Source organism: Ambystoma mexicanum, chromosome 10 (assembly GCF_040938575.1).
Source record: "Ambystoma mexicanum isolate Mex_15411 chromosome 10, UKY_AmexF1_1, whole genome shotgun sequence".
Taxonomy (NCBI): domain Eukaryota; kingdom Metazoa; phylum Chordata; class Amphibia; order Caudata; family Ambystomatidae; genus Ambystoma; species Ambystoma mexicanum.
This window is the reverse complement of record NC_090932.1, coordinates 734,236,757-734,308,845: the sequence shown is the minus strand read 5'-3', so window position 1 is coordinate 734,308,845 and position 72,089 is coordinate 734,236,757.

Genomic DNA, 72,089 nt, shown 5'->3' with positions numbered 1-72,089 from the left:
TGTTTTTGAAGATTTTGATTGCCTCTAGTAAAATAAAAAGAACGCTTTGCATTGCTTCCCCTGCTCATACTCACTCACCCACCCAGAATTAAAGACTTATTTTTTGTAGGACCCACGTTCAAGTGCCAAGAGGTACCTTACCTGGTGCATGGTGTAAATAACAGAGTACGTCATGTGAGTACCTGACACATGACGGTACTTCCTGACTCGATGGTTCGAGTACAGGGGCAGATATGATCCCAATGTCTACACACCAGCAAAGGTTATTGGGGCTAGGTTGGATTTCTGCATTGCGAGACAGATGTGCTCTCATGCACTATTAAGAGCCAAACACACAGATGTGCCTGCTGCCTGAAATAAAGCATGCTCAAAAATAGCAAAAGCGATGTTGAAACATTTGGAATGCCGTCTTGATGTATGGCTTGGCTGAGAGCGCCCCTTTTGGGGTTCCTATAGCTCTTTCGGGACTGATGCCAATGTATGCTGTTAATGAGGTCCTTTACAGAGAAGCCAATCTCCATTTAAACCGTCCCTTTCCATCTACATTTACCCCGCCCCTTCCCACCTCCATTTGAACTCTCTCTTTCCATCTACATTTACACCACCCCTTTCCATTTCCATTTACTCGCTCACCGGTGCTACTCAAGTAAGTGCATTCTAGTTGGGGGCGCGAGGGAGGGTCACAGTGTTTTGTTTGCTGGGTGGGGAGGCATGGGGATCTCCTTTTGTTGAGGAAGTGGGGGGACATGGTGATGGCCTTTTGTTCAGGGGACATGGGGATGGCCTTTTGTTGGGGGACACTGGTGGGGTCATGGTATGGCCTTTTATTGGGAGAGGGGTTATGGGGCAGTGTTTAGTTGGGGGTGGGGTTATAGGGCATAGTGTTTTGTTGGAGTGAAGGTCATTGTGCACAGTGTTTGGTTGGGTGCTGGGGTCCTGGGGCATAGGGGGTCATTACGACCTGGGCAGTAAGGTATACCGGGCACCGGTAAGGAGTCCGGTGCCGGTAATCCCTTACCGCCCTATTCCAAGGTCCCTTGGTGGGGACCATAAGGAACGTGTGGTCTGACCACACGGCCCTTACGGGTCCCGCTAAGGGACCAGGGCGCTAATAATGGGCCTGCAAGTCGCGAGCCCATTATTAGCGCCCTCCCCATTCCCATTGAGCCCTCTGGGGCTCAATGGGAATGGGGAATGGTTTGTTCAATGGGGACTTACCGGTCCCGCCAGGGTCGGACTGCACCGGTAAGTCCCCATTGAACAACACTGGTGCCGGACCCGTTATTGGAGGCAGTCATGGCGCAAATAGCACCATGACTACCACCAATCTCGGTATGGGGCCCATAGTCTTTGGTTATAGGGCATAGTGTTTGGTTGGGGATGGGGGTCATGGGGCGTAGCGTTTGGTTGGTGGTGGGTTTTTTGGGCGATTCAGGGCCATGCGATTTGTGGGGTGTGTGGGGGCCAGGGCTACGCCATTGGTGGGGTTGGTGGTCTTAGGGGGGTCTAAGGCCATGTCATTAGTGGTGGGAATAGGGTGGGGACCAGGGTCATGCCATTGGTGGAGCTTGCGGGATATGGGGAGACAGGGCCATGCCATTGGTGGTGGGTGGGAGGGAATAGGCATGGTTGGACCATGCTGTTTGGTGAGAGGTTGGGAGGATATAAGGGGAAAGGGCCATGGTGGGGGGGTCGTACTTACGTGGTGTGTGGGGGGGAATGCAGTTTGGTGTGGGCTCCAGGGACATGGTATCTGCCATTTTACAGGAGGACCATGGCCATGCAGGTTGGTTGGGGGGAATAATGGAAACCAAAGTCATGCCATTGATGGAGAATGATGGGAATGGGGGACACCAGGTCCACGTGTTGAATAATAATACGTCTGTAGCCCGGACACCCTTGCATCCCTTTCCCCTCCCGATTACCGCCCTCCCCAAACACATTTACTTTTCGACCCACTATAGCCAGTATGTAGGGTACATTTGGCCCTCCGTCAAAATCAGTTGTGCAACCCTGATCTAGGAAAAAACAAAAAGTGTCCCTATTGTACTGCATTATAAGATGCATTGCACAAAGATGAAAATGACCACAACTGGCAATAAGTTACAAGAAGTAGTAATAAAGTAACTAAAACTAAGAGAAACAATGTTTCCCAGTGCTGACAGCCTGAAGGACATGTTAGTTTCCCAAAAACAGATGAGCAAAAGCCAGTGTAGTGTAGCAGGTTAGATAGAAAAATAAACAAAAAAGTTTGGGGGCCCCTAGAAATGGAAGCAAATGTGCTGTAAAGAGGATTGTTGCTACAGGTGATCTCAAATTATTAGTCCTGATTTGTGATTTGTGCTTGGTCCTGCGAATCTTTACCGTTCTGGAATCAAACCAACCTAGAAAGGTCAACAAGGGCATTTTAGTCCATAAATTACATTAGATGAATCACAGTTGCATAGTCCCGTAGGGAAATCTCCCTACCCTACTGCGCTTGGTCCTTTAACTTAAACTTCAGGGCCCATAACTCCTGGTATGGCCCCTGGACGAGGTCTACAAAAAGGTTAATTGAAACTCTTCCCCAAACCGCAGCACGTTGAAACTTTTCTGTCCCTTAAGTGAAGGCATGTGTCAGTGCATCCCTTCAAATTAAGGGACCTAAATCTACAGGGAAACCTGGGCAATTAAGCTACTCACATCCCTTTATGTTATAATGCCCCGAAGGACCGTTAGCGAGCCATCTTTACATTTTCACACATGGCACAGGCAGAACCCCTGTGACCAACATTCGCTTTGCCATCCTCCAAACAGGGATGAAAGTGCATTTTTGATATAATATATAAAGATGACACTCAAATTTTCAGAAATACTACATGCAGTTTTTCTGAAAATCTGCATGATTGCTATTTTTACCTCCGTGGCAACAGCAAACTCATAATTGCCTGGGACCCTCAGATTTCCATATACCTTAACGGTACTTACCGCATACAGAATTCCGTCAAACATGAGGGCCTTGGTAGAGTTGCCTGAGCTTACATTCAGTGGTACAATGGCTTAACATGGCCAAGATGTGGCGAATTCTGACAGAAAATATACAGTTTTTTAAATGAAAAATGGTATCTAAAAATGCAAAGATGGAGTAAGTCATCATGAAAGTGCACAACGAAGCAAGTCACACAGTGACTAAATTGTTTTCATACTTCAGTACAAAAGGAAGAAAAAAACTGCGGCACAGCCTATTCGTTCTGTGGATGCAATGAAAGTAAAGTTGGGTTTATGGATGTCTCCAATTAAAAAAAAGAGTCTTAAATGTATTCCCATACCTGTAAAAACACTAAGGAGAACATGCTATGGTGCATATGTTTTGGTCATGCCGGGTTATTGAACGCTTCTGGAGCGAAGTGGCACATAAGCTAGCTGGAAAGGGGGTTAAGATAGAGGTGGCTACAGTGTGGGCTTGTTTGTTGGGGGGGTTCCCCAAACCAAGGGAACTTCAGCATGTGAGCAAACTAAAAGACCTGGCATATGCGCTTGCAAAGAGGAGAATCGCTATGGGGTGGAAGACATGTCACAGGCCACGATTAGAGGTGTGGTGGAGGGATTTACAGAAATGGGCGGAGGCAGAAACCATGGTATGGGCAGAGGCAGAAACCATGGTATGGCTGGAAGCGAGTAGTGCCGGGGGGGAAGAAGAAGCAGAAACCCTGATGGCCTGGAGATTATTAATAGCAGAGTTGTTTGGATCAATACAAGACCCAACGGAAACAGTAGGAGACCCCGCTATGGGATACAGGAATAGAACGCAAGGAGTAGTAGGCTTGGGATGGGAGGGAGGGATAAGGGGAGCAGTGTACATCACTAAACGAATATTGTGGAAATGTTGTAAACATGCTGCAAGTTTGGTTTGTATTGCTTGATTGCATAAACTAATAAAGATTGTTTTAAAAAAAAGGAGAACATGCTGCTTGAGAGAGCACGAGGGTCATATTGCATATGTGGACATTGTCATGGAAGACTTTGAAAAATCTAAGTTTTTTTTTAGCAGCTGGAAATCCTTGGATACTTTTCTACAGATCCCATTAATCTAGGCTGATGTTACAGAGACTGCAGCTCAAATTGAAAATGCATTCATAATGCGAATCACTGACCCTGAAATGGGAATCACCTCTCTATGGGGGGGGACTTTCACTGCAAAGTCGGATCGTCAGCCGCTGCATTTTCGCTCTGGCTGAAAAATGTACAAAAACACTTGCGAAAGAAGTGTCCGAGTAACTGCCTGCATGTTTTCAGTTGTTTTTCTATGATGCAAATTTTAATGGGTGGCGAATGCACGAGTGGCTGATTGAAACTTGATTTAACTGCACTGCAGTCAGAGAAATGAAACGTTTTAAAAATAAGAAACCCAATTTCATGTCTCTATCGTGAAGACTTTTCATATGGACCATAGATATGCATCGTTGATAAGGAAAAATAGGTAAAGTTGGGAAAGAACAGGAGAAAAGGAAAAAATCATGTAAAGAGGGGAACTTAAGGTCATGAAGGAGCCCAAACTATGAGTGAGTTGAATCCTGACTAAGAAAAAAACAATACAGAATGTGTACAGAGAAATTCTGCAAAATTTACCAGAACAAAAAAATAACATGCAACAGATGTGACTTCCTTCAGCACAATGAGGCAATTTCCCCCATAAGGGTCCCTTAATGAGGGCAGCAGTGGCATTACTGTTTGAGTCGGCCGCTGCTGGGGGGCATATCGCCATTAGTACCCATTTATTTAACAAAGCGGGTGCTTATGGTGTTTTCTTTTTAATACAATAAAAATAAACGTACCATTTCTGCGCAGCCCTGCGCCACGCAGTGCTGACGATCTCAAAGATGGCATCTCTGCAGGGGATTTATCCCGCGATTTTCTATCATTCTAGGATTTGAACCTTTCATTGGAATCTTTGAACTTTTGGAAGCTACGACAGACTACTAGACTATCCGCGCATTTGATGGACTAATAACCATCTACATATAGACTCTCCATAGCTGGACCGGAACTGGGATTTATGAATCCCTGAGTGATTGAAAGACACCACAATTGATTCAGGCCTTGAGAACGACCTGGGAGGTCGAAACACGTGATCTGAATACTCACCACTAGAAGCCACTGTTCATATTTGAATGCAATATTAATATTGTGCAAGATTTGTGAATTGAAGTTAGAGCTGAGCGTGGTTTAGTCATTTTCAGTTACATTTACTAATTCTGAGAACCTTAGTGGGTGGTTCCTAGACATTAAGACTACTGCTGCTGGCATCTAATCTATTGATAAGTGCGGTAAATAGCGCACAGTTATTTAGTATTTTACCCACGTTAGAAGTTCAAATTTCGTGCAAAAAAGGTAAGTTTATTATTTTTTAAACAAAAAAACACTCTTAGCACCCGCATAGGAAACTACATGGGTGCTAAGAGGTGAGATGGTAGGGGTAGAGGTACGTATCTCGGGGACACTGCATACTTGTTTGCCTGGTCAATGGTCTCGGATTGGCTGCCAGGCTGTCTGTTGAAACTCAGACGAAATTGTGACACAGAGAACCGGCCCAACTCCAACCCGGAATGGGGACCGGGCTGAATATGAACGAGCTCCCAACGTCACAAGGCGCTTTCCCCTGATTTATGTGATGTCAGGAAAGTGCAAGCACTGTTAGGGGTAGCGGTATGCAGTTCCAACAGAAGATGCAAGACTCCTGGAAGAAGTTCCGATAGGATATTGAAGTAGATGGCTCTCCAGGCACCGATCAGGTGGAATAGCTGGCAAAAGATGCTGCAGGTCCGAAGGCACTCAGGTAGGAGGGCAAGCTGGTGAGGAAAGGAGCCAGGCAGAGGCATGGAGGCAAGGAGCACAAGGCAAGGATCAGGTTTGTAGGAGGAGGTGAGGTAAGGGAACCAAAGGAACCAACCCAAGGCAGATGTGAGGGAAGGAATCCCAGGGCAGAGCGCAAGATAGGAACACAGGACAACCCCCAACAGAACACTAGGCAGGACCCAAAGAACAGGAACCCAAGGGAACTAGGCAGGAGCAGGTCCAAAGGTAGGCAAGGATCAGGAGTGTAGACACGATCAGGACACTAACTGCGTTGAGACGCGACTAGTGAAAGACTACCAGCATCTGGGAGGCTTGAAACGCAAGCCATGTCGTTCCCAGGTGCTGGCGTCACCAGAACGAGGCCTGGAGCGCAAGCTTCCATTGCCCTGAGTTTCCGGCGCACCGCGCATGCGCGGAGCAAGGAACATGGTCTCCCGCCCATGCGCAGGGGAGTGGGACTGCGAAACCCGGAAGTAACCTGGTTCGTGGAGCCCCAAGCGCAAAAGCGTGGGTAGATCCACCAGGAGAAAACAAGTTGTGTAGGAACGGAAACCCCGGTCTCTGAGTAAGTGGCGTGACACTGTGACCCCTCCCAGAAAGGCCTGGGGCGCGAGGTTTCCAAGGGAAGCGGAGATCAAATTCACGCACTAGACAGTGAGCATGTACATTACAGCGAGGTTCCCAAGTCCAGTCACAGGCTGGGAACCCTTTCCAATCAACCAGGAATTGAAGCACTCCCCGACGTATACGTGAATCACATATCTCCCGCACCTCAAATTCAGGAACCCCTCGTACCTGAATAGAAGCTGGACGGGGCAAGAACGTCCAAACTTGTCAACCGCAAAAGGCTTCAGAAGGGAGACATGAAAGACTGGGTGTATTCACCAGGTAGGTGGTAACTGTAGACGGAAGGCTACAGCTGACAAACGTTTGATGACCTTAAAGGGTCCAAGGTAATGGGAGCCAGCTTGACAGGAAGATTCCATACAGGTAAGTTCTTTGATGACAACCAAACCTGGTCTCCCACCTGGAAATCAGGTTCCGGGGTCCGACCTCTGTCTGCCTGCCTCTTCATGCGCTCCTGTGCCTCTGTCAAAGCTTTACATGCCAACTCATGTTGTTTCTGTATCTTAGTAACCAACTGATCAGCAGACAGAACTGCGCTAGGTAACACAGTACGAAAAGGCATCCTTTTTGGATGTTGACCAGAAGAGCAATAAAACGGGCTGACACCGATGGAGGCATGGACAGTGTTGTTGTAAGAGACTTCTGCTAGATCTAAATGTCTTATCCAGGTGGATTGGGTAGCATTTGCATAGCAACGCAGATAATCCTTCAAAGTCTGATTTGTCCTTTCGGTCTGGCCGTTGGTATGTGGATGGTAACCTGAACTTAACGCTCTGTGAATGCCTAAATGTCCCCATAATTTACTCCAAAAAGAGGAAAGGAACTGTGATCCCCGATCTGAAATGATCTTTTCTGGCAGCCCATGAAGCCGGTAAACATAATGCAAAAAAGCAGAGGCCATCTTGGTAGAAGTGGGTATCTTGCTGAAAGGGATGAAATGGGCTGTCTTGGTAAAACAATCCACTACGAACATTATGCAAGTATATCCTACTGAGGGTGGTAGTTCAACGATGAAGTCGGTGGTGATGGTGTGCCATGGATAAGGAGGTATTTCAGTAGGCCGCAGCAACCCCAAGGGCCTCCTCCTAGGTGCCTTGATCTGGGCGCAGACTGGACAACTCTCCACGTATAATTTGATGTCTCTTGCCCAACCAGGCCACCAAAAATGTCTAGACACCAGTGCTTGAGTGGCTTTGTCGCCCCGATGCCCGCTTATCATTGAATCGTGAAATCCATGGAGTATGTTGGCACAAGAGTCCCTCGGGGGATGTACAGCTTGTTCCGAAAGAAGAGCAAACCATTGCGTTCAGTGACAAATGCTCGTTTGAGAAGATCCATGTGTTCTGGGTCAGTTGAGGTTTCCTTCAGAATGGTCTGGAGATGAGGAGTTAATGTCAACAGAAAATGTTTAGGTGGGATCAACAGCCTTGAAGGTTCTGTTTCGTCTTCCTCTTTAGCCAAAGAGAAAGACAGGGCGACAGCTTTCAGATTGGATGCAGTTGGAATGTATGTTATGTGGAACTCATAGTGGTAAAAGAAGAAGGCCCACCGAGCCTGGCGGGCAGTTCGACACTGCAAGGGCCGTAGGTACTGCAAGTTGCGATGGTCAATGCGTACTTCCACGGAAAAACGTCCCCCAAGGAGATGGTGCCTCGATTCTTCAAATGCGGTTTTTATGGCCAACAATTCCTTTTTTATAACAACATAGTTTCTTTCGCTAGAAGAGAGCTTGCAAGAGAAGTAGGCCACCGATGTTCAATAGATGTTTCGGGGTCTTTCTACAGGAGGACAGCACCAACAGCAAAATCCGAAGCGTCGGCCTCAACAATATAAGGAAACTCATCACGTGGATGACGTAGTATAGGGGCCGTACTGAAAGCAGTCTTCACAGAGTCGAAAGCCAAGGAAGCCTGTGAGTCCCAAAATAATGGCACCTCGTTACTGGTCAACCTTGTGAGGGGGGCCGTGACGTGGGAGAAGTGGGGAATGAAGCACCTATAAAAATTTGAGAACCCCAAAAACCGCTGGAGAGGCTTCACATCGTGTGGTTGTTTTCAATCCCGAATAGCCCGTACCTTTCCGGAGTCAATATATATGTGGGAACTGCTGATCACGTAGCCTAGGAACTCCATGCTTTCTTGGTGAAAGGAGCACTTTTCGGCCTTGGCAAACAACTGATTTTGAGACAGGCATCGGAGCACTTCAAGAACATGTTTTATATTGTCCCCCAGTGTGCCGGAAAAGATCAAGATGTCATCCAAGTAGACCCAGACCCTGATGCCAATCAGGTCACCAAAGATGTTATCCATTAGATGCTGGAAGACGGCTGGGGCATTGCATAAGCCAAACAACATCACTCTATATTCGTAATGCCCAAAAGGAGTCTTGAAAGCCGTTTTCCATTCATCACCCTCTTTAATCCGAACCAGATGGTAGGCTTCACGGAGATCAAGCTTGGTAAAAGTCTGGGCACAATGGAGTGTTTCCAGGATACTACGGATCAAAGGCAACGGATACTGGTCCTTCAGAGTGATTTAGTTCAGTTGCCGGTAATCAATACAAGGACGTAAAGATCCCTCTTTCTTTTTGACAAAAAAACAATGGAAATCCTGCAGGTGATTTGGAAGGTACAATATACCCATTTGTCATGCATTCAGGCAGATATTCCATAGAACTTGCTATTTCGGTCTGAGTCAAAGCATACACCTCCCCATGAGGAATCACAGCGCCAGGGACCAGATCAATAGAACAGTCAAATGAACGGTTTGGTGGTAAGGGTATGTCTCCTGGCTCAGAAAAGACGGATAGATAGTCAGCATAAGTTTACAGAACTTGGGACACAGAGCACATGTCAGACCTATTGCTGCTGGATTCGAGGAAAGTTGAGATAATGGAATCTCTTGATGAACCAGGTATTCCGCAATGCTTATGACAAAATATTGCGGTAAACGTCATGGTACGGTTTTCCCAGTTGATTGATGGATTATGACACAAAAGCCAAGATAAACCCAAAACCACCTGATATGTTGGAGATTCGCTCACATCAAAAGCAATTAATTCCTTGTGTTCCGTGACCTGAAGAAACAATCCCACTGTGTGCAAATGAATGGGGCCCGAAGACAAGGATGACCCATCGATGACCTCTACGGGTATGGCAGTGCTTCTGGAAAACAACGGTATGTCGTTTGTAACAGCAAACCCTTCATCAATATAGTTTCCTGAGGCCCCGCAATCGAACAGAGCTTGAACGACCAACGATTTTCCCTGCCAGTTTATTTGGGTCTTCAGAGTCATCAGAATAGCTGGTTGCATGGGATAAAGTACGGAACAGTAAATGGAAGGATCTGAAAGCGTGGTAGGACCTGTCGTTGCCCTTCCAATACATGACATGCCCTCTAGTTTCCCGCCTTCTTTGGAGGACGTAAGGGACAAGTACCCAGATAATGGCCCGCAGCCCCGCAATATAGACACAACCGTAGACTTCTTCTGCATTTCTTTTCTTCTTCTGACAAAGGACACCTAATAGCTCCTAACTGCATAGGTTTCTCTGATCTATCCGAAGTACTTGTTCAATAAGACGTTGAAGGATATCAGGCTCAGAAATGTGTAGCAGCTCATCCTTATGCTCCTCTCTCAGACCACGATGAAATAGAGTTTTCTGGGTTATTTCTGGCCATTGTGAGTTGGTTGCTAGTTGGCAGAAATGACTTATATAAGAGATTATATCCGTGTTTCCCTGTTTGATGTCCATTAGCTGATTATGAGTTGCTGAGGCCAAGTTGGGAGTTTGGAAAACTTTTCGAAGGCCACAAAATCATTTAGTATGGGGCTATTTGTAGCAACTAGGGGTGTAGCCCACGCTAGAGCGTTTCCTGCTAGGCTGCCCAGGATGTATCCGATCTTGGTCTTATCATTGTTAAGTAGGGAGATCTGAAGAGAATGTGAATCCGGCAATGGTTACAGAACTCAGCCACTCGCCTTGGATCCCATCAAACTTGATCGGTGTAGTATGTGTTAGGGTTCCATTAGATGTCTCTTCGTCTGATCATAGATCGGTCCCGCATAAGATTAAACATTCCAGAATCCACAGTAGAGCGAACAATTTTCACTCTAAAGAGGGACTCTCTTTAGCTCCTCAGAGTCATGGTTCGTCTCTTTCCCCGCTCCCTTTCAGGAAACGCTATGGGTTGGCTTGGAGACGCTGGCGCCCTTTGCATTCACGTAGGTGTTCGGGCCTACAATGCTGTGTTATGCGTGCGGTCAGCTGACCGGTATTTAAGCCCAGCCCCAGTGCACGGCATTGCTTCTGAATTTGTAAACTTCCTAAGCTACGCATTGTGTTACCTTGTCTTCTGGCTCCTTGAATCCCTGGTTTTCTTTGTGACTTTCCTGCCCTGTTCTTGTCATTGTTGTCATCATTCTACCTGCTCAGTTCCAGACCCGGAATGGCCATGGACTGCATTCGCCTCATCCCTCAAGTCTTACCCGCTCACTGCCAGACCCGGAACGGCTACGGACTGCATTCGCCTCATCCCACAAGTCTTACCTGCTCATTGCTAGACCTGGAACGACCTCGGACTGCATTTGCCTTATTCCTCACGTCTTACCTGATTATTGCCTACCTCGGAACATCCACAGACTGCCTTGTCTCATTCCTCACATCTTACCTGCTGCCAAGACCTAAGTCTCTTAGACTGCGTCAACTACAATCATTGCTATGTCTTCATTCTCTTACCGCCCAAAGACTTTAAGGAACAGAAAGGACTTTCGCGCATCGGCACAAGGATCAAAGGACATTAGCGCAACGGTGCAAGGATCAAAGGACATTAGCGCAACAGCGCAAGGATCCATAGACTCCTTAGGCGTCTTCGTGCTGGCGGGAATAGGAAACAGGACATTGTGTTTCCAGGACTACCGCTTCCTTCCCAAAACTACATCTGCTGTGTCTATCCAGAACACTCACTTGGTAAGCACATACAGTTTGGTTCTTCCTTTTTCTTACTCTTCTGTCCTCCTGGTAACAGTTACCTTTCTTGTTTCAGGATACTCACCAATCTAGCTTGGAACTATTCAGTCCCATTCTGATTTTCTTGCTTGTGAGTACCAGTTCTTCACCTTGTTTTGGGATTACATTGCCCTAAGCCAAATGTTAATACTTGGTTCATTTTTCTTGCAGCCAGCTGTCTGAGTACCACGGTGTACCAATATTTTCGGGCAATACTCACCTCAATCTGTGCTTTTGTACACTTGAGGAGTATATTGTCAGAAAGACTCAATTGCATCACGACGTGTCAAGCCACCACTACTGGATTTAATCCTTGGGCCCTAACAGTATGTGTCATTGAACTTTCTGCTGATGAAACTACACCGGCCCCCTGCGTCACTAATTGTCGTAGTGCTTGATTTTCCTAGTGTAACGCAGTCATTTCGGCTCTAAGAGCCCATAGCTCATTCCTAAAATGTTGTTCCTCCTCCATCTCGGAATCTGAAGGCAGGCGTCTCAATCTGTTAAGGTACGTATCTCGGGGACGCTGCGTACCTGTTTGCCTGGTCGATGGTCTCGGATTGGCTGCCAGGCTGTCTGTTGAAACTCCGATGAAATTGTGACACAGAGAACCGGCCCGACTCCAACCTGGAATGGGGAGTGGGCTGAAGATGAACCAGCTCCCAACGTCACGAGGCACTTTCCCCTGATTTACGTGACGTCAGGAGAGTGCAAGCACTGGCAGGGGTAGCGGTATGCAGTTCCAATAGAAGATGGAGACTCCTGGAAGAAGTTCCGACAGGATTCTGAAGTAGATGACTCTCCAGGTGCTGATCAGGTGGAATAGCTGGCAAAAGATGCTGCAGGTCTGAAGGCACTCAGGTAAAAGGGCAAGCTGGCGAGGAAAGGAGCCAGGCAGAGGCACGGAGGCAAGGAGCACAAGACAAGGATCAGGTTTACAGGAGGAGGTGAGGTAAGGGAACCAAAGGATCCAACCCAAGGCAGCAGGGAGGGAAGGAACCCCAGGGCAGAGCGCAAGACAGGACCACGGGACAACCCCCAACAGAACACTAGACAGGACCCAAAGAACAGGAACCCAAGGGAACTAGGCAGGAGCAGGTCCAAAGGTAGGCAAGGATCAGTAGCGTAGACACGATCAGGTCACTAACCGCGTTGAGACACGACTGGTGAAAGACTACTGCCCCTTTTATAGGACTGCCAGCACCTGGGAGGCTTGAAACGCAAGCCGTGCCGTTCCCAGGTGCTGGCGTCCCCAGAACGAGGCCTGGAGCGCAAGCTTCCATTGCCCCTAGTGTCCGGCGCACCGTGCATGCGCAGCGCGAGTTACACGGTCTCCCGCGCATGCGCAGGGGAGTGGGACCGCGAAACCCAGAAGCACCTGGTGCGCGGAGCACCAAGCGCGGGTAGATCCGCCAGGAGAAAACAGGTCGGGTAGGAACAGAAAACCCCGGTGTCCGAGTAAGTGGCATGACACCCGGCCTGCTTGGAGCGCAGGCTTGAACCATAGAATACAGCCCATGCTACGAGCATCCACATTGGCTAGCGCCCCCTCCCAGGGTGCTAATGCATACTATGCTGAAGCATGTAAAAACATATATATAGTGCATAAATTGGCAGATATGAAATGCAAGATTGTACACAAAACTACTGCCAGAGAATCTTCAATTTTGCATTAAACACAGTACTTGAAACTGAAATATAACTTAAATTCATTGTGACTTGATATAGTGAAAGTAATTACAGGAAGGGGTGTTCAAAATAGGAAGAAATTTCAAATATTACACCTGCAGCTGTGAAATTCAAGTTTTCTTTTTAATTCTTCTTAAAATTGTGTTTCTAGTTTATAAAGCTTTAACAAAAAAACATTTACATTCAAATACATTAATCTATAGTAAAGCATTACAAAACCAATGCAATCAATACAAAACACCACAAACACAATACCAACTTTACATAAAATCCAATACAGAGCAACATAGTTCAACTCATCAATCCCTTAGTTTAAATACAGAATTTCATCTAAGGATTTATGAATAATAGCTGAAACTGTAACCAGTGCTATGATTAGTTTTGTGGAGTGGCTGGTCCTCAATCTGTTCCAAAACCATTCACTTTCGAAATCACCTACATCCACTACAAATCTCCTAAAGTGCAGTAGCCGCAGATCTGCAGTTTTTGGACAATATATCATACAATGTTTAAGTGTCTCTAGGTCGGCTACACTCTTGCAAGGCCTACAGTAGTGATCCCTCCTCTTTATTTGTTGAATCAACCCCCTTCTCTGGAGAGTCCCTAAAAGGTTCAACCTAAAACGGAGAAAAACTAGGCGATACTTTGGACTCGGGAATCTTTCAACATACCCCCACAAGGTGCGATATTTCCTATGCTAGTTAGCCAATCCCTTATATAATTTGGTCTGTCCTCCATTGTTGATTTCCATTTTTGTATACAACCGACCTGGGTTTGCGAGAAGTTGATCCCTATTTAAGTCTACGTTTGCCAAAAAAGGTCCACACTTCTCAGCAAACTGAAGCAAGACGTTCCAATCCCTTGAGGCTAGAATACCTTGAAGGTCACAAGGCAAAGATTGCTTTGGTGGATGGAGAATTTTCCCCAAAAATCTCAGCTATGCGAAATGTACTATTACCCACCAGAACGGGAGGACAAATTCCTGTCTAACCACAACAGAAGCAAGTGATGACGGAGGCCCAGCAGTTCCTTCCAAAACAACCCCTTCATCCTGTCTAGGGCCTTCCAGTTCAGACTGTAGAGCTCCAACCCATATAAAAAGGAATCACTTTGGCAATACAAAACTTAATCACAGCAGCAAAGTATACCTACAAAATGTATTGAAGATTTTTTCTTTGTTTGGGTGAATAAGGGTACCAGTTTTGTTTTCAACGTTGCTGTCAATAGATCAACATTTCCTCTGTTGTTAATCAAGAAGCCTAGATACTTCAATTCCGAGGAAGATTTCAAAATGTATTTACTGACTGAGCATGAGTTGCTTCTTAGACGTGTTCATAATAAGGGTCATTACAAGTGTTTTATTCACTTTAAGAATGAAATAATTCTGAAGTAAATGGGCTTGCATGGTATGTAATGCTTGCTGCAAGCCGATATAGGTATAGTCTAATAAGACTATATCATTGGCAAACAGAAGGGGTGGAACCCGCAAACTGCCCAGTGTTGACACACATGCACGACAACAGCTCAAAAATTCTAGCAAGTCTAATAAATAAAGATTAAAAAGGCAGGGTGCTTGAACACAACCCTGCCTGAGTCCTACATGCGTATCAACCGGGAATCCCAGTTTGCCCATACCATAGCCTGATTGCTATGCTAGTATAAGAGTGTAAATCTACTAGAAATCGTTGCAACCCACCTGGCATCCCCCAATTATTTTATTTGTTCCATAGTCGGGTCCTATTGACCATGTCAAATGCAAGGTCAAATCAATACTAACCTAAAATAACTGCAACTGCCCCTTAGCTAGGTCTTGCTTTTTCAATAGCTGAATTAACAAACCAATAAGGGTAGTCCCATATTGCTTCCTAAATCCGGTCTGGAACTTAACCTGTTTGCGAATTGTTTCTGCTCAACTCGTTAAATCCTGCAGTCACAGACCAACAAATATCTTCACAGAAGAATCTTAAAGCGTCATTAATCGGTAAATACCTCATACACAAGTATCATCCTTTTTAAAGATTGGTACAATGAAGCATCTACACCAGGACACCGGGATCATACCCGTTTCTATCATGGCATTTAACACATCAAGAAAGATTCTTGACCATAAGACATTTGATATACAAACTAAATTGGGGATCCCATCAGGTCCAGCGGCTCTTGATGCCTTCAAATGTTTTATCAATGCATCAATCTCAACTTGACCAAACCTTCCTTTCATTGGTCCAAGCTTGTCCATGATAATGTTTAAGTCGGTGCTCGCCATGCCAACACATTTCTCCTTAATAAAACTAGTCCAGACCCCTACTGGAATTAAACTTTCCATTGATTGCGTCACCTCAAAGGCATTTCCTGCCAACATGTTTATCTGTTTCCAATATATTGATGGCTTACATTTGATTAAGGTTTATGTTATATTTGGCATATTATGTATAATTATCAACATTAGTTCACATTCCTCTTTAGTTGGTGGCCACAAATAATACTGTAGTATGAAGTTCCATTCCAGTTCAACCTTCAGGCACTCAGATTTGTCCTCACTCTGGCATTGCTGGGTCAGGCACTGCCTGATTGTATGGATACTCGTGTCACTCCATTCCTAAAAGGACCTCTGCTCCCTCCTCCCTCAGCGCTCTTTCCCCCATCTTGAGCCATCCATAATCAATTGCAGCTCATCCCATTCAACTTGTAACTGAGTCGCCAATTCACCTAAATGGCCCCTTGAAAGAGGCGTACACGCTGGGAGAAATCAGCAGGCTTGCACAGCAACATGTCAGAACAAGCTACCCCGGAAACGATGCTACTTCCTCCTCTATGGCACATGTCAGCCCATGCACTGTAGAGACAGCAATGCAATTCCCCCAGTAGCTTCTTTTCACTCTACAGTGACATGTGTGGTATAAACATGTACAGTGAAGGTCATTACCATAAGCGGATCCAGAAACTGTATCGTTGGCACTGGCGAGAAGAACACCCGCCACAGACCATGAAGGCGTTTGGGCTACCGATGCTGATGGACTTTGTGCTGTATTAGCCATGTTCTCTTTGCAGTCCAGCCGGCCGTGCTCACATCATGTCCGACAGCACATCGTTGCCTGCCCCAGCAGCTGAGAGGGTGAGGGGGAAACTGTGTCATTAACATGCACATGCAATGATCTAGGCATCGCCTTGTGTGTGGGTGGGTGAGTGTGCAGTACTGAAATGTGGAGTCAGAGTATCATTCTGTAATATTAGCATTCGTTGTTTTTATCCTTTATTTTCTTTAATAGTTCTTTACTCGTAATTAGTATTTATTTAAATGTTTGCAACACATTATAAAGAGTTCTACAAACGAATACAAATTGCAGTCAACAATATCCATTGAGAGTAATGTCTGGTTTTGGGGAGGTAATACAAGACAATAGAACATAGAGGCACATAAAAAAGGGGGTGAAGCGTCGCTCCATATGATATGATATGATATGATATGATATGGCATTTATAACGCGCCTATACACAAGTGTTTCAAGGCGCGACGATGCAAGGAAGGGGGAACAGAGGGAAGACAGATAATGATCCTACTAGGCCAGGTATCATTCAGATCGTGCAAGTGCATGGGAGGGGGAAGTGGGAAGGTGCGGGGGGAGGGGAGACAGTGCAGTACATAAATAGAATAAATCACAGTAAGTAAAAGTACGGACAGCAGGTAGCAAGTGCCGGGGTAAGTGCAAATAACAGGTGTCAAGTGCTGGTAGTGGGACTGTACGGATACAGAAACAGTCCCCAAGTGCAGGGGTTGCCAGGAAGGCAGTGCAGGTCTGTGACAGGTGGGGAAGGGACCTGGGCCCGAGATCAGAAGATGGCCAGGTAACCAGTGCAGTTTCAGTTTCGGTCAGAAAGTCAGCAGGGGAGAGGAGGAAAAAAAAACAGAAGCAAAGAGGAAGGCTTTGAGGTGCTTCTGGAACCGAGATGGTTCTCCTCAGGTTTCAGGGAGGCAGGGAGGCTGTTCCAGAGGGAGGCCCCAGCCGAGGAAAGAGATCTAGCACCAACTCGTTGCTTGGAGAAGAGACTGACCCTGAGGGAGTTGGAGGCGGATGAGCGAAGAGCTCGAGAAGGAAGATAATTAGGAAGAGAGATTTGAAGGTATTGAGGCCCCAGGCCCCAGAATCCTTGCAGCCACTGGGAGCCAGTGCAGAGATTTCAGTCGTGGAGCGATACAATCCCCGGGCTTGAGGCCAAGGACAAGTCTCGCAGTCCTGTTCTGGATGAGTTGCAGATTTAGAAAGAGGCTGTTGCAATAGTCCAGCCTAGAGAGAACCAGAGCTCTGGAGACAGTGAGCTTCTGGTGGAAGGTGAGGAAAGGAAGAATACCTCTGAGGAGGTGCTGATGGTAGTGTGACTTCTTAGAGACGTCAGAGATGTGAGGAGAGAAGGAGAGTATGGAGTCGAAGATGACACTGAGGTTTTTAGCCTCGCAGGTGGGAGCAGGAAGAGGGCCAAGAGAGGCTGGCCAGAGAGAGACGGGAAAGGAGGGTGTAGGGGTGCAGATAAGGAGAATCTCAGTCTTACTGGCATTAAGGCAGAGGTCATTGGCGGCACACCACTCCTGGATGGCAGACAGTCAGTGATGAGAGACGGAGAAGAGGTGGCCGAGGGTAGCCTGAAAATGAGCTGAGTGTAATCTGCATAGCACTGAAAGTTGGGGTATAAGGTGGCAATGCAGTGGGCAAGAAGTGTCAGGTATTTGTTGAACAGCCAGGGAGAGATCTTAGAACCCTGGGGGACACCACAGGTAGAGAAAAAGATTGCGGAGAGGAAGGACCCGAGTTGGACCTGGGAGGGTCGGTCAGAGAGGAAAGAAGTCAGCCACGCCAGGGCCTGACCAGTGATACCCAGGTTATCACAGAGGCATTTGAGCAGGATGGCATGGTTGACCGTGTCAAAGGCGGAAGAGAGATCAAGCAAGATGAGGACACAGGGGGTGTTAGAATCAAGGTTGGAGATCAGGTCTTCACGGATGTTGAGGAGAGCAGTTTCCATGCTTCTGGCCACTCTGAAACCAGACTGATGGTCATGAAGGCAACCAACAGATTCAGTGTGGAGACTGAGCTGGGAGATGGCAAGCTTTTCTAGGAGTTTGCCCAGGAAGGTAGTGATGGAGATAGTTAGCCGGGCAGGAGGGGTCGGCATAGGGTTTCTTAAGGAGGGGGTGCACAAGTGACTGCTTCAGGGGGGATGGGAAGACTCCAGTGGCGAAGGAGTGGTTGCATAAATCGGCCAGGGCAGGAGCCAGGGAGTCAATGTGGTCCATAATGGTTTTGGAGGAGCAGGGGGGAACCTGTTTGGACGAAACTTTCATAGATCAGACTTGTCTAGAGACCTCATCAGCGGAGAACAGGGGAAAGGCAGAGAAGGAGGGAGGAGAGGTGGCTGCAGAAAGGCCAGAGGAAGAGCAGGGAGCAGAGGGGGTAGGAGTGAGGAGGAGAGTGAGGACAGGATGTCCTGAGTTTTAGAGATGAAGTGAGAAGCAAGTGCCATGCAGAGGGCCTGGGAAGGGACAGGAGAGGTAGAGCCTGCGGCAGGATTGGGGAGTTCCCTGCAGATTGTAAACAGTTCAGCTGAGTTGTTAGATGCCGCAGAAACACAGGTTTGGATATGAGCTCTCTTCTTGGTTACGACAGAGAGTCGGTTTTGCCTTTGGAGCAGGCGGCAGGCCAGTTTGTCAGACGATGTACATGAAGCGTGCCATTTCCTCTCAGCCACCCTGCACTTACCTTTCAGGGTGACGAGGTCTGAGTTGTACCAGGAATTGCACTTGGCTTCACTATCTCGCCTTGGAAGCACTATCACTCCGGCACGCAGAAATACCTAGTGACGTGCACCTTTGCTACTCCCAGCCTTATCGCTTAATTTCAAATTTAGTAGTGCAGAACTTTCTGGCTGTAATTTTGTAACGGAATTACCACCAGTTTTGATACACCCTCAAATTCTGGCTTTGCAGGTGAAGTGGAGGACTTAGCTCCACCATTCGGCTGGAGCTAAATCCTCCACTTCACCTGCATAAATAGTCAGATTTTGTGCAGCGGAATTTCTACTTGCGGTAAATCTGACAAAATTCCCATGGAGCCCTTTGGATTCCTAAAATGCGGATTAACACCGATTTACCACAACTCGTAATCCCACAGTAAATCTGCAGGACTGCGTATCAGTAACACACTATAAACTCGAGTACATCGATAGAGAACTCTAGTACTATGCAGTGACTACCAAGTATTTTCATGATAACAGTTAAAGCACCTGGGTATTTAATGGCAATACCTGGCAATGTTGTGAGTGCCTGGGATTTTGATAATTCAACGTTGAAATAGTGTGAGCAACAGGGCTCTGGATGGCATTACTTGATATGTGTTAGCAATACCTGCCATATGATGTGAGTACCAGAGAACATCCTGTCAGTACCTGGCAAATGCTGGTGCATCCTGGGGGTATGATGGCAATACCTGGCAAATGTTGTGAGTACCTTGGGATATAATATCAATTCTTCCACTTTAGCCAAAACTATTTACTACTTGTCTTCTTATTGAATTAAACAGAGGATGTGTGTTGCTTCTATAAGGTATTCTGGAGTAGCACGCTGTAAATCAGCGTGCAAAATGTGATCATCTGTAAGGTCAAACAGCCAGCAGTTGCCGGGTGCATCAGAAAGCGTAGCAGCTGCCAAACTGGGCACTGAATATAATGTTCAGTTGCATAAATAAAGTTGAAACTTTTGATGTCATCCTTATTTTCACAACATTTGGCTGGCAGAACCATTGCTGAGGGTGGCACCTAGCATCTGTTTCACGCGCTTCTCTACAGACAAGGGGGAGGCAGGTAACCGAGCAGCCTGTCTCGGGAGGATAGCTCAGGGACAACATGCTCGCCTTGGAAGCAAGACGACATTGAGCAACACAGGTTCGATCCCCGGGTCCACGCTTAGAAACCTCTGGGTATTAAGCGCCTTATAAATAACCTATCAAATCTTATCACTATTTCTGATCAGCATTTCTGTCCTGGGTGAGGTGTGGTTAAATAGGAAATGCAGCCATGCCTCACTAGCCCTTATGCCAGTGGTGCGGCTATGGGAGGCACTGGGGGCGGGGGCTTTGGTTGCCTGTCGCACCTATATGATTGTGATTCCGCCGCCTAATCCCCCCACCACTCTTAAATTAGTGAAATGTTATTGACCAGTACCCCGTGGCAGCCATTTACCTCCTCTGGTACCTCAACCTGCCACTACCTTGTATATCTGCTCTTTGGTCTATGGAATGCTCGCAGGGGTTGGGGGGGAATGGGGGAAATTGTGGGAATAGGAAACACAGCACCATCTCCTCTTTATCCCATAGAGGCAGATCCATAGAGACCAAGTTGTGCAAAATGGGGAAAGTAGAGGTGCAGTATCAGTCCTCTTACTACTTACTCTGCTCTATGGAGATCCGTAAAGTTAGGCAGGATGAGGGCTTCTGATCTTTAGAAGGAGATTTGAGGACACTGCTGTCAGGTCACTTTACTTGCAATCAGCTTAGCTGGTGGTGGCCTCTGATTGAAAGCCAGTAAATCACACACACGCCATTGTTATCTGTCAAGCATTACTGCTGCTCGGCCATGTTCAATGCAGCTGACTCACCCCCTGACTGAAAGAGATCTCAACATGACTTATTTAGGACAAATGTTCAGAACCCTATAGGCTGATGCAAGCCAATGTGATTGGAACACCCACCGCCAGGGCTAATTGCACAGTACAAGACCATGAAGTGTTTAAATTTAACTTTCACTCTACTAGAGAGTTCTAATTAGTTGAAAAGCTGCCACTCCCCTGCAGTAGCAAGTCACAATGCCGCCTTTTCTACTTTTGTCCTAAAACGTTTACATTGTGCTGTGTTAGTACTCATGCTCCTAAGTCATGTCAAAGGAACCTGGCATTCTTTTTTTATTTGTGAAATATGTAGTCAACAGCAATTATTTTAGAAATAAAGGCCCTAATTATGATTTGGGCGGTGACAGTAAACACTGCATTCTTTTGCCTAGCACTGCTGTTTGTATTGCCCTCTCAATTCAGTAGCATGCAGAGAAAGAATGGCAGCTGTAATACCGCCTGAGGTAATATCAAGTGAGTGCCAATTTTTACTTTCAACCCAGAGGTGGAGGAAAACATCTTAAAACGTAACCAAAAGTATTTAAACTTTTTTCATTGTACAGAAGCGGAGTGCAAATGTTTCATTTGAAATCAGTGGAAAAGTTATTTTAATGGCCCATTGCAAGGGAGTGAAAAGGTGGGACACTCTTATGTCTCCCTCTTTACACCTTACACATGCAATACACAAAAGGGAACGAAAGCACCCTTTTTTTTAACAGTAAACAAATGTACAGAAGTAGCTCTTACCAAAGCTGTGCAATGTCAATTTCCACCATCAACATGATGGCCGAAATGGCAGAGAAAGAAAATTCAGAAAATGGCGGGTGCTGTTTTCATCAGGACTGCTGTATCCATGAATCCATTTTTAAATGGGCCCATTATTAGAACAGGCATGTCGTGTGTATATACCACTAGTTGCATTTGAAAGATGCATGAGTTGATGGCGTGGGACCAGCCAGGCAACCCGCATTTTTCATTGATGTTTCTTCATTGATGTTTTTGTTACTTTTTGAAATGGGACAACCATGAGAGCGAGTATGCCTTATTTTAAAAACACAACTAATCGAATTCAAAAGAACATGCAAAAATGGTGTGGGACAAACCAGGCTATTCGCAATTTTGAGTGACATTATCAACATTGGAAATAAATGGGGCACACATAAAGTGCTCCATGGTTTAGCGGGGCCGCATTTTGGTGACTCTTTGGTTTCTTCGTTCCCCCAACTTTGGATGAGAAATTTGGGCCAATGACCCAGTGGCTCCTTTTCTGTGGTGGGGGATTGATTACCCTTGGTTTCGAGCAGCCAGAATGAGAATACGTCTCCTTGATGGTTTAGAGATACTGTGAATATCTCCTTATTTTATCTATTTTAAGGAATACTGCAGTTAATGTTTAAACCGGGCAGTGTTAGACAACACCACTAATGGGTGTGCCCTGTCTGTGTGCATGTTTAGGTTTGGGTAGATCAGGGTGCAAGAACCGCCACATGCAACTTGCCTTGCATTCCCGCCAAGTGTAAGTGCAGTGATTTATGTACGATGTTGGTTCACATGTCCAACAAGAACATAGATTGTAAAGAAAGTACAACAGTTGTGCTGAAGCCCAGGAAACAGATTGGGTAGAGGAGCTAAAAAGCCCCACAAAGAGAATAAAGATAACAATTACAAAAGAAAATAAAACTCACCAATGAGATTGGATGGCGTCACGGAGGAAGAGCGAGAGGCAAAAAACTGGGGTTTGCTGGCAAAATCAGTAACGGATCATAACTCCAGTTAACGCCCGGCTTATGCGGGGAAAACCTCTAACAGTGGGCTCATGGAACATACAGGGCCACACACACTTGTACAATAACTCATCTGACGATCTTAAACAACTGGACCTGGTATGTTTGCAGGAGACATGGCTGTTAGTAGTGCCATGTGTAGAGGGATACGAGCTGGCCTTTAACCCGCCGATCCGTAATCCAAAGGGTCGACCAATGGTTGGGTTGATCACTCTGATTAAGAACACTAGTGGCTTCAGAATCCTGAAGTTACTAAATCCCTCCTCATACATCCAAGTAACAACAATCATACAAAGGTCGGTGAGTACAAGTATTGATACCAGTATACACATAATTAATTTGTACTGGCAGCAAAAAAGCAAGCAGTGCCGAAACTTCCTCGACGAGATATGCAACATACTGGATGAGATTCTGAAGAATGAGCATAGTCCGAAAATAATATTATGCGGAGACCGAAACATCGAAATAATCTGCAGGGAACAAAAAAAGTCGGCTAACACACAAAGAGATAACAAAAAGAGGATCCTGAGACAAGCATGGATTGAGGAAATGGATGTCAGAAATATGATCCAATTGAACGGAAACACACAAGGAGACATTCCCCCAAATGCCTCCTGGGAAAGAGATTCCCAGTCCTCGATACTGGATTATTACTTGGTATCAGATGAAATTGCAAAAAATACTTGCAGATTGGAAGTCATCAAGGCCAAAGAAAGTGACCATAACATGGTGAGACTGTCAATGATGTGGGAGGGGCCTGTGGAAATCCGCTGGAAAAACCATATTACCCTGGAGTCAGTCCGCAATAGGCTGAGTCTGAATGGTGACAAAAGAACAAAACTCACGAAAGAACTGGGATATATGATGACAAACGAAGCTCAAGATCGGCTACAGTATACCTCATTGCTACTGAAATTTACAGAAAAAAATCACGGGCAAAGGAAATTGTCATATACAAAACATATGTATTACCCAGCAGTAGTAGCAAAGAAAAGAGAGCTACTGCGAAATATAAGAGCACTTGAGAGAAATCCTTAAAATTCCAATGTTGTTTCAAAAAAACAATTGAAAGCGAAGTCCCGAAACTGGCAACGAAATCATAAAATAATGATGGCAAAACAAGACGCAGAAAAAATGATGGCAACCTTTAAAAACAAAAATACTAGAGACTTTTGGCCCATCATTAACGACATTTCACCATGTGTGGCATTGAATAACATGGTGAACGAGGTACAGTGGGTTATCACTATTCAGAATTATTTTTAAAAAGTAGCATCTGCACCAGAAGCAGAATACCAAGAATTGGAAGGATGGGATATCAGAATTTCGAAAACTGAAATCCTACTAAACACATAAAAAAACAGCTCAAGTCTACCAACCAGATGTTAAAAGAACATCCTGCTGAATGAGCCGATTTTTCTGTGAAACTGTTTGAACAAATAGTGAAAGAAAAGACTATCCCAGTATCTTGGAAAAATGCCATAATTGTTCCCATCTTTAAAAAGGGCCTGCGAACGGATCCCAAAAATAACAGGCCAATAGCCCTCCTTGATGTGCTAGGAAAGGTCTTTGCAACCCGTATTTTGCAACAATGAACAGTTTGGATTAACACCTCTGGCTCATTCGATGCACGTCAAACAGGATTCGTCAGAGGAGTGGGCTGCGGGCTCAACCTACAAATAATAAATATCTTAAAGACGGAAGCAATACGGAAAGGAGCCCCCGTCTACCTGGCATTCGTCGATCTAGTCAAACAACAAAGAGAGGTACAGGGGGATACAAACCCACAAGCATACCCTCTGAACTAAAGGGATCGACCCTTGATACTTTGAAACACAAAGATTGTGGTTGTAATTGCTACCTTGACAAGGAGACCCCTATTAGAGTGCCCTATTTACTTGAGGCATGAAAAGACAATTTCTGAGAAACCAATTTCTTTCTACACAAATATACATATTTTATTGTCAAATACATACAAATGCTAAGAACACCATTTGGTGTAGTACTGTATCTAAAAGATCTCACAAATTCAAGATCCAAAACACGTTCACTGTGATGTACCCATGAGCTTTACCCCCTCAGCAAGTAAGTGTGTTAGTTCAGTTACTTGTATATTTAAAGTGTCTTGTGCTGTGCTAATGTCCACACTAGGCCATACCTGGATATACACATTTCATTCAACCTCATATTCCATTCACTCAGTTTTTCATGCACTTTCACAATATCACTCAACAACCACATAGTGTGCCCGACATATTTCATTCCGATCGTAATGTCATGTGTTTAGTACTCGGAAATTCTTCAGGGGCTGACATAAGAAGTTAGTAAAGCATGCATCACTTATCAGCAGAAACAAAGCCTATACGTTTCAACAAAAGAAGTTCTTTTACAATCTTATTCTCATAGTTGCAATTGTGTCCTTAATCCATGGGCTTGAATCGCCCTGTGGTCAATATACCCGGAAGAGGGTCTCCTCCGTTCTATGTCATTTAGAGTGGCTGCTTTGTGTCCTCCAGTCCTTGGGGCTATATATTGCCGTTGTCAGTTGATTAGGGAAGGAGCCGTCTCACAGTTGTTGAAAGGGTATCACCCGATAGCCATATCCCTGTGGGCAGCTGTTGGTAGATGCTGCTTGATGAATCATTCTGAAAGGGAATTGGTGTTCACTTCCTTTCTATTTCAGTCCCAGTGTCTGTTTACTCATTTTTCTTGTTCTGTTTATCGCTAGGCACATCAGCCAGGAGATTAGTTGTGCTTAAATCTTATCTCCTTTCAGTCTCAAGCCGAAGGCATACGTTATCTGATGATAACTCTCTGCCGTCTCCGTTTCTGTAAATGCGCGGATTCCAGCGAGCGTCAACATAGGGGCTCTTTTGAAACAAATATCCACCCAGGGCACTATCATTTTGCTCCCGTAGCGCTTCGCTTCTGCGTCCACCCGATGTTGGTTCGGCAAAACCTCTCCGACACCTTCTACTTCCGGGGCGGCTTTTTGATTCATCGATCTAGCCCATGCCTTTGACGGAGTCGATAGGCAGAAGCTATGGGCAAAATGGCGAAGTGGAACTGCCCGCCTAGTTTGATCATGGCCATAAGGGAACTATATTCAGACACATGTGTACAAATTCGTCTAGACCAAGAAGGGACGCTTTCACACCCAATTTCGACCTCACAAGGCATGAAGCAAGGCTGGCCCCTGCGAGCAACACTATTTAGCCTATTCATTGCAGATGTGGGGAGGGTGCTTCAATCTGTAATCTCCTTCCCTCCAAAAATTAACAGCATTCTTGTAAGTTGGCTAATTTACGCTGATGACATCGTCCTGATCGACCGGACCCCAATCAGCCTCCAAAGGAAGTTAACGGTACTAAAAACATACTTGGATGACAATGGCTTAGAAACGAACACAAAGAAAACTGAGGTCCTGCAATTGACACTAACACTAAAAAAGGCTTTAAGTGGGTGTTGGGGAAAGAAATGCTGAATGTAATAACCCAAGCCACATACTCAGGATTGCTGATAAACTCTAACTTCACTGATGAGCCGATGATCGCAAAAACCAAAGCCAAGTGTAAAGCTCTAGCAGCCCAAGGAGAAGCTCTTCACAAGAAGTACGGGAAGTTCTCCATGAAACCGGTCATAGAATTTTATAAGCTCAAGGTAATACCCGCACTGATACATGGAGCTGAAACAATGTTTGGTTGCCCGTTTGAGCTTTGGTCCCAGTGCGAAAACATCTTTGGAAACGTATTTTACAGCTCCCACAAAGTACTCCTACAGCGTGTATACGCTATGAACTAGGCCTAACTTCAATTAACGCTAGGGTAATATGGAACACCCTGGCCCTGGAAAATAGAAGGAACAGATGCCCTCCCTCAGTTTAAAATCTTAAATCCACCAACTGTAAATAAACCAGAGGGTGTCTTTGAAAATTGGTTGTTAAACTGTGAAAAAATACTGACGCAACTTAACTCTAGCAAAGAAGTACTGGCATCAAACCCGACATCTGTGAAAAAGAAGCTCCTTGAGCTTGATTGGATTGAAACAGGAGAAAAAAGATGAAATCAAGCATGCATGAAAGAGTATACACAGGAAACAAAAGCCTTAAACGAATTACCAAGATATATGAAGATATTCCCATGCAAATTTTGCAGGAGGATCTTTTTAAAGTTTAGGTTAAACCTTTTTCCCACAAAGGAAATACTAAGCCGAAGATCAAAAAAGGAGAACAAGACCGATACCACCTGTCGATTCTGTCAATAAAAATAAGAAACTTTAAAACATCTAATAATCGTGTGCCCAGAACTAAGAAGCCTCAGGACAAGACACTTCGAGGCTGAGATAAGGAAATACAGAACGATGTGGCAATAAGACCCTCGGCGGCGGGCCAATACCGGCCCAGGCCGTAGTTACAGGCCTGAGAGTAGCGAGGGCCTTAACGAAGCCGCGGGGGCATTACCGTGGGCGGTATTGGCCCCCCGCCAAGAGTCTTATTGCCATTAGTACCCTGGCCCGTTAGAACGGGGTACTAATGGCATTTTTTTCTGTTTCGAAATGTTGCCGCATTTCAAAGCAGAAAAGAAAATGGCCGCCGGGAAAGGGAAAACGTAGTCCCAAGAAAAGAAGAAAAAAGAAGGTAAGTGAGTTTGGGAGGGGGGAAGACAAAAAAAAGAAAAAAGTACTGCGGTTCCGGCACGGGACGATGGAAGCCTCCAGCCATGTGGAGGCTCGGAGCGGGGATGGCCCTGCACACGCCTGGAGGCTTCCATCGTCCTCCGCTGGAGACCAAGGTATAGAAGGTAAGTGGGGTGGGGTGGGGAGAGCAGGGAGGTGGGAGGGACATTTTTTTTTTAAAGTCTTACCTGAGTCCCTGTCGGGGGACGAAGGCAGCTTCCAGCCCTGGGGAGGCTCTGAGCGGGGATTGCCCCATTTCAAGCCTCCTCATTGGCTGAGGGGCTGCCAGGCCCCTCGCCTGGAACAGAAAACCCGGCATGCACGGCGTACACGGGAATACCGTGTGGTATGGCTTGGAAAAGAGCCAATCAACACGTTGTGCCGGGTACTAATGAGTGGTAATGACTGGTGGAATAGAATGTTGGAAGGGGAAGAAAAGAAGCTGATGTTTGCCTTGACCTTCTTTGTTTGCCTTGACCTTCTTCCTGGAAGACTTGACTCGGTTAATGGAAGATGACAAAAGTGATCAAGGCATAATAACTAGATGGTCAAAACCCACCAGGGGTCACAATTGTGAAGGGCCAACAGAAGTACGGTTCATTATTTTAAGACCGATCCCAGAGATCGGGTACACTGTTGGAAACGGAATGAGGACAGAAGGAGTAGACTTCCCGTGCTCCCCAATTATGAACAACTGCCAAATCATGAACATCACAATGAGTGCACAATCTGAGACTAATCGGAACAAGAAAACAAAATGACATTGGTGTGGCCCCCTGGCGAGAAGGCTTCTTTTGCTGATTCACCCCTGGTCTAACTTTTTCATGTTTATTTTATCTCGTTGTCTTCTTCTAAAAAGCTTGTAATAAGCTTAAAATAAAAAAACAAAAAAACAACAGTTTTTCTCAAATTGTATTTTTTTTCTTTGTTTAAAAATGTATACAGCTTTCCTGCTGAAAACAGTTGTTGAAACTAGGATGAAGGAAAAATTACTAAACCCTTTTTGAAAAGTGCACTTTTGGAAGACAGTGGTATATATTAGAATATGGTTGTTTTCCATTGTTGATGCACGAAACCCTGCAAGACATCTTTACCTACAAAAATGTGATAGATCCTCGGATCCAATTAACGGCCGAGATAGGGACACTTCAAGCCCATTTCTTGGACGCTAATGTAAAGGTTGTCACCAACATCATCTCTACTACATTGTATGTAAAGACCACGGACAGAAACAATCTACTGCACTGTATGAGTTTCCACCCACCCAACACTCTTAGGACCTTCCTTATGGTCAACTGCTTAGGCTCAAAAGGATAATTAGCGATCCCGAGGAATGCAGGGTGGAGTTCAGTAAACTCGCGAAGAAATTCTGACAAAAGGGTTACCCAGCAGAGGATCTTGAGACAGCCATCACCGGAGTAGCCACATAACCATGCACTGATCTCTTGCTGACGAGACCTAAGAGGATGACTATCCCACTGGTCTTTGTCTCTAGATTCTGGCTACAGAGCAACAAAGTGAAACAAAGTATAAACAAACACTAGAACATCCTGATGAGTGATGAAAGAACTAGCAACTGTTCCCTGAACCACCAGTCTTCGCTTACCAGAGAAGTGAAAACTTAAGAGACATGCTAGTGAGCACCAGGGAACCCAAGTCCAACACTACCAGTACAGGAAGGCAGGGCACCTACCCTGGTCTTAATTGTGGGAATTGCAATAACATCACAAAAGGGCCCAAAGTTTTTCACCCACGCACAGGTGAACGCATAAAACTCAGAGATGTTGCCACTTGCGCTCCCAAGAATGTTATACTGCATTAGGTGTCCCTGTGGAAGCTACTACATTGGAGAAACCAAGAGGCAAGCATAAATCAGATGGAATGAGCACAAGTCGAACATATCCACCAAGAACGCAAACTCATCCGTAGCCCGGCATTTCCATGAGAAAGGACACACCATAACTCAAATGAGGTTACAGGTGCTATAAACGCCAAAGGATATTGAGGATACATCCCCAGGAAAAGAGCACAGAGAGAAGCTTTCTGGGTGAACAGGCTTGAGTCCTTTGTACCTGATGGTATGATTGAAGAATAATTGAACCTTCACTGTTTTCTGTAATATGCATCTTTTATTCTGTGATATATTTACTGATTGTAACCGTCCTAACGCAGCACTGCGCACATGGTTGGCAAATGATAGAGTCTGTGTGCCAGGAACAGAGCAGTTTGTTTAGGTTAACATTCTGCCTCATTTAGTCCTTTTGGTGAGCAGACCTTGGACCAATTAGACATCACCTTCACAAACTGCGCTCTTAAGTCTACATGATCACGGTATTTAATAGTTTTACTGCATGCAATAAACACTTTTAACTCCACCCTCAGCGAGTTAGGTTACCCAGCCTTGCACCTTTTAGCAGCACTTGAGATCTGCATATAAAGCACCAACATACCTAGCTAATTCCAAGATTAGGCACCTTTTGACTTGTTCAGATACCTTAATAGTTGATTGGCCATATAATTGCACTAATCCTTCAAGTAATTTGCACTGGTATTCTGGCTAGTTCACTCCAGCATGCAGTTCTAACCATTCCGGTATCAACACGAACCGCAAATGCATAGTATTTTCCATGCACATTGTCTTATGTACACAGGATAGTCACTGTTGAGTACACCCTCTTACCCACACGGGACAGCCACTGCTGAGGACACCATTTCGGGGGCCGCGCAGCAACTACAGAATCATCTTCATGATCACATGCTCACACTGTACAGGCACTTCTGAAGACACCCTCTAGGGGGCCTCACAGCTACTACCAAGTCATCCTCATGATCATGTGATTAGCCACACACTAGACTTTAAGCAGGTTACAAGTGAGACCCTTCTCTCTAGGCGGGTCGCAGGAATACACCCCCACTGCTTTCATAGGTTAGGCACTGTCAGACCTGGGATGGGTCTTTAGTATTGAGTGCAGGTTGCACTGTAGTGATAACATTGTGGTATTTTATTACCTTACTTGCAGCAATATACGCAGTTGGTCACGACACACACTTTGATTGACTTTTTGCTCTCATTGGCAAGCACACGTCATAGGGTGTGCAGCCAGATGGGCAGCTGGTGATTGTGACATGTTGAGACACCCTGGCCACCACGCACATTCTATGTGCCAGGTAGTTGGAATTCTGCAAAATATGTGTTATTCAAAAACTTTAGCCACATTTGTGATGCATTTCATTTCCAGTCTGTTCATTTTTTCCCATTTTCTTTTCCTTCTCTTTTCCATTGTTCTCATTGCTTTGATTTATTGATGCCCAATACACAATTATATTGTCTTATTGGACCATATGATCAGTGACATTTACGCAACGTTGTGTCTCTTTTTAACCATGCTAGTTGCCATATCGATTATGTAATTGCAGCGGCGGGATGTAAGCACTACATGCATTTTGCTATGTTTCCACACGGTTCACTATTGATGTATCTTTCTGTTATCGGCATGGGGTTGCTCTTGCTCCACTGATTGTTTGGGGTTTAGATAGCCTTCTTAATGACATGCACAGCTATATGCCCTAAGAATGGACCACTGGTCCAAAATGCATAGGCTTTTTTGCTTTTTAGGTTTGGCCACAGTATAGTGGGAAACACATTGATTACAACATTGTTTTGTCTCAACAGAAATCTGTAGTTATATTTTTTCCAACCTATGAATACAGCAAGATCACTGACACTATTAACATACATTGCTCTGGCTCTTTAGGTAGACTAAGGGTGTGCAACCCACACCGCTGGCTTTGACTAGCCTAGGTTCACAGTTCTGCCATTATCTTGAATGCCCCGCGCGGAGGCATTTTCCAATGGGTATGCACCCTCACTTTGACATAAATTAGAAAAATCAATAAACAATTGAGAATACTGAACCTACCATAGCAGTGCCTGCTCACACCTAGAATTTGTACTTGTAGGGGTAGACAAAGAGTTTCAATGAGAGTAGACGTTATATGATAGTATTTGCTGACACAGGAACTATCATGGAGGACACTTCTTATAGTTTCTAGAGTGGTGGTGAGTAGGAGGGTGCATAGGGTATTTCATCAGTCCAACTGAGTTTGGACCAGGGCCTGTACAGGCACACTAGCATGGTGGAGAGCTCATCATGGCAGTGCCAGCATGATGAACACCACCTTCATCCTTCATCCCCATATGGCACAATGGGCCTCCTTCTGATTCCCCCAGAAAAAAATCTGTTAATACCAGCAATCCAGTATTAGCATTTATGGCAGGGTGTGCAGCAAAATCCCTGCCATACTACGAGTACAGGGGCACACGCACATACCCATGCCGGAAGCTGCAATATCGGCATGCCTGTAGTAGCGGATGAATGGGAAAATCAGCCAGCAACACCAGACTAAAAATGGCCGCAATAACGTATCTGCCATAAAACATTTCAGTAACACGGGAAAGGCGGTAGTACCGGTGCCAAAAACAGAAATGCCGCTGAAACCTTAAGGACTGCAGTGGCCATCATTAAAACCCCAATTCAACTCAATCCACTGGTTCCCACAGCCATCCAGGCTCAGAGCTACTTGCAAATGATGTATCAGGAGCAGAGCACCCCAGGCAACGATTCCAGCAACGCAATCCCAGGTTTTCTGATGCAGAACTAACAGCCCTTGTGGACACTGTGCTGCAGTATGCAGATAAGTTGTTTGGAGCAGGCAACGTAAGACAAGCTGCCAAAGGAAGAGTGCCATATGGGGAGAGGTGGTGGCCAATGTGACAGCTGTTGGAACCATCCCCTGGACAAAAAAGGATTGTCGGAAGAGGTGGGACGACCTCAAGGCCAAGATCCACGCAGCTATAGCAAAGCACAGGAAGGAGTGCACAGCCACTGGTGGTGGCACTGTGAAACCCCTAAGACTCATTGCATGGAAGGAGCGCCTCAGCATCATTGAGGGCATTGGAGGCACTGAGGCGGGAGTGGGGACCCAAGAAGATGCCAATAAGTACAAGTGCATGTGCATGCCACCCTTGTATGCATCCACCAGCAGACCTCGGAGTGACGGGCATGGCAAGTGGCCTGACCCATGGCATGTCACGCAGTGCACACCCGTCAATGGCAGGTGTACCCCGAAAAAATGCACATGCATGCACATTGAACACACCCAGCATGAGTCACCCCTTGCATGTTCACCCATCTGAGCAATACAACCCATGTGAGACACATGATACCAACAACACTGTGACACACACATCATGGGATGGGTTGAATGCATGATTGACGACATGTGTAGCAAAGTGGTGACGACCCATCTCGTCTCCCCAAAAGGTACCATCTCCACAGACAGCGACAAGATAGGACCCTCACATGCAGCCACATGAAAAGCCCCCACTTCTGCGCAGGCCAGACCCACCGCAGGCCAAAGCAGGCAGCATGGCAGTGCTGCCGGCTCAGCCCAGCCACCGGCGGGAGCACCTGCAGCTGCCCAGCCAGCACCACCTTCAGCAGCAGCAGCTGCCCAGCCAGCACCTCCTCCAGCAGCAGAAGTTGCCCAGCCAGCACCACCCCAGAAGCAGCAGCTGCCCAGCCAGTACCACCTGCAGACACCGTTGAGGTGTCGAACAACAGCACAAGCAGTGACAGTGCACACGTGCCACAAGAAAGTGCCCTGACATACTCCAACACTCCCCTGTGCCATGTCCCTATCACATCCCACAATTGGACATTGCAGAGGAGCCCGACTCCAATGAGGAAGAAGATGTGGCCATGGAGTCATACGAGCCACATGAGGGGGACACCATGCCTGGCTTCAGTCCGGCCACACCCCTGAGCCCACATAACCCGTCACCACTGCCTGCAGGCAATACGGTCACGCCTGGACCAGATAGAGCACCAGCAGGTGGACATTCACTCCATGGCATGGGATCAACTGACTGAAATGCGTGAAATACGCTACTACATGCATGGGTGGACCCACCGCATGGTACGCTCCCTGGGCTATGCCACGGCTGCCATGGTCACACTTGGGCAGAGGGTCCGAGAGTACACTATTGCCAAATCTGCCTCAGCAGAAGCTCTATCACAGGCCATACAGTTAGCACTGCAGTCCATTTGTGCTCAGGGTTCCGAGCCCCCCACCTCCAATACACCCACTGAGGGTCCACAAGAAAGCACGGCAAGATGTTGTTCGATGCGCCGACTCACAACAAGGATCCAGGAATCAGACCCCAATCCCAAATGCACCCCATAGTGAGGCATGGACACAGTTAGGGTATTGATGCAGAGTGTTGGGGTGGGTGATTGGGGAGGGTGTAGTTGGGATGGGTGATTGTGGAGGGTGTAGTTGGGGTGGGTGATTGGGGAGGGTGTTGTTGCGGTGGGTGATTGGGGAGGGTGTTGTTGGGGTGGGTGATTGGGGAGGGATGGGGCGTCTGATACACACACATTTTGATTGACACTTTCCGATATCAATACTTTTCACTTGCAGCATTCAGTGCGCATGTCTTTATTGTGTGCAAGTAACACTGAAAGATGCATTGCTAGGGATAGCGGTAGCCAGCATCAGAAAAAGTTCTCAATTAGCTCTTGGTGAGCAATCTGACCCAGTCTGTCCTCTGCACACACTGTGTTCTCATGTGTGCCACCCGCAGGCACTGCATCATCATCATCAGGGGGGGCATGTCCACATCTGGGGGCAGGGATATGTTACACCGGGTGCATATGGTGTGTAACATGGCGCATGCTAGCACAATCTTGCCCACCTTGTCCGGCCTGTACATCACCCCCTGTAGAATGTAGACATCGGAAGCGTGCTTTCCACAGGCCAAATGTGCGCTCGATTGCCACCCTGGTCCGGATGTGGGCACGATTGTAGGCCACCTCCTGTGGTGTCTGGGGATTACTCAGGGGAGTCAGAAAATATTGGAGCTGCAGATATCCAGAGTCACCTGCAAGGGGGACAGACATGGGAGCATGTAATCGGGTACAGTGGATGGGTGCATCATTGACACAATGGTCAGGATGACATGATAGGTCACATGTTGCTGCCCAGTACACCTATTTGCATATGGCCCAGGGGATGTGGTGTGTGCTACGTAGGGGGTGGGGGTCAGACATTGCTAATGTTGCTCACGCCCCAAATACGTAGCAGCCATAGGTGTGGGCACACAGGACTGATCTGAGTCATATGCCATGTCCTTTGCTACTGAGCGGTCCACCTGTGTCATTTCATCTGGCAGACATGTCATGTATGGCAGTATGATGCACTGAGTGACACAGTGTGCACCCCATGTGTCTAATTCCCAATGCTGTGATGTGGGTCTGTAGCTTGCTCATGTCCTTCTGCATGCGCAATGGGTGTCTGTGTGTCGGCATCCCATGCAGATGCACAGTGTTCAATGCAGTTCGTTAATTCACTTGTGTAACAATGTGATGGGTGCTCCTGCTGACTGTGCCAAGTGACGTTGGTGCAGGGGTGTGTTGTTGCATATTTGATCAGCACCTCCTTGAGGGACATTTGCAACCCGGTACACATAGTTTCTGCTCACCTGCGCACCCATCAGTGGGCCCACTTGCAGGCCCTGCATTCTGTTGATTTTACACTGTTGCATTGTGGTACCTGTGGTCCTGTGTGTCTGTGGCCTGTTTGGGTGGCACAGTTTGCCCATTCACTGCAGCTCAGTGTCTCATGTCACATTATGATGAGCAGCAGCCTGTCTTGTCTTGGGGGTTGGTCCGTGTATGTGGGAAACCTTCCAGACCAAACATTGGTATTGTGACTACTCTCCCAAATACAGCAGTCTCAGTGTACTGTGACTTGTACTCACCCAATGCCCAGGTACATTGCCCTCTGAGCACCTCCATGTATATTTGCAGCGTGCTGTTATGCAGAACCATGGAATCATGGGTTGAGCCTGGGAACCGGGTACAGCAGTGGGTGATCATGAGGTCTGCATCACAGGTGACCTGAACGTTCAGTGAATGGTACTGCTTCCGGTTCCTGTAGACTTCCTCCTGGGCATGGGGTGCCACCAGCTCGACATGCGTGCAATCCATGGCAGCTACCACATATGGCATGCCTGCCATGGTGTAGAATCTGTGCCTTGGTGGCGTTCACCTGTGCCATGGTGGTTGGGAGTGCAATGTGCTGTATCACATGCAGCAGGAGTGCATCCAGCACCACCACCAGCACTTTGGAGAATGTTGGCTGTGCTAGTCCGTGCAGCTGACTTACAGTGTGTTGGAATGTGCCTGTGACAAGGAAGTGCAGGACCAACACCACCTTCACCACTGGTGGTATGGATGTGCATATGCTAATCCTGCTCTAAATGTCTCCCTGGATCATGGTGAGGACATATGCTGTGCTCTCATTGTTGAAGTGGTACAGGGTTATGATTTGCATGTCACTGAGGGTCCAAGGTGTGGCCGGTACACAGGGTATGGGTGCACACCTTGCATGGCACCTCCTCCTCCCGTTCCTCATCCTCATCTTCCTGTCCAATGCCTCTTGGGCCCTCTGTTGGTCCTCCAGCCTCTGCAGCGCTATGTTAGCCTGGAGCAGCTGCAGGTCAATGTTGACTGCAGTCAGTGGCAGCATTGTGGTGTTTGGAAGAGTGGCAGTTGAAGGTGTGGCCTCTCCATGCTGCTTTGGGTGCACCTGGATGTATTGGGTGCAGCTGTGGCCTCATTCCCCACACTTGCATTTATTTTCTGCCATTTTTTGGCGGTGTTAGCGGAAAGGTACAGCCTCACGATGCTGCGGTGTTGCCACTGTGGCGTTATTACCACCAACAGTTGGAGGAGTGCCCGGTGCTCAATGGTGCCAGATTCACTGGTGCCTTTATTAGTGGACGCCGGTTTACCGTCGCCAGAGTTTCCGGCGTTGGTGATCCACCTCACATGTAGTTTGCCGGTGCAGTAAAAGTGCAGGTGTCCGTTGATACCGCCACTTTTTTACCGGACCGACAACCTTGGAATGGGGCCCATAATATGAAATAAGGGGAGTCAGCAACTACTTACCCATTAACACCTCTTCATTGGGAGCAACTTCATTGGAAAACACCATTAAGAATGCAGTCATAGTTGCAATAGGAAAAAATAACGCGACCTGGCCTCCAAGGAAAAAGAGTCCCCCACTTGGTGCCACGGCAAAGAGATTTGAGACTCAGGAAGTTGGAAAGCATGTGACTTGGGATTGCATCTGCAGAACAGTGAGGGTTGTCTGCATTCTGATTGAATGAGTTACAGGCAGCTTGTGATTATTAATCTTCTGTGCATGACATATAGAAGGGAAATGACGTTGACTAGCTTTATTAACCAGCTAAAAGGTCAATATGATGTTGGCATATGCATGTTTAAACCCTTTCACACATCTAAGAGCAGTTGTCTGATGTGAGAGAGATTCAGCTGAGCTCATGTATCTATGGTTACAGAGTGTACTCTGAGAAACCTGATTTTATGGTACATTGTTAGCACTTCAATGCCCTTATCTATAATAAACACACACCCCTTTAAGCATAGTTATACATCTTAATGATATGGCAAGCGAGTAAAGAAATGTGGAGAGCCCAGTGACTGTAATGTGCAGTAGAATAGATATAACAGGAAAACTGTTATTGGCACCTGGGTGTACATAAGCAATGGGCAGTGCAGATCCGCAGCCCTATTTGGGGAGGTGACGTGTGAAGGATTTGATTGGTTGGCTTGCATACAACATCTCACAAGGCCATGATGATAGTCTCTGTCAAGGGAGAGGGTACACCCAGTGATATGTGAGACGTAACCAATGTAGATACGTTTTCCTGCCTGAGAACCGGAATGGTTATCACATTGGTGTTGTAAGTGAAATGGAAAGCACGGCTAGAGGAAGAGGATTGAATCATGTGGGTAGGCCAGTGGTCGAAGTGAGCGGGAGCGGTGCTCCTATACTTTTTTTAATTACCTTTTACAGCTCCTATACTTTTATTTTAAAAAGAAACCTTCCGGAATGTTTTTGTTTCAAAATAAAAGTGTAGAAAGAAGTTGAAACCTTCACTTTCAGTGCACTGCACTGAACGTTCCCTTAAACAGCAGGTGCAAGTGTTTGGGGGGGGGGTGTATTGTGTGTGGGAGGGGTTCTGGCAATGGGGTTTGTGGGGAGCAGGGGCAGGCCAGCAGGGAACATAGTTCCACTACTTCTTTTCGTACACTTCGACCACTGGGGTAGGCAGAACAGAATTATACAGGTATGGTAAAGCAATGTCCCCAAGGTTGAAAGATGTTTGAAGTGATGGATATCCAGAGATACAGGAACGCTTTATGTAAGCATTTAGTATAAAAAATGAAGGCCCTCCTGCCCAAGGTAGATCTGATGGCTGAACAGGTTGTTCCCTTAAATATACACTGACATGGAACCTTTGTAGGTCCCGGTCACCTAGGCGACCTATTAACATGTTGATACTGTATATGCACATGCATGGCAACAGCATAAACAAATACAGGTTTGATTGTGGCATCTGACAACAATGTTTATAATTGTTATTAACTGTTCCCAAACATGTTTGTTTATCACAGTTTGTTTTAGTAATCTCTAGAAATCGACTTCCTATAACAGCTGTGTATGAACCTGTATGGTGCTCCTTTATCTACATACGCTGTATGAATAAATACAAATATAATACATAAATAAAGGAAACTTTTTTTGGGATGAATATATAACAATGTTCTGCTAGGTAGCTCATTATTAATGTAACCGACTAATGTATCTTACTGACCCTTCTGTAACAACCTAATTGTATAAAGTCCCTGAGGTTTAGAGGGGGAGACCACTATTTTGGGATGGACATACTCAGAAAATGTTCCTGTCCTTTTCAGCACAGCTGTATGGAAATAAATGCTGACTCGACGTTGCTGCCTGGGTTACTTATTGTATTCTTGGCTAACTGGGTTTTTACAAACCACAGACTGCACAAATGTGCATACCCACATTGAGGAATGCAAACCCTCAGTGTTTGCCTGTTCTGGTGTGAGTGTTACTACTTTGATGTCCTTCACAATGTAGAAGGGAGGAATTTGTTATTTATAGCTGGTGGGTTTGACGGCTGGGACAGTGTTTGTCCGTTCTTCTGGAGTAACTGTCCACCTTGACATGTTGTGGACTGGTATGGATGGAACATCTGTGGTATGTTGTGTTTTGGAGCAGTCAATTTGTGTGGCTTCACCACCTCATCTATGAAGAATAATGGAGGTGCCTTTGTCAGTGGACTTTGGTATTGCATGTTCTGGCAAAGGTCCGATGCAGTGGTTCACAGTTTGGAAGATTGCTGTGGTCTTGATTGATGGTTGTTGTATAGTAGATTGCTTTGAATGTGGTGATGAGTGTCTTGCTGTGCTACTTTCATAGATGACTTTTCTGTTAGAGTAACATATTTTTATCACAATGGCATCCATAATCTTTGAAATGCACTGACAAAAACTTTAGTTAAGAGAGTGTTAAGGTGTACTGATTTATTGCCAAATAACCTTGAAATTCAGCAGATGCGAGAAGTTATGCCCATTTTAACTCTGCATCCCCCCGTTGCACAGCCCATGAGCACATAATCTATATGTATAGTGTAAAGGAGGCATAGTATCACAGGTATGACACTGACACAAAAGATACAATTTGTAAAACCTTTATTGAAGTTTCTGCGTTTGGAAAAACTCCTACTTTGCCCTATAACTAGGATGGGACTAGTCTCAAACATCAAACAATAAATCAGACAGTCCTAGTCAAGTCCATCAAATCAAAATTGCCTATGTTAACAAAACCTATTGCATTGCCTGCCCTATCTCATGTAAAAATGTGTGTAAAGGAGATATGTATGTAAAATAAAATCAGTGTTCAAATGTAAAGAATAAATGTGGCTGAATCAGCTCTCCTCCTCACATTAGACAGCACAGAATATGGCAGTCCCCGTAGGCAGGATGACACACTCTGGCTTGGGTTTTCAACACAAAACAGTTCAAGACGTGGATCGAGGCCTGCTTGGCCTTCCACGTTAAAGTCTCTCTTTTCAGTCTTCCAAATAACGTTGGACAAAAAGTTCATGCCGGTTCCCCTCTGTCGGGCTTAGACCTTTCACAACAAAAGTTCACATTGGTCCCCCTCTGAAGGGCTCAGACCTTTCACAACAAAAGTTCAACAATACTTGCAGTGGGCTCCCTTCCCCAAACCTATTACACTTCAGGTCTCCCTCAGTCGGGCTGAGACTGTTTTCAGATGTCGAAGACTTTCAAATGTGCGTGGCCTTCTTTACAGACCTCCAGAGGACCCATTCAACTCAAAGTTCAATGTTCAGCTTTTTACTCTCCCCTTCTCTCAGGGTTAATTTTGATCACTTCGCTTTTACAGTTCATTCCCTTTATCGCTACAAACAATGCACCTTTCACGGAGACTTTCGAGTGGGCTACTTCCTTTCGCCAGACCACTCCGTTACTCAGAATCACTGATTTCACAACTGTACTTACTTCAAAGTTTATTCACAGGTCTGCCTTTCTTTGTGTCTCACCAACACGCATGCAGCCTTCACTTGCAATATAATGTTGCAACTTCAATCTTTCCTTAACACACACCGGTCTCTCAGGTCGCTTGTCAACTCACCGGTTGTGCGCGCTTCTTCCTTGTCTTCACAGTTTCCAAGTCACGATTCAAGATAGTACCACAGGCTTGGCCTCGCCTTCCCAACTCTGCCGTTCACCTGGGAGGGTCGCTGGCATCCTTGACACACAATGCAGCATTCTGTTTTGGGATTTGGCCTTATCCATGTGTCTTTTGCAGCCTTTTAGTGGCAACAACCTCCTGCAGGGAACTCTTGGGGTTCTCCACCCGCTGCTCTCGTCCCTTGGTCCGTCACTCTGCTCCAGTAGATTCGCCTTCACCCTGGAAGTTCTGCTCTTACCTGTGTTCCACCTTGCTCAGTGTGTGTCCCTATGTTCCGCCTTTTATCTGTGTGAAGAGAGCTAATTGGTATCAGGTAAATGCACTTAAAGTCAAGTGCCTGACTTTGCCTGACCCGATTAGCGGTACATGTCCAGTGCGATTTATAAGAATTAGCCTTGTTACTCTCAGTCAGCCTCTTCCTCAGGCCAGGGTTTGTGTAGAAAGGGGGGAGTTGGGAAATTGGAGAATCCTAAAAGAATAGGATGGGTAAGGTATACAAAAAAGGGGGGAATACTGTGTCTCACCATTGGCTGCCTCACCCGCACTCCCTGAAAACCCCTCACCCAGGTTATCCTGCTGCACTGGTCTACCCCCAGGAACTGGATCCAAAAGCGATGGACGTATCCTGACCACCTGGATGACAAGTCTGAGAGGACCAGCGGGTGAGACACCCTTTGGCTTCTCACTATATATATATATATATATATATGGGAAATCTGTGGATGTGTGTGTGTGTGTGTGTGTGTGTCTGTTTGAAATGTTCAGCATACTTCCCAACATGCTACAGACCTGCAATTTTGCAGGTTCCATGCTGTAAACAATGTAACAAGTATACAATATACATGTATTAATTTTTGCGGTCGGCAATGCTTGGATGCGTGTGTGTGCCTGACCAAAATGTTTAGCATGCTTCCCAACATGCTACAAACTGAAATGTGAATATGGGTAGGTTCCATGGTATAGACAATGTAACAAGTATAAAATATACCTTTTTTTTAAGTGGTCTGCCATGCTTACCCCTGCCATATGGCTCTTTGTGCCATAGTTCTGCCGTAGTTCTATGTTCACTGTTCCCAAAGTTCAGCAGTTAATGAAAACTTCAGCAGTTCATAGTTCCTAAACCTTCCACACTATCAGCATTCTAGCTGACATTAGCAGCACTCACTTCTGAAGTAATGCGGGTGACACAAAAAGGTGCTTTTGTAGTAATGCAGGTGACAGGAAACGGTGCATGCCTCTTCAATTGTGTCTGCAATGAAGTTGTCTGTCACATCGTGGCAAATCCATCATGATAATTACAAGAACTTCATTTCTCACGGAAGTTGAAGAATGTATTCCACCTCAACAGTAAGAAGCTTACATGCTTCAGCTGTACACGTACGGTATGGCACTTCAATCTTACATGCTTCAGCCCAAGGAATGACTGTGCAAATCACAGGTACACCTGCTAGTATCACATAAGGGATTTACAATGACACACAACATGAATTCATGGTGGGTGGACATCCACTGAATTGAAAGATTTTTTTATACTATAGTTTCTTCTGGGCCCATTGGCAGGACCTATGGGAAAGTTGTGCAAGGATTTCATCAAAGACATTGTACAGAAGCGGGCAATAGCGTGCACTGCATGAAACTGGACTGCTGGTGCTTGTGGGGCACAAGAGGAAAGGATGATTGCACCCACCACTTCACACAGGAACCCACAGCCAGCAGAGGGGCAGGGAGAGCTCCAATAACAAAAAGGAATCCAAGATGGTAGACAGCACTAAGGAGCCCTCCAGTTGTGCAGCCACAAACAGGCCCACCCACCCAGTGTTTACACCTGGGAACTTTTAGTTTTCGTGGAAATGCTAGCAGATACGGTCGCCACCACCACCCAACACTGTCATGCCGAAGTTGTTACAGCATGAAATGTAGATTGCTGTGGCGCCTACAACTACAATCTCCAGATTATTTAGCATGGGATGTAGGATGCTGAACCTACGGCCGCCTGGTGTCCATGGCATAATGTCATATTGTTGCATTATGATACCAGGAAAAAGGTAATTGTTTGCCAGCAACTTGAGAAGCAGTGCTCAAGAAACCTTCCCGTGAGTATGGAAATGTTTTCCCCTTTCATCCCGTCTGTCTAGCTCCGTCCTACCTCGCACTGGGCCCTGCCCGATTGTTTACCTTCCTGTGTTCCTGCCCTGCCTGCTTTTGACTAACCTTGTTTTACCTCATAACTATACAGATCTGCTGTTACTAACCAGGACTGCCATTATAACAATGGAAAATGTGTAGTACAAAATGTAAGTTTGAAATGCAAATAAAAATCGTTACCCCTCAAAAACATTATTTTTCCATGTGTTTAGTAGAAATTGGGGGTTTAAAAAGCCTCCTGCCACGCCCCGCCTACAGCCCCGCCCACATTTACTTTTCGGCCCACTATAGCCCTCATGTAAGGTACTTTCGGCCCTCTGTCAAAATCAGTTGTGCACCCCTGCCCTATGACCTTACAGATCTACTGTTATCGACCCGGATTGCCTTCACCTTCCTACTATACCCCCTTTTGGCTTGAAACCGTTTGGGCCCTGGATGACTTCTCCATCCTGGTGACTACCTGCAGTGATTGTGTCATCTACACTCGTTGTGGTGTATTCCATAGCTGCGTCCATGTGCTGCTCGGGAGCACCCTGCATATTGTTTTGTTTTCTTTTTTCTGTGTTCTCATGCCGTTCGGGGCAGTATTCTCTTGCCCTGCCTGGGTCCACTGTTGCCCCTGTTATTTCTGACTGCTATTGTTGACCAAGGGCTGCTACCTGCCACTCTCTAAAGTAAGACTCCTTTGTTCTATTCCTCTATCTTATGTGCTCTGTGAACACCAGATCATAACAGGTAAGGATTCCAATGATAACACGCTCTTGCCACAGTAATACTGGTCTGATCAATCCAGCAATTAAGAGGAATGCAGTGAGACCACCAGACTATAAAAGAGAGAGCGGAAATGAGAAAGGTATGGGTTTCAGAGGTTAGAGGCTAGGAACAAGGAATACTGCATGGCATGGTTGCAAGGGGGAGAAGAAGAGCAGAGAGTGAGAGAAGGGAGCATATACTAGGGATAGAAGTAGGAGATGAGATGAAGGTAGAGAAGGAGACAGAACACCAGAAGTAGAAGCAAGAAGGGCATGGAGGTGGTGGTTAAGAGGAACAGAGAGGAGGAGGTGAGGAGAACACCAGTGAGAGTTGGAGGAGTGGAAGTCCAGGAGGCAAAGAAGAGCATTGAGAAGGAGAGAGCTCCTGAATTGGAAGGATGAGGAGGGGCAGGTGAGGAAAAGAGATGCTGCATGACAGAGGAGGTAAGTGCATTGGAAAGAACTAGGTACAAGGACGAACAGGAGAGGTGCATAAAGGAGGGTATAGAGAAGTAGTCTTGAGCATTAGAAAAAAGAAGTAGGGGATACAATGAGATTAGAGGCAAAGAGTGTGATAACACCAGAAGAGAAGGAAGAGAAGTAGGACAAAGGAGTGGAGGAAAGGCAGAATAAAGCATTGCAGATCGATAAGGAGGAAGGGAAGAAACTGGAGCCGGAGGGCAAGGAGGAAGTAGAGACTAGAGATGAAAAGGTAGAAAAGATAAGAAGGAAGAGGCAGCCGAAGGGAGAATTCAGTGTAGAAGGGGCTCGTGAGACCTGAACTCTGGGGTCAAGTCCTAGCTCACTAGAAGAGCAGTACCCAAAGAGGTCTCAAACAGACTCCCAAGTGGTTACACATCACAACCCAAGGGCCAAACTCCATCATGCAAAGGAACTTAAAATGACTGATGCCTGTGCCACGTTTGAAGACCCTAAGTACTAACATTGTTGGTGCCCAGATCTACTGGAGAAGAAGTACAGCCTCATGACACCAATAATGAAAGCCAAGCAAGCAACGTCAACAGACAAGAAAGTCTGAGAGGAACTAACAAGGCAATGCAAGTAACTACACAAATTATTGTGAACTAGACTGGATCGGGGTTGCAAGACCGTAGCTGAAATGTTCGAGGGAGAAAAGACTGAAAGTTATTTTAACGAAAATAACTTTTTAGTCTTCTCTCCCCTGAACAGTTCAGACTTTGCCCTTGCCCCCACGCCCCTACTCACTTGTGGGCGGCACATCTCCTTGCGTGCCGCCGTCACCAACATCCCTCTGCGACTCTGGTTCCCTTCACTTACATGCTTCGGTACCGGCGCTGCAGGGTCCTTTCCTTTTTCCTTTTCATTTTCCTTTTCTTTTTACATAGGGGGTGTCCCCTATGTGGGGGACAGCCCCGCAGCCCCCAAATCTGAAAATGCCGAACATGGGGAGCAGAGGACACCCCTGCAACCCCTCTCCTCATGTTCATTATGTTCCCATTCGTACAAATGGTACAGGCCTTTTTCGGTCTTTTGTACCATTCGTACAAATGGATTTGGTCTTTTTAGACGTTTCCAACTAGAACGATGCAGAAGCATACTCTGGGCATACCCAAGGTTAGACGGCTGTGTATTTTTTTGTTTGGGCTATTACGTGTCGCATGAAACACCTATGAAGCCCAAACTATTGCATTCAAATACCATAGCTCTCAACCATTTGTGTCACAAAGGCGGGTGAAAACACCCGCTTTTATTTTTGGCGGGTGAGAGGCCCATTGAAATGAATGGGCATGCAGGAGGCTTGGCGGGTGAGTCAGCTGTTTAGAAGGCGGGTGACACCCGCCAAAAGCGTGTGAGTTGAGAGCTATGCAAATACTGATTCATGTATACATAGGGATAAGGGCTTTTGAAGAGGGTCACATAGAAATGACATTGAAGAGGGATACACTGTTACTTGCTTATGTGCCCCACCCGTTCCTTGCCCATTACCTTGCTAATCCCTGTAGCTAATCCCACCTCTTCCTGCCTTTCCCCTCCCAAAAAATGTCTGCATGGGAACTCTTTGAGGTCTGAGCTTCTCCATGGTGGCAGCCATATTGGAGATGCACTTAATAGTTAGCTTGTGAGGAAAATCCTTGATTCACCAAAACCAAGGCATTTGTTTTTAAATGCAGGGCTTAAAATGAATGTTGTTTATTTTTCATTATGTGTTATGAAAACATTTGCTCCTAGTGTGAACATATTTTACTTTTCCAAAGAGAATATGTATTCCTTAAAACATGTTTCCAAATTGTAATGTGTTAACAGCTCGAAAGATTGTTGTATTAATTATCAACATTTCACTTTCTTTAGTACCTGACCCGTAGCAGTTAGTCACAAACATTCCTTTTCAAGATGACTGCCTCATTAGATTTCGAGCTGCATGAAAACATTGTGCTGCACTCTCCTTGGTTGCTCGGGGAATGGATGATGGGTGTGTCGCCGCTCACTGATGTGGGACATTGGAGCTGGCAGTCTCCCTCCTCCCCTCACACCCACCGCATACAGTAGACTCCTCTCCACAGTAACAGCTTCTGTGGAAGGTGGACTGTGGCAGTGCCCGCTGAAAAAGTGTATGTTGTGTTATGTTTGTTGGATTATGATAAGGAAGGGATGTTGCATGGTATGTAACCGTAGGTGTCATCACGCTGGGGGAATAAAACGGGGATTGGGGGCTTGACTCGGGCAGTCTGTGTGGGTCTCTGTTTGCTCTATTGCTGCAGCAAGGCTGCATACCGAATGGCCTGCTGTCCTGATTCATGCCCTAAGTCTCCACTTTGTTTACCATACCCTGCCATTGACCTTGTAATGGGGCAGCAGCGATAGGTAGTCTCTTACCTTGCATCCGTCCTTTCCCTGTTTACATGCATCGTTCCTAATTCACCACAAACCGGGTACAAATACTTCATGCATAAAATGGCCATCTCCTGGAGCTGTTATCTTGCCAGGCTTTGGGGATGGTCCCGGCGGCACTCAAACAGGGGCGGCCCAGGGTTATGCTTCCACCTCTGGCGTGGATAACACAGGACCCTTCCTGCAAGACCCGAGTGGGGCTGCATTAGTCAAGCATCAAGCACCTCGGGCATGCACATGGTTTACTGGATGTTGAAAGCGCTTATCTTTCAAAAGTGTCCCAGAATTATACTTCCTGCAATTGATGAAATCTTCTTTACCCGTCTCAGGTGCAACTGCTAAGATCACACATTTCAGACTAATGTAGGCACTCCTCCAACACCACCTCCCCCCACACTCAATTAAATTAAGGTGAGCTGCGGATCTCCCTGGAATGCAGAATAAGTGAATGGGTTTGTGTGCTTGCTCCACAGCACCCAACCACCTTGTGGAGCTAATTATGCGGTATTTGGGGCCAGACCACAAGTAATTTGTCAAAGGTTGGAATATTGAACTGCATTTCTGCTATGAAGCCCTGCTCCGCCACCGCACATGCCACCCACACTTCGAAACCCTTTTTCTTCCTCCCTGGATTTGAATCAATTTTAGGTGGTAGTAAAAGGAGCAGCCTGAAGGGTCTGCGTTAAGCACTGTCTCGCATTTTTGGTTTCGAAGGATGAACACTCGATTATAACACTGGGGAGCTGTGGGTGGCAGTAGTAGTCAGGTCTGCACCCTTGCTGTGCAGAGCACAGCGTCACTTCTAATAACACTGACAGCAGTGCACGGAGGGCCTACACTCTGGAAAATGAATATCCCATCGGGATAAATGTGTACAATATTTGAATCAATCCACAATATTGAACCAAAAAAAAAAAAGTCCATTAGGTGATTGGGGGAAGCCAAACCCTGTGTGTGCTTGAGTTGGCAGCATCTTGTCTGCCATTATTTTTCATCATGTTTGAGTGGCAAACCTGCTGATCTTCACAAAACTGCTTCTTTCCCCCCAGACTCTGTGCATTCTTTGCAAACAACTGGAGATGTTGCAGTCAACAAAACTTTGCTAGCTTGAACCTCTTGAGAAACGACTAGGTCATTCTATCTCTACCCCGAGACTTGGCCTGTACTCTATATGCATCCAGAGCTATGTACTGGTAATGGTAGGGGCTGCATCCGGCCTCATTAATAATCCTGCTGGGGAAGGGGTGATGAAAGCCCCCGCCACACATGTCTGCAATTTATCCCGGGAGGTGGGGGGGCAACTGACACCTTTACAAATATTGCCCGGAGTAACCTGAAATGAGGCTCGTTAGTGGATAGAGCACGACCACAGGGGCACCTGGATCACATTGTCATTTTGAAGCTGTCCCTCCGGCAAATGTCATAATTGTGCTGGCTAGTTGGTGCCAAAACTGTTACATTGGTGAACAGATAGAAGACAGATGAGATGTGAAGAGGGGCACACAGCGTGTGTGTGGTTTAAAAATAAATTGTAACCACACACTCACTAACTTCACTCACTTAATGTATAGGGAGTGTGTGTGTGTCCTTGCATCTGTTCCTTGCACTGTAGTCCTGTTATAATCATGCACTGCCAAGGCCAAGTTTTAATTGCTGCTAAGTTATTTTGCGGGCACTGAAACAATTTTCCCAGGTACTCACGCCATTTTCCAGCTGTTTCCACCTTATGTCGGGAAGTAACATTATGGCAGTGCTTAGAAAATATATATTCCAGTCACACAAAAAAGCCCAAACTGTTGGCTTTGTCAATGCTTGTTTTTAATAGCATCCATTTCATTGCTGCTTCTGTCTTTGTCCGTAGTAACCCATGCTAATTTTCCTTCCAATCCATCACTATCATTGTCAGAAAGTTCTTTGTAAACCGTAGCAATGTGATGAAGTGCCTCCATCTCTTATGAAAAATACACATACATTAGGACGTATTTTAATTTTCCATCAAAACATCACGCAGATCATCTAAAGTCTAACCGCCACTAGAGTAAGCACTACCTGTGTCCAACCGTTTCCCAGCTAATGTGGCACAAGATGGACGGCAAACAAAAGAAGGCAGCATTGTGAACATAGTGGCAGAACCACTGCAGTCGGATATATAACCTGCAATCATATTGATCAAAGGCCAGACTGAATGCAAGAAAATGGAGTTCCCAACACGGATGTCCCTTTCCAAGCGTCCTGGCAGTTGTAAACCCAAAATCTTACAGAACGTCCAGGGAGATGGTGAGACTCACAGAAGTCCTGGTGGCCATTTTGGATTGCTCACTCAAGACCACTCCCATTTTGCCCCTTGCTTGCCAAGAATGTTTCCACCTGGTTTAGGGACCATACACTGATACCTGAGAAGAACAGTTCCCAGAGCAATTAAAAGCCTTCCGGAGGATGTTCGTCATGAACAGTAGGTAAGCTAAACACTATGACTGGGCCCTGGTCCAGCTGAGATTGAGAGGCTTGTGACAGTAGACTATTTTAATTATACAAAATGGGTATGTTCGGGGACAAAGCACTGTAAAGCATTATTGGAGGATTTCAGACCTTTTGGCAAACAATTATTTTACAGAAGATAACAAATCAGCACAGGGATTTATACAAGAATGTCTGGACTTGTAGAAATTATGAGGTTTCTTTAAAGCCTAATATAAAGCACATAGGTCATCCTTATTCTCCAAGGGAAACAATACTGGAAGACAAGGTTTACATCCAGGATTGTATCTATCCACACTCACCCTGGGATTAAAGAAGACAAGGGTAGGAGCAATTTAAACAGTGCTGAGGTACACAAAGTTAACTAGGAGGAAGATGAGCAACAACCTAGCATTCTTGGGTTCGAATCTCGTCATTGCTTCTGCAGTAACGATCAGTGTTTCCAGATAACAATATATGACGGGTCAGGCACTGGGACATTATCAGAAAATGTAACACCAAGTCTCATCAGATGCTGAGATGTTATCAGAAGATGCCAGATCATCCAAATGTACCTACCGCATTACCGCAACCGGTCCACTCTATCGCTTGCATAATATCAACTTTGACTGTTGATTCAGACCTGGCTATATTCTAAGGGTTTCCATGATGCCCCTGTAAATATCAGGTGGGAACCGGACACTTTTATGTAGCATGCAGGTTCTAGTGGAAGCGGAAACACAGCCTTTGGTAAACCAGGATACCTCTCGCCAAACATCTCCATAGAGAAACGGCAATTACATTAAAGATAGAGGCCTGACATATTATGACCTCTCCTCACTATACCATGTGATTGGCAACAGAAGCAGATGTTATTAGCGTTTGGAAGGAGGAGGAGCCAAAGACCAACTGACCAATGACACCGAGGAGAACACGTGATGGAACTCTCCGCCAATGTGATGAAACCTGAGAATTCTGATAAGGGGAAGAGAGTCAGAAGATTAGAAGTGTTGAAAGGGTTTTCCAAAGCCTTTTGTACAGGGCAGAGGAAGATCAAACAACACCTAGGATGAAGGGTGTTTCCTTAGATGTCTGACTCTTCCATGGTTAAAGGTGACAGAGCATTCTAAAGTTAACCTCTTAGGGGGGAAGCAGGGGAGCAACAAGGAACAGTGTAACATACAACAGCATAAAATAAGAGCTTAGCCACACAATATATTAGTAAACATACAAGCCCCATTTAGACAACAATTATGAATGATTTAATGGTATTAAGTGTGCAACCTGTTCAACCAGCATGAGTCCCCACACCTTGTGAAGCCAGAGTATCTAAAGTAGTGGATCTGGTAAATTGTTGTTATAGCTGTAGGGAATGTTGGCAGTCCTTTTGTGATATCTATCTGCCCCATATGTGGCTACCATGCCTAAAATGTGGCTTTGGTAAATATTCAGGGGTCTATCTTTCTTTGCTAACCACAATACCCCAGCCAGAGAAGTGCCGGTCACCGCAAGGTCCAATCATACCCAGCCCTTTTCCAAAAAGAGCCTAAACCAATCATACACCAGGTGTAGCTGGCTGCATAAAAATAGGTGTTAAACTCTGGAAAGGGCATCCTGTCGCTATTCCTTAAGGTGCACAATAATTTTGCTGCAATGCAGTGATTTCCACCCCCCTGCCAAACACACACACATTTCATAGTATTTAGTTTATTAAGATGAATGTGTTACCATGCCTCCTCTATGTGTCCTATCCACACAATTTCGAATGGGGGACATTTCAAAGGGCTGCTTTCATCTGATTCAGACGGGTAGGGTAGTTTGCTTGATATTTTGAGCTCATTCATGATGTTAAAGTATCCCGAGTACTTAATAGATGCTGCTACACATTTGAAAGTAGATATATCCTTAAGCCATTTGAAAATCCTTGGGATTCAATGTCAAGATAATCATTTTTGATGTGTTGAAATTAATATAAAAACCTGCTTCTCTAAAGTAACATTCTAGTTCCTTTTTGCGATTAGGAAGGAAGACAGCAGGGCTAGTCAAGGAACATAAATGATCACCTGCAAACATATTTATCTGATATATCGCAGCCCCAAAACATGCGTTCATGCTCCCTAACCCGTGTGGTAGCGAAAACAATGGGGGAAGTGGATATTCTTGAGTCATGTCAAGTGGCAATTCAAATGTCTCTGAAGGTTAGCAGTGAGCATTTAATCTTATTTTCAGGCGTGAGCAGCATGTTTTCACTATCTTCAAACCCCATCGTCTACATTACAGGGAATAAAAAGTGCCATTCTACCCTGTCAAAGGCCTTCTCGGTGTGCGGGAACACCAAGAAAGCAGTAGAAGACCTCATCCAACATTTTTCAATAGGATGAGATATTCTTCTTATATTGTCAAGTGTCTGTCTTCCCTTAATGAAGCCAGATTGATCTACCGCAATTAGTTGATTGATGCATCATTTCCTCTAATCTTGCCACCAGACCTTTTGTATTTATCTTGGCATCGATATTGATTAGCACAGTGGCTCGATATGAGGAGGGTTCCTCTGGGTCCTTACCTGGTTTCACTATTAAAGTAATTTTAGTTTCTGACATAGAGTTAGTTATTGAGCCTTCTGTGCTAAAGGAATTATAGATGTTAATCAACTGATGGTCGGGAGATCTTGTCCCTGCCAGTTTCCCCTCTTGCGGTCTGCAGTGGTGGCCTCCCGGCTCAGCAGCGTCAGTGTTTATTCAATGCTGATCACCACAATCCAGCTATCAGACTGAGGATCTCTGCTTCTTCCGGTCTCCCTGCCTCCTGCTCCGAGCTTAATGCTTCTGCTTCTCAATGCAGCGATGACAACAGCATAGCTAGGTATCTTCACCGCCCAGCTTCACTGCACGCCACCTCTTGTTACCCAGCTCATCATGGTCAACATTTCCTACATACTGAAGGGGACAGTGAGCAACGGGCTCTGGTTTATCATGTCCCCTGCTTCCTCTTGGCGAACAACACTGCTCCTGTCACCCGCAAGTCTTCCTGCGGGGGAAAGTAGGAATCTACATTACAAAATATGTATTCACCGGTGTGGTTGGGAAAGACACAAGTTTGTGTCTCACACCACTGGCACCAAGCCATACCCCCCAACCGCTAGGCCTTCAATTTTGAGTGTAATTGCAGTGGTAAAGATTGGGCTTTCTGAAATTAGTCAAATCTCAATGTTAGCCAATAGATAAAGTAAAAAAGGAATAATTATGGTTATGGGAAATAGAGCTGTGAAATTTCGAGGTTCCTTGTATCAGCACAAGTTGCACTTGCACCAAATGTTGTTCTATGGCACAGTCAAATGCTATAGGCAAATGGGAGTAGAAAGCATTGCAGTTCTAAGGTAAAGGAGATGTCAAATGTGCTGTTCAACAACATGGTGCAGCTACGCTGGTGGTATGTAGTCGACTCAAGAACACCTGGCAAACATTGTTGGAGTGCTCACTGATGTTGGGTGTTGTGCAGCTACACAGTACAGTATCTGTGGCCAATGTGGTGTAAGCGGTGATCCGACAGTTTAAAGTAGATAACTGTTGTCTTGGGTTACAGATCCTACCTACTGTAAGCCATTCAATAATTTCAGGAGATTGAGTGGTCCAAACATGAGGTGGGCCATGCACGTTCCATCAGGTGAATGTCGGGTAGCCCATCTGTTCCTGCTGAGTCAAGGTGAGAGATCACTAATGTGGCTCCATCTGGCCATCCAGCTTCTCCTCACATATACTCCAAAATGTAAACATTAGAATGACACCTAATCAGGGATCATTACCATATTCACACCTTCCTGTGCTTCTTCACAGAACGCAGATTCAGCAGTGAATCCCAGACACCCATCTGTATGTTATGATATGATATTTTATTTATAGCGCGCCTATAACCAAGTATTTCAAGGTGCGACAAGTACATCTAACTAGATCAGGAAAGCCATTACTGCATGCAGCTGCTCAGACATTTTACGCTTACAGGGTAAACACAGCCCCTTTGTCGCATCTCACCAGACCTCCAAAACGCAGTCACCATGTTACAGGTCCTCCAGAGAATAAGCCTTTGTTGGCATAAAAGGTAAAATGGCTGCATAAGTGTGCAACCTTCTACAAAATACACAATGAGCTGCCACAATTCACTGATCTACACAGAGTTGAACAAGATGACCGGCTCATGGAAAAAGTCTATAATGTGCCTTTGGGCACCCTGTTTTAAGAGTCTTGGTGAGCCCCCCTTGAGGCACATTACACAGAGCTATGTCCCCAGTGAGGCTCGAGATAGGATCTAACTAGGCAAAGGGAGGTTGGTGAATCAGAAGGGCAAGCAAAAAAAGTCACAGAGCAAGACATTCAATCTAACAAGGAGGAGCTATGGCGGCATGGAAGGGGCCACGCGCGGAGGAGTTAGCTGCTGAAACTTGGAAGAGAGATGGCCCAGAGAGTGCTGTTAGTAGGATTAACCTTGGCTTTGGTTAGCCTGAAATCAGGTGGCAGACTGCCCCAGAAAACCCATGCGGTTGGAGGTGTTCTGAGACATGGAGGCCCCAGTTGGAAACCAGCAGAGAACTTAGGGAGAAAGATTTGCTGAGGAACAAGGGGTAAGGAATGCTGGAGTCACCACCAAGAGAGCCGCGAGAAGGCATGCAGAATATGGAATAGTGTGACTGACAGCTGGGGAGCAGAGGGGTGTGCTGTGTGAAGCCACAGAAGCCACTGACATTGGAAGACCATGGGAAAACTCAAGCTGGAAGAAGAAGAAGTACAAGGACACAGCCAAGTGGAAGATAGACCCTGAAACTATGAAGACACGGGTTGGGCCTGACGCCGCACGGTGGGAAATGTAGTGCAACTACCAAACCATCTGATAAAGAGGAGGGAAGCTAAGACACTAATATCTGGGAACTGCATTAAAATTACTAAGGTGTCTATAAACGACTGAGAGAAGGAGAGTTGGGATACTGAATTCTGGGAAGAGGGGTTCTGGCTTCATTGTTCCATTGTCCCAATACGAAAGTATCCCTTAAAAGACTCTGAGAGAATGTAACTGAGACATTGCCCTCTGGGAGAGGAATCACGAAGTTTGGACTTTGTGCAAAAGCACCTTGTTGACTAAATTAATACATCCTTCTTATGAAAAACGGAAAGAAATATTTGTAAAAATGAGTTACATCCGTATATGTAAACTTGCGGATTCACCGCAGCACATCTGTTTTTGCTACCACTTTTAAAATGGGGATTCTATTGTTTTGAGCAATTCATCGTTTCACTTCATGTGCTCATCTTTTCTTAGCCTTGGCATTTGTCTTTTCATTTTCACTGAAGACCACTTGGACACTGCGGGTAAGTGGTATTGCTGGCAAGTGTGCACGTGACACTGTTTGTGTTCTATGATTTGCTGTTCACTTCTTTTGTTTAAATCCTGCATTTTATTCTTGCCCATTTCCAAGTGCTCCGGATTTTAGGAAGATGTGCGAACTGGTGCAAGGAGGAGAGGGATTCGGCCAGGATTACACAATGCAGTCAAGTGGGGAGCTGGGCTCAGAGCACAGGTCATGCCAAACCATAGTCAGCCACGGCGTCCCTAGATCACATCAATCAAATAGTGGCGGCTTGCAGGTCCCTAGAGTAAACATTAGATTGAGGAAAGGACTGAGGCCTGTCATGTGCCTGAAGGATCACCAACCCTATTGGCCTTTCCTCATTGCCCATTCAGTATCTGTTTAAAGCACTGAACACCAAGAGAAAACTGCTGACCACACATATCTTGGAACGTGATGCATGATTCTGGGGTGTAATCCTGCCATCGCATGTATGAAAAAACGTACTAAAGTCATGTCAAGTGATTACATTGTAGTTATAGTGGAACTAAAGTTACACGTAGATCCAATTGCTGTGTTCTTATGTTTGAATGACAAAGTGGGGAGGAAGGCTCAGGAGCAAAGTGCTCAGCCTAAAAACCTCAAAATGCTATGAAGCAGGGGTTCGATATTCCGTTCAGCACTTAGAAGCTACTGGAGTCTGACATGCAGCTATTGGAGCACAATTGTGTGTGTTGTGTGTTACGTATGTAAGGTTGTGATTAAACCCGGTTCTATTGTGTTGATGCAGGCAGGAAAATGGGCAGACAATATATGCCCAGTGGTCCTTCTTAAACACCAATGTCTATTTAGCTATATGTGACATTATGGGCCTCATTCCGAGATTGGAGGTAGTCATGGCGCTATAACTGGTCCGAGTCAGGTGTTGTTCAATGGGGATTTACCGGTATAGTCCGACCCTGGCGGGACCGGTAAATCCCCATTGAACAAACCATTCCCCATTCCGATTTGAGCCCCAATAGGGCTCAATGGGAATGGGGAAGGTGCTATTCACGGGCCTGCTAATGGCAGGCCCGTAATTAGCGGCCTGGTCCCCTAACGGGACCCGTTAGGGACGTGTGGTCCGACCACACGTCCCTTGCGGTTCCCGTTAGGGGACCTCGAAATCGGGCGGTAGGGGATTACCAGCACCAGTCTCCTTACCGGTGCCCGGTATCCCCTAACGCCCGACTCGTAATGACCCCCTATATCCAACTCGTTTCCAAGAAAATGGCCAAAAAGTATGCTCTTTCAGCCTGTTTTACACACTATCAATAAAACATATCGGACATACGCTCCCCCGCAGCTGCTGCCTGCATTGTTTTATTCATTGCTTTCCCAAAGAAACCGTGCATTCTGAACAGTGCACTCTTGTTATGGCATAAACTATATGATGGAAGTCACACCTGAAAGGAAATAAAATGCATTGCCGCTGCATCAGAGAGAGTCTAATTCCTCTTCTAATAACAACACATTAATAAAACACAGCTAAAACAAAATTAATTAATGTGCACTTATCCAGTGTCTGAGTGAGGACTAAAGAGATTCGTAATAAATATACATTGCTATCCATGCAATGCAGAGTGCTCCTTTTAATGTGCAATATGTCTTACAAGCTCTGTCCATCTTCAAGCATTTGGGTTTCTCTACAAACATTGAAGCCGATTTACTTTTTTGCAGGGAAACGAGTACAGCACCTTCTACTTGTGTCTGATGTAGACAATGAATGTACTTTATGCAATTGGGGGCGTTGCCTGGCATTGTGTCTTAGTAAGGAATGTATATTAAGGTAACTGTCTACATAGATCAGACTTTAAGCAGTTTGTTGTTTACAATTACTCGCTCAAATTGCAGCAGAGCAACCCTGTAATGTAATGTAAATAAATGTATTGAGCGCAAACCAAGGCCAGAAGGGTACAACGTCCTTTCATCAGGGAATGTTTTTTTCGTAGGGTTTTTTACCACTAATTTTTTAACGAAAAAAAACCCATTGAATTTTTTTAGGGGGGGGGTTAAAACATTATATATATGGGATGTGGGTGTTTGGGAATAGATAAAAAATGAAAGGCAATAATGGGTTTGGGGGGAACCCCCCACCCCCCAAATAATAATAAAAAAAATGATTTTTTTTTTGTAAAAGAAATCGCATTAAAAACCCCTGCGAAAAAACATCCCGCGATGAAATGACATGTACCCGGCCAGAAGGCATCTGGGCGCTAGCAGCCAGGCATGAAGAACGACAGGACCACACCCCTCCTCAAAACAGGAAGGTCTTGAGAGCTCTGCCGAAGCACAGATGATCCAAAATCTTCTGCGGGTAAGGTATAATCATAATAATCATCCATTTTTATTTAGCATTTTTTGTATTACTTTTAGATTGTATGTAGTATGGACCAAGCACACTGTCATGCATGCACAGCACAAGGAGCTCCCATCTGCCTGGAACTGCGGAAGTTGTAGAGTACTAAGTGGGAGGGCGGGGCAGTGCAGTAGAGGGATCTCCCGCAAAGCAAAAGGAAGGACTAGCAGATCGGAGGCAAAAAAAAGGGCCAGGAGTGCTTTCGTTTCCGCTTCAATCTTTTGGGCTCACTTGATAGATGAGTTCCAATTTAGTGGCAATGCAAAAGAGCAACGTTACTGTCGGTTATGCAAAGATCATAAGCATGTGGTGTTCTATTGTGCCGTAGTCTTCTGCTGGAGAATTCTTATGTTTGGGAAATCTTTTTATGACATCAGTGCGGTATATACAGAGTTATTGTGCTTACACATAATGGAATGTGATCTTCCTTCACGCACGATAGCACTTGTTCAGTTTTTGAAGGGTTCTATGTGATATGGTCGCCGCAGAAATCCTGCCTCAAAACAGTTCGAATTTTAAAAAAAGTTGCACTTTATATGCAGGGGAGACCTCCGCATCCTCCCCATACAATTAATAATGACCCTAACCCCCACCCCCCACATATATATGCGGGAAAAGTGCAAACACTTTTTTTTTTGTATTCAGTCCTTTTTGCCACAGGATTTTTCGCAGCAACCATATTACTAGATACGTTTTGAAGATAGTTCATGAATTGTTAGGGGAAAATTGTTGAGGATTAAGTTTTAGATATATTTTTAATAGTATGAATGTAATTGGAATGATTTTGTAATGCTATCTTGACCATATTTATAATGTGTATGAATCAGGAATTATGTATTTTTGTTTTGAATAATTTGTACTTTTTATGTTCATAATTGTATTTCATCTAAATTGTGAAAAGCTTTAATAAACTATATCACAAAAAAGGCAAAAGGAGGAGCACTTTTTACATAATAAACTGAGAAAAAATGGCGAGTAAGCGGCATCGGTTCCTGCTAAAACTCTAAGGAAATACATTACTGGCCAATGGTAGGTACCATTAGTGATAACTGGTGCTTGACACATGTACACAATAAATAAGAAAGGTATTGAGATGCTGAAGATGTATTGAAAAGTGCAGTAGGGCTCAGTTGGAGTATAACCGAGCAGAGGTGTTTTTGAGGTAGGGTAGAGAGTTGAAATGATGAGAGACATGGGTGTTCATGTCCAGTCTTCAATAGCCAAATCTACACCAAGCTTTCAGGACTTGCACGCGGATTAAATTTGAATACAGTGAATCTAAACGGGGGTTATTTACATAGTCAGTGGTCATGCTGAAATCCTTGCATAGGACTGGGTTTGGACATTCCTGGTTTAAGATTGCCATTGGTTTGAAAGAGGAAGAAATGTTCCACATTATTAAGTCGAACAACCTCCCCGTTCCTCAGCCTGCGTATGCTCCTTTAAGCATGATCTGGCTTTACTGGAAATAGTGGTGGGCGAGGAGCCACAGGCGAGTGAAATCTGAGTAAGGGAACAAACCACAAATCTCAACTGCTCATCCAAGACCAGGGACAGCGTGTTCATGGCATAACAGGCATGCAACAACCGCTTGTGGTAAAAATTCACACTCTACAAAGAACCCTTCTCTGAATTTGGAAGAAGACATACTTTCAACCCCCTGCATGCCGTGGTCTTTTTCCTAAACTTTCAGGGGAGTATTCAGACTAGCAAGAGAGTACATAGGGCAACATGATGGAACAAATCCTTGTGTGCTCAGGGGTATGTGAGATGCAAGAGTTGCGTAACTAGGGAGGTGCAGGTGGATTGAGGCGGAGGGAGGATTCTTCCAAGTGGATTGTTAATGCTTTCCTTTCAAAGATTTCAATTAATTATTTTATCATCATAATTTAACAGCAGCTTATTGTGAGATGGGAAAAATGGTACTGAGTGGAATTGGCTGCTTTCAAGGAGGTGTCAACAATATTGACATTATAAGGTTTTGGTTGAAAATTGCCAGGCTGTACGAAATGTATCCAGTGACCCCTTAAGGTATTGTATAAAGGCAAACTGAGGGATTTCATTTCAGTGTTAAAAAAAACAGTAATTGCAATTTAAAATGTACAGGAATACATCTGTTACTCTTGTCAAAAGAGTCTTTTCTTTGTTATGCTGTTGCCAAGGTTATTATGTATATTATAACATTAGTGTTCTTCTTCTAATGATACAACTATTTGTAAGTGTTTTTTTATTCTTAGCACAGGACATATTTGGCTGCTCTTTTTTATTGGATTTCAGTGTGTGGCTTTGATTATAAGACCTTTGATATATGTGTGTAAGAATTGTCTGGATTTTGACAAATCATTAATTTAATGAATTGATCAATGCACTTTGATGGAAATGCTATACTTTTCCAGAAAAAGTATGATGATGATGATATAAATGACAATGGAGGACAATAGGAAAGTGGAACATTTAAAATGCATTCTGGGATCACTTATGTCAATTTCTCTGCATAGATTTTGCTATTCAAACAGAACGCACTGTACGTAAAACCACTTTGAACATCTCCTAAAATCCACTGTAGTAATCGAAGTGTGAGGAAAAAGTGATTTTCCCCAGACACTGGGTTTCAAATGGTTGGGTTGAGATTTTAGATAATAGCTCCCTGATCGCAAATACAGTGTGGTTAGCCAAAGAGACTTTGACCATGCAGTACAGACACGCCGAAATCCATCCTGTATATAGATCCCACAGTTGAGCCATGTGACACCAGTGGTTCAGTTTGTATAGTGTGAGATTGTGGAAAACGCTCCGAAGCTCCATTCTAACTGTCCCATCGTGTGATATTTTTCTTGTGACTCAACCAATCAAGAAATTATTTTGGCATCTTTCGCCACATTGACAACTATGATGAATCTGGTCTATTCGTCCCTAATCTCTAGAGGGGAGCCATTCCCGTTGAGGCTAGGGAGGTGAGGCTGTTCAGCAAGACCCTCCCTCAGGGTCTGGTTCAAGTAGGACCTCACTGGGAGTGACTTCCCTCACGGAGACAGGAACTCCCATTCAGGTAAGGAACTCTCGGTCCAGAGTACATTGTCTGCCTGCATGGGAATCGGAAAGACTGTTGTTAAACCTGTTTTGGATTCACCAAATAGTGACATTTCTTCAATCTCTTTGGCTTCAGGTAATACTGGATCCTGCCTTGAACTCCACAGTAAAAGAGGAGTGATCAACCCTTTTTGTTTGTGGTGATGTAAATAAACCATGAGGAACTTGGAATGGAGGACAAAGAATCCTATGCAGTGGCGAGATTCTGACAGGAAGACATCCTGGAGGGTCAGAGCCACGATAGACTACAGAACCTGTGGTAGCATGGAGAGTGAGTGAATCACTAGAAAGACACTAGAAGGAGGGCATCCTGATCGGCGAAAAAACCAAGGTCAGGAGAGAGACAGAGACGATAAAGAGACTATCTCGCCTGGTGGCACGACCACACAGTAACCATGGTGGTACTGGGGCCTGATAATCGACGCTGAGACCAGACCACAGCAGAAGGATTGGATCCTCGATCTGCGCATGAGAAGAGCATTAACTGCTGAGACGAGCAGCAGAAGGGAACCAAACACTCCTGAAGAGGTAACACAGTTGAGAGGGGCCAACAGAGATACAAAAGCCTGGGAAATCCACAAGGGTTATGGGAGCTAAGAAAACCCCAACGGCCAGATGCCCTACCGAGGCACTGCTAAAGCAAGCCTGACAGAGGGCCAGAGGACTTTGAGGAGGCCTGAAAACATGAAACATTGTGAACATGTATAGGTATATCAGAGGACCGGGGTTCGTGTTATACAATCACTGTTCGGCAGAGTACTCAGGGTCCAACACACCCTCCCCTGGTAAAAGATGAAGGATTTAGCCATGGGCAGGTTAGAACTCTGTTTTATTTTCCATAACAGACAGGGGAAAAACAGGAAATATTTCTCCAGCAATCACAACTCCTGAGCCTGTGTCAGCCATTTTTTTGTTGGCGTGTGTCGTCACAAGTTGGGGCTCTTCCCCAAAAACCTAAGAACTTACACTATTGGGTGGCTGGGGTTGTAGCACCTATAGACGGCAGCTATAGACTTTAGCTGACTGGCTCTCGCATGTCAGGTGGCTTTGCCAGAGCCTTCCCCAAAAACGATCTATTACATTGTTGCAGGGCTGCAAGATTACCATTGGCCCCTGCCCTTTGCCATCCACCCCTCAATTTTGGTTCCCTGATTGGCTGGAGCGGGTCTCCCCAGGCCTGGGACCCAGCTCTGTTCTCAGCGCTTTCTGTACCTTCTCAAGGTGATGAGAAAAACTATGTGTCCCCATTGGTGCCACTGGTATAACCACCTCGCCTTCGAGAGTTTCTGCAGGTTGCAACATTGTAAAACAACACATGTATCAGTTCTTGTCTGCTGCTCTGATAACTTCTTCTCTTCCCACACGAGTAAATGGCTATTGTTCGGCTCGGCCAGATCACGTAGGTGAAGACCACAAAACTGAGCTTTTTGGTCTGCAATTAGTAAGGATTTATTCTGTTATTTTGCAGGTGGCTCCTTGTCCCTGGAGCTAGGAATGTTCTGCTCATCTCTGACCTTGGCTCTGAGCACCAGCCCTTGACAGTAAGCTGCAAAATCTGTTTTCCTTCATCCCTTATTATGAGGCCTGTGGCTTCAAGTAATTCTACTATAGTTATGCTATGATTTCTATATGTTTATAATGTATTATTTTCCTTATGGGATAGTGGTACTTGGTTCTTCCAGGTTCTTTATACAACCCTGTAGTTCCATATGGCTAGTTGCAATAGGAGGCTGCAAGCTTGCTCTGCATCTCGTGCTTTCTTGCGTTTCTGCATTTCTGCATTTTGCTAATGAAAAGGAAAAGCTTCTGACAGTATATATATGTATCCGTCCTCTATCTACAAAACTTTGTAAACATGTTCTTCCTGTGTGCACGTGTGTGTCCATGTAACTTTGTACAGAGATGCGAGTTTGCTTCGTGGCTAACGTTACTATGTCGTGGTGTCGCTAATGACATCAGCACAGCTGGATGTTTATAATTAGTCAACCAGTTCAAGTGTTGAGTCACCTGTATCCATGAAGATGTCCGCTGAATAAGGGTTGGATGGTTGTCTGAAAGAATATCTGTTCACATATGTAGAAGTCAATGGCCCTCCTGGTGGCTGGCCAAACAGTGACTGGCATCTTGCATTTCTGACTCTTCAGGCTGTCATGCTTATAGGGGTCCAGAGGGGCATTCCAAGGACCCTCTCTTCAGTTCCACCTCTGGTTGACTTGACCACCACACCACCAAACCTAGTCACTGGTGCTTTTGGGAGCGATATCTTCATTATCCCTCCAAGATTTCCATAGTAATTTGCATGGTCATCCATACTCCATCTCATGTAACTGCATTCTCCTTCTGGGTTCTGGGTTGCACCATACCCATTTCACCCAATATTTCCTGTTGTCCATGGGATCACCAAATGTTATCAACTCGGTCGGGAACAGTGGGACCTCCTTTATCTGTGTCCTTATTTAATTTCATTCCTCTACTATCTTGTCTTCTTCATCATTTGTATCCACTAACACTTTAATTCCTATTGTCTTCTCTGTCTTCTTGCTGTATTGCGTGATGCAGATCTTAATCACACATAGTGCTACTAGTACCAATTTTAATGCTCCTAGTAATACTTTTAGTCTATCTTCCATTCATGTTGGCATTCATGAATATATATACGACAGCCAGCTTTGATCTTTTCCTGTACCTTTTGCTTCCTCCTCAGCCTTGGCATGCATTTTCGCCAATTTAGTAACTGCTTCTGTGAGTGTGCCATTTGCTTCATCATTTGTGGGCACGAAAGTACAGCAAGAAGACCCGATCTTGGCATAAACTCCTCCTTTCATTATTGTGAGAAGGTCTAGAACATATCTGTTCTGGAGGGCCATCAACCTTACTGCTCGGAGCTCTTCTTTTATCGCATTGAAGCCATTTACAGTTCAGTTTATTGTCTGCATCAGCTCCCATCTCATAATCTGGAGCCATTTTGCATTTGTGTATCTCTGTACAGCTGGAACTACTGACACAAAGAACATTTCTGTCCTACTGAAGAATCAGCGTTCAGGTGGTACGTCGTCCAGAGATGCTTCTGATGCTGACGAGAAGTAGTTCTCTCTTTTCACTCTACTCACTTCTACTGACCTCTCCTTTCTTCTTCCATTGTCCATCTTAGGGAAGTCTTCTGTTTTGATGTCTTTTTGCAGCACTAATAGTGCTGGTGTATTGATGTGCCCCAACGAACATACTCCTCCCCAGTTGGGTGGCAGCTACTCATACGCCTTAGATCTGCACTTCCAATAGTGATCCATTAATACTGTCATCCCAACCTTTATGTTTGGATGCTTTTCGGTGTGCTTGCACTCTTTGTTTTCTCCAATGTTTACTGCTCCATCATTCTGAAAACATAATGCTGCTTTCTTCAGTGGTATTATGGGCATTTATCCAGCTTCATTCTCCACCCAGGTCAGTAATTTTGTACCTGCGTCCCATTCTTTCAGGCATTTATCATTTTCTTCTTGTACTGTGTTTACTGGAACTTGTAGGAGCATATGTGCTTTGCTACCTATTACTCCCTGCTTCATCCTTCAGCTATGACCACTTGGCCATACACAGGCATCCGTGGTTCTTCCGAACATCCTGGTTCTCCTCCTATTTCCTTGGGCCCCTTCTTAGGACATGGTAATACCTTCAGTGTTATTGTTTTTGTCTCTCCTTTCTGTGGCCGCCAGTTATGTATTGTATATCCTGGTCTTGCTTCCAATAATTGTCCATCATATCAAGTGTTTGTATATAGCTATCTTGATAGAGAATGTTGTCTTGGACATCCATTGCAATGTTGCCATTCTCCCTTGGAATCTTCCTCGGGTTGTAAACATTGACAGGTACATAAGGAATTGTGCTCTTGCTGTTGGTTTTTCAGTTGCACCAAATGTTCTGGAGGCACTCATTGCATAGGGGATTAGTGAGCAGACATAGCAAATCTCCCCTGTGGTTTGTTTGCCTACTTTAGTCATGTGCTTGTACCACATGTTATTAGAAACTCGAGCAGTATCAGTGAGATAGAGATCCACCCTCCCCATGTCTGCATCAGCACTGCGCCTACCTCTCCTTAATGCACTTACAGTGCTTACCTTTCCACCTGACATGGTCATTCCACCTGCTGGAGTTGGGGTTGTGTTAGTAGAGGTTACAGAGGTATCACTTGTAACATATGACTATCACCAAAAGATGAGGGTGAAAATACCACATGAAAATAAGACACAGGACACAATAAGCATTTTTTTAAGCATTTCTCCCATCACTTACTCTTTTTTGCACTCTTGTGTAGTGTTGAAGATGTCTGTTGCCCACCTGCAATGCGCTAGAAAGGCGTTAGTGTGTTAGCACTTTATTCATTCAAGTTCCCCAAGCGTGGTGTTGTGTCACTGCAAGAAGGAATAGTTGTTCCCAAACTGTGTGTATTCTAGAATCACAAAGTACTGCAAGCACACAGGGGTTTCCTATCTCTAGGTGTGGGTAGGTTTGGGCCCAATAGGCGATAAAGAACACATTAGGATGGTGCCTTCTGGTGCTATTCACTTTTCTTCCAAACTGGACAAATTGGCCTTGGAATGTTTTGGGATGAGGATAGAGGAGAAGCATGGGAGAATGCAATAATAACAGTCGCACTTTCACAATGAGTGCTGTCAGTGTGCGGAAAGAAAAATAATAAACAGTTATTGTGCCCTCATTCTGGATGTGTAGAAAGTCCTTTCCCTATCTCTCTTACTCTGGCATGAGTAATCATAGGTTTGCCTCTACTGGGTTGTGCTCCTTCAATGCAATTGTTTTGCTCTTCTGCTTGTGGATCGTTGACCCTTTTGTTGTTGGTGCTAGAAGGGGCCACCTCTTTTCTGGGCTTGATGTCTCCCAGATAACTACAGGCCGTCTTCTCTTGTAGCTTTACTGCTCGATCAGTCACTTTTTCTATTGTATATGGTCCTGTAAAACATGGTTTATACCACTGCCTGATAAAGGCTCTTAGCAACATCTGATCCCCCGGATACAACTGTGGTTGCTTCAAAAGTTTCTTGTTTGCAGCTGGTTTGTTGTTTTCTTCTCTTGCTTCAGACCTCTCCTGTGGTCCCTGCAGTTGACGAGAAATAAAAGGGGCAATAGCCATCAAGGAAGCGGTGTGCTCGTACATTTCCTGACCCAATACAATGGACATTTTTTCTGCATCTTTTAAAGCCCTAGTGGGAGGAGCCAGGGGAAGTTTCATCTACCGTCCTGTCACCACCTCATGTGGGGTTAAATAGTGGTGGGCCCTAGTTTATTAGAGCGATGTGAATAATGCTAATGGAAGACAGTGCTGCCAGCTCTTGTTAAAGGTCTTTTTAATTGTGGCAATGCCTTCCTTGAGCAGCACGTTCAGGCTCTCACACACCCCATTTACTTGCGGGCTCTAGGCACAAGAGAATGTGTGTTGTATTCTGAACAAGGTTGTGATGTGGTGGAACATCTCATTGGCAAAGTGAGGACCATTGTCAGACCGCAGGACCTCAGAAACGACCAATTGTGGGAAGATTTCTAGAACTAGGAATTTTGCTGCGCTAAATGCCATCAGGATAGGAACAGGGACCGGCTTCGATCCATCTGGGAAATGGACACACAACTAATACCATGTAGCGGTAGCCCTGGAAAACTTGGAGCATGTCGACATAGTCGACGTGAAGGTGTTGGAATCGACCCATTGGGCGAGGTATGGCTCCTCTCACTACCATTAGTGCATGACCTGCTGTAAATTGATTACAAACTAGACAATTGGTCATTAATTCTGCCACAGGTTCTGCCAAATTGGGACTGAACCAATCTTCCGAATGAGCAACAAACACCTCCTTCCCCATATGGGTAGGATGGTGTAACTGTGTCAGTGCAGTGTGCAATAATGAGAATGGCATTACCACTTTTCCTTGTAGTCATTAGGTGTCTTTCGGAGACACTGTACATCCCATCCTTATCCACAATTCCTTTTCCTCCTTTGGTGCAGCTCCCTGCAAATCCATAATCTGTGTCACTGGTAAAATGTTATATACTTCTGTTAATATCATTGTTGGCACATAATTGCTCGCTGGGGACGAAGCATCTATTTCTAAAATGTCCCCAAAATAAACGGCATGTTTTGCTTCTGCATCTGCTGCCTCGTTGCCCCTGGAGACAGGGTCCTCCCCCTCATGTGGGCTTGGCACTTCGCCACCGCCATCTGCACGTCTGAAGGCTCTCCTCAGCCAACATGACAGCCCAGAATGTACTGTGGATGTCACATAGGCTGAATCTGAATACACTTTTACTTCCTTGCCTTTGCTGTGCTACCGTGCCAATATTAAGGCTACTAATTCTGCTGCCTGTACCGAAAGATGTGACAGTAGATGTGTGCTTGTTACCACCTCGCTATCCTGTCCTCTTTTAATCTCACTGCTGCTGTCCCTGTATATCCATCTCCCGGTTGTTTGGTCAATCGTTGACGATCCGTCAATATAAAGAAAGTCTCTCCCCTAAAGGGCATTCTCCTGTACCTTTGGGGCGTCGCTGAATTGTTCTATGTTGGCCTTGCATTCATGCACATAATCGCTGTCCTCTATGGGTTTGGCGATGAAAGTTGCTTGGTTGACAAGTCGGCATCTCACTATCTTGAGAGCTGGGTTTGACAGTAGCACCTCATACCCTGAAGCTCTCTGTGTTGTCAATGTACTTTTGGGTCTTTCCTGTATTGCAAAGAGAGCATGCTCCACAAAAAGAGTGGTTTTGCATCCCATGATAAAACTCACTGATTTGGCTACTGCGAATGCGGTGGCAGCCAGTGCCTGTTCGCATGCATAGTCTCTTATTACTGGGTCTGTTTTCCCACTGTAATATGCTAGAAGTTTTTGCCTCATGCTTGTCTTTTGTGTCAGTACTGCTGTCATAACTACTCCATTAGAGTGCGAGAATAAGATAAATTCCTCTGATAGTCTGTGATCCCTAACACTGGAGATGTTAATATTGCTTCTTTCAGCCCGTCAAATGCCCCAGTCATTTCTTTTGTCCACTGTAATATACCCTCCCCTCTTTGTGCTTCCTTCAGTGCACTCAATAAGGGACTAGTGTAAGTGCTGTAGTCAAATACTGACGCTCAGCAATAATTACATAGTCCTAGAAACTGCTGCATTTGTCTTGTGGTTGTGAGCTTTGCTCTCTTGCGTATCGCGTCTGATCTTTCTGATGTCACCTTTCGTCCATCTTGTGATATCAGTTTAGCCTTGTCTACCCAGTGTCCCTTTTCTGCTAGTACAGCCAACATATGCACAGAGTAATCTCTACACTGTGTCTCGGTCTTGCTGCAAATCAATATGTCGTCTAAGTACTGTATAACAAGGCTCTCTAACTTTACGTTTCCTAAGTCCATTTGAAGGACCTTGTTGAATATGGAAGGTGATTCGCAGTACCCTTGAGGAAGTCTTATGTATTTCCACTTTTTATATCTATATAGAAACAAGGTTAAGTATTGTGAGTCTGGATGTAGTGGTATAGAAAAGAATGCATTGTTCAAGTCTATAACCGTGAGGTGGGTAGCTTCCATGGGAATTTGACACAAAATTGTCTCTGGATTCGGAACTAAAGGAAACTCTGCTTCGACAATATGGTTCAGAGGGCACAAGTCCTGGATAAAACGTCAGGACCCCCCATTGTCTTTTTTACAGGGTACACCAACGTGTTGCACGGTGATTCTGATGGTATTAGGATGCCTTGCTTCATTAGTGTTGCAATTGTTTCATAAATACGTGTAACGCTCACCTGATATCCACGGGGACGCCACTCAGCCCTGGTTGGACCACTCACACTCTCGAACCCCTCCCTGGATATTGCTTCAGCTGAGGATTGGGCCTTGTTTTTTGTATGATGAACTCTCCGTCCTGCTTCTCGGTGCAGGGGCGCATAGCTGGTGCGGGCGTGTCGTGACCTAGTTGCTTCCCTGGTGCGGGCCCTGTTTGAGTCCAGACCTGCTGTTACTCCAGCTCATTAAGGTAGGTTTTGCTGTTTTATAGTCTTGATATTATGTCCCTTCTTTCTCTCTCTTGTCCCTTGTCTTTTTCTTTTTAATAATGTCTCTGCTTCTTCCTATAGATGTGGAGGAGATTATTGGCGTTGTCGTGTTGATTGGAGTTGAGCACGAGAGGGTGAGTGAATGTGCAATGCGTGGCGCTATCTCGTCCTTTTTTGTGCTAACCTGTCTCTCCCTTCTTTATTGTAGGTCGCTGCGATGTTCCAGAATGGATGCTGACCGAGAGAGCACGAGGCGGTGAGTGAATGGCAGTGTGCGGCACTACCTTGTCTTTTCTTGTGCTAACCTGCGTCTACCCTCTTTCTTGTAGTTTATAGTGATAGTTTCGAATCAAAAGATTCAAAAAACAAAAAGTTTCGAAACAAAAGTTTCGAAAACAAAAGCTGTGACATGCTATATTTGACATGCAAAGTGCATTTCTTTCTAAACCAATCCGTCGACAATAGTAATGGATTGGTTTCAATTGAAATGCACTTTTACATGTTAAAAGTAGCATTTCAATGCTTTTTTTTGTAATGTTGAAACATTAGATGGAGCTGTCCTGTGCTGTAATTTCAGCACTGGCAGCTCCATGTAAAGTTTCAAAGTTTTTGTGCATATTGGCATTTAAATGCTTTTTTTTAACTATCAAATGCTACTTGGAGCTGTCCAGTGTTGTAATTTCAGCACTGGACAGCTCCATGTAATGTATAAAGATTTTAGTGTATATTGGGGGGTTCCCTCCCCAGCCCCCCGAACTCCCACACCACCCTCCCACCCCCCAACCCTAACCCAAGCCCTAACCCTAACCCTAACCCATGTCCACGGCACTTTCGAATTTTTTCAAAGAAAAAAAATCGAAAGTTTGCCTTTCGAAACTTTTGTATTTGAAAAAATGACTGGACACCCTTTCTTGTAGGTCGCTGTGATGTTCCGGTATGGATACTGACCAGGAGACACTCGAACCAGGTAAGAGTCTTATGGTTTTTGCTGTTCTTGAATCGGAATAAGTAAACGCTTACCAATGCTATTTTCACTCTCTTCTTTCCAGGTTGCGGTGTTCCGGAGAAGGATGCAGCGTCAAGATGCTGGTGTTCTCTGGACCGGGTAAGCGATGGACCGAAGACAGGATACTACTCACAGGTAAGTGTCGTATTAACAATGTTCTTGTTCTTTCAGGTGCGCGGCTCCAGGATAAGGCATGCAAAGAACTCAGGAGACCGAACTGAACACAGAGAGCGTCACGCTGCTAACCGCACCGCAGAGTAACGCAAACATGTTCCTCTGCCTGGGCTTGGCTTATATAGCCCCAGGTATTCCAAGGCCCAACCACACCCAAAACACTAGACCGCATAGCACAGTTCTTGGAACTGAGCTATTTGGGAGCCTCCATGTTGAACAAAGGCCCATTAAGAAGCCCAGACCCCATGTTATCTTCACATTGACTATGAGCTTGGCACCAAAGGCACCAGGACCGACTCCAGAAGAGTCTTTGATGAGATGGCAAGGCCTTTGAGGCCATAGTGGGAGATCATAACCTGGCTCCAGTGACTTGCCTATGGGGGTTAGGGATAGGGATCATGACAGCACTCCCCCCCAAGGCCCCTCTCACAGTAGTTCTTCTGCCCGGCCCTGGTTTGGTTGGATGATTCTGATGGAACCGTTTTATCAAGCGTGGCGCATGGATGTACTCACAAGGTTCCCACATTCTGTCCTGCGGGCCATACCCTTTCCAATCTACTAAATAGTATAGCTTAGATGTGGTGTATTTTGAATCTAGGATGTCTTTAACCTTAACCTCTGGTTCTCCATTGACCACTACTGGTTTTGGTGGTGTTGTAACACGGGTTCCAGGTTGGACAGGTTTCAGACGAGATACATCGAACACAGGATTAATCTGGATATTTGGTGGTAAGGCAAGGTCCTACATATCGTGGGCGAAAGGTTCGGGTTCCTTTTAAGGGCACACATTTTTATGCTAACCAGACTTCATCCCCAACTTGGTAATCGGGAGCCTTTCTACGATGCTGGTTGGAGGATTTCTTATGTCTGTTCTTAACTTGGAGTAAATGTTGAACTTCCTTTTGGAAGGCTTGAGAAATGGTTGTGTGTAAAGTTTTAATTGCTGGCATTTCCAGGGTAGTTGGAACAACTAGTTCAGAAGTGCGTGGATGTCTACTACATATGGTATAGAAAGGAGTCTGCCCAGTGCTGGTGTATAAAGAGTTATTATAGGCATATTCTGCTATCCATAACAAGTCCTTCCAACTTCCTTCCACCTGATGTAGCATACAGTGTAGGTATTGCTCGAGTGTCTGGTTCGTTCTTTCTGTTTGGCGATCCTTTTGGGGATGGTGACTTGTGGATAGTCGAATATCGATTTGGGCCATAGAACAGCACTTCTTCTAGAAGTTAGACACAAACTGACTACCTCAGCCTGAGATCAGGACTGAAGGAAACCCATGTAGCCGGACGATATGTTCAAGAAATACCTTTGCCAGGCCAGATGCATTTGGGAGACCTTTAAAAGGAACGAAATGTGGCATTTTCGAAAATAGTTCTACAACCACTAGAATGGTGTTGAATCATTGACTGAGAGGTAAATCTGTGATGAAGTCGAGAAACAGAGTATGCCAGGGTGCAAGTGGAATTTCCAATGGTTGAAGGAGACCAGCTGGTTTTTGCTTTGGCGATTTATTTTGTGCACACACACTGCAGGATAGGATAAATTGAATAATGTCTTTGCGCCAAGTGGGCCACCGGTAGTTTCGTTTTACTTTGGCTAGTGTTTTAGCAATTCCAGGATAACCTTAAATTAAGGAGTCGTGAGAGCCAGAGATGACTTGTTCTTGTAATTCTTTACTTGGCAGGTATAAATGGTTCCTGAAATATGGTAGTTGATCTTTAACTGTGTGATGTTCTCCTTGTATGCTCCATTCTTGTAATAGCTTGGGACTCATCAAGAGTTGAATCTTATTCTGGAGTTCACTGTGTGTCAATGTTGCTGTAAGGCCTAAGAGTTTGTTACTCGGAATAATGGCCACTGCATCTGGGGTTGTGTATACCTTCTCATCGATACCCATGCGGGAAAGAGCATCAGCCTTTCTGTTTCTGACTCCTGGTCAAAACGTGATCACGTAGTCATATTCTGTAAAGAAGAGGGCCCACCGTAGTTGATGTGAAGATTGAGCCTTCGCTGTTTTTAAATATTGTAGGTTTCGATGGTCAGTTATTATGGTGATTGTATGTCTGGCACCTAGGAGATAATGTTGCCAGGCCTTAAAGGCTGATTTAATGGCTAGAAGTCCTTTGTCCTTGATAGCGTAGTTGAGCTCAGGGGGTGAGAACTTATGTGACCAGAAGGCTACAGGATGCAACGGACCAGTTTCGGAGTCTCTCTGCGAGAGAACAACTCCCATTGCCATGTTTGAGGCTTCCGTTTCCACCACATAAGGGAGATCCGGGCAAGGATGTCATAGAATCGGGGCGGAAGTGGACCTCTTTTTGAGTTCCTGAAAGGCCTTTTCTGCTTCTTCTGTACATTGGAATTTCTTATTGTTTTTCCTTAATAATATTGTGATTGGATGCACTATCTGAGAAAAACCTGGGATGAATCGGCAGTAAAAGTTTGCAAAACCCAGCATGCTCTGGATTCCTTTGAGAGAAGTTGGCGATGGCCAATTAAGAATAGCATCAACCTTGTGCAAATCCATTCGGATTCCTTTTGGAGTGAGAACAAAACTGAGGAACTCAACTTCGGTGACATGAAATGAACATTTTGCAAGTTTAGCATATAGTTGATACTGGCGGAGTTTTGCAAGAACAGAGCGAACATGCTTGACGAGGGCCTGTTTTGAAGCAAAATATACTAAGATATCATCAATGTAGACCAGGGCACAGACGTTGATTAATTCCCTTAAGACATCGTTCATGAAGTACTGGAATGCAACGGGAGCATTGCAAAGCCCATAGGGCATTACCTGGTATTCGTACAGGCCATATTTGGTACGAAAGGCCGTTTTCCATTAGTCGTATTCTGTAAAGAAGAGGGCCCACAGTAGTTGATGTGAAGATTGAGCCTTCGCTGTTTTTAAATATTGTAGGTTTCGATGGTCAGTTATTATGGTGATTGTATGTCTGGCACCTAGGAGATAATGTTGCCAGGCCTTAAAGGCTGATTTAATGGCTCGAAGTCCTTTGTCCTTGATAGCGTAGTTGAGCTCAGGGGGTGAGAACTTATGTGACCAGAAGGCTACAGGATGCAACGGACCAGTTTCGGAGTCTCTCTGCGAGAGAACAACTCACATTGCCATGTTTGAGGCTTCCGTTTCCACCACGTAAGGGAGATCCGGGCAAGGATGTCGTAGAATCGGGGCAGAAGTGGACCTCTTTTTGAGTTCCTGAAAGGCCTTTTCTGCTTCTTCTGTACATTGGAATTTCTTATTGTTTTTCCTTAATAATATTGTGATTGGATGCACTATCTGAGAAAAACCTGGGATGAATCGGCAGTAAAAGTTTGCAAAACCCAGCATGCTCTGGATTCCTTTGAGAGAAGTTGGCGACGGCCAATTAAGAATAGCATCAACCTTGTGCAAATCCATTCGGATTCCTTTTGGAGTGAGAACAAAACTGAGGAACTCAACTTCGGTGACATGAAATGAACATTTTTCAAGTTTAGCATATAGTTGATGCTGGCGGAGTTTTGCAAGAACAGAGCGAACATGCTTGACGAGGGCCTGTTTTGAAGCAGAATATACAAAGATATCATCAATGTAGACCAGGGCACAGACGTTGATTAATTCCCTTAAGACATCGTTCATGAAGTACTGGAATGCAACGGGAGCATTGCAAAGCCCAAAGGGCATTACCTGGTATTCGTACAGGCCATATTTGGTGCGAAAGGCCGTTTTCCATTGGTCACCTTTTTTTACTCAAACAAGATGATACGCTCCCCTAAGGTCCAATTTAGTATAGATCTGGGCGTCTTTGACTTGATCTGACAGTTCCAGAATAAGAGGCAGTTGGTAGAGATTCTTTATGGTGATTTGTTTTAATGCGCG